The sequence below is a fragment of the Lepidochelys kempii genome, chromosome 1, assembly GCF_965140265.1.
Source record: "Lepidochelys kempii isolate rLepKem1 chromosome 1, rLepKem1.hap2, whole genome shotgun sequence".
Taxonomy (NCBI): Eukaryota; Metazoa; Chordata; order Testudines; family Cheloniidae; genus Lepidochelys; species Lepidochelys kempii.
The window spans coordinates 81,057,378-81,129,466 of NC_133256.1; the positions used below are offsets into that span (position 1 = coordinate 81,057,378).

General features: G+C 42.1%; 2 protein-coding genes across 3 annotated transcripts; both read right to left on the minus strand.

Moving 5' to 3' along the window:
* Positions 1 to 3,872: 3,872 nt before the first annotated feature.
* POU4F1 (POU class 4 homeobox 1) lies at positions 3,873 to 5,843 on the minus strand. 2 transcript variants are annotated; one of them, XM_073326726.1, is made up of 3 exons: positions 5,721 to 5,843; positions 4,628 to 4,895; positions 3,873 to 4,558 (listed from the first exon to the last, which is right to left on the minus strand). In XM_073326726.1, the coding sequence occupies exons 1-3, from the start codon at positions 5,841 to 5,843 to the stop codon at positions 3,873 to 3,875; spliced, it is 1,077 nt and encodes a 358-aa protein (XP_073182827.1). The 2 variants fall into 2 exon arrangements, with proteins under 2 accessions (XP_073182827.1, XP_073182741.1); XM_073326640.1 differs by having other exon boundaries at positions 3,873 to 4,895.
* An 11,025-nt stretch (positions 5,844 to 16,868) lies between these two features.
* Positions 16,869 to 49,494, minus strand: OBI1 (ORC ubiquitin ligase 1). Its single transcript, XM_073326799.1, has 6 exons — positions 49,372 to 49,494; positions 37,214 to 37,349; positions 36,394 to 36,485; positions 33,985 to 34,233; positions 31,423 to 31,511; positions 16,869 to 19,631 (listed from the first exon to the last, which is right to left on the minus strand). Exons 1-6 carry the CDS (start codon positions 49,441 to 49,443, stop codon positions 18,074 to 18,076), a joined length of 2,196 nt encoding a protein of 731 aa, XP_073182900.1. The 5' UTR covers positions 49,444 to 49,494; the 3' UTR covers positions 16,869 to 18,073.
* Between the last annotated feature and the right edge of the window lie 22,595 nt (positions 49,495 to 72,089).

Genomic DNA, 72,089 nt, shown 5'->3' on the forward strand with positions numbered 1-72,089 from the left:
TCCTTCTGGGGAGCCTGTTACTTGTTGAACCAGGACCGAATTAGTCTTAATATCACAGGAGAGTAAAAATCAATACTACCATGGCAGTGGATGTCTATTATTCATTTATGATGGTCTCATCTAAGTTGAAAGCAATTGGAGAACAAGTGTTAAACAGAAATTCCAGAAGTCAGTCTAGGTCTTAAGGAGTTGGCTGGGAAATCAGACCAGGAAATCGACAAGATATAGCAAATGTGAAAAATATGAAAGGAAAGAGACTAAGGTACAAACGTTTCCTCACTCTTCCACGGCAGGGGTCACAGGTTCTGAAATGGATAGAAGTTCCGAAGATATTAGGTTGTATATTCTAGAATAGATCCGCAACATTTTCCAGCATGGAGAATAATTCTAACTTTTTAGCAACCAACTTGAATTCCCTGCTCAGGCGATTACATATTTCTTGACACTAGTTTGGGATGGATTTTCTCCCTTTTCAGCCTTTTTAAGAAGCAAAAGTTTAACCAGTCCTTGTGACTTGTTCTTGCACACTTTCCTCTCACCCCCCCACCCCGAGCTATTTTCAGTGAGTTGGTTAAAAAGGCCTTATTGTTCTTGGGATTCTGTCGTGAAGTTTTCAGATCTATTCAACAGAAAGCAGAGCATTCTGGTTTTGCACAGTTTCCTACCATAAAAAAATAGGAAACTCTGCAAAGCTGTTTTTTTTTTTTCATTATCTGTTTTATTAACATAGTATTTTCTTTGTACTCGATAAGGATTGTACTTAATACAAAAGAAACTTCTTTACTTTTCAATACATACATTGTCATGGTTGTATAATACAAACGTGTTGTCCGCTAACATTTCAGTTTGGGGGAAGATTAAAAAAAAGTTTGTAATTTATTTTATTTGTTCATTCCTGACTCTCCAAAAATGATATCCGGTAATACTTTTCTATAAAATAACATTTTTTACAAATGCATTTATTAAAAATTCTGATGACATTTCAAGTTCATAACAACAGAAACAAGTCAATTTCCGGTGGACGAGCTCTATTTTTTTAAAAAATACCTTTAGTGCTTTTGTTTTTAACATCAACAGTTGCTTAAAATCACAGCTTTTTGAACGTTTTATTCTTTTCTGAACATCACGTTAAGTGTCTTGATTCACAGATTTACCGGCAAAATTAAAAAGATTTGGCTAAAATAAATCTACAGAAGAAATAATCCCAGCTATTAAGTAACTTTTTACATTTGGCATCTGATCTAGTCACATAGGTCATCAGAAAAGAAAGAGGTTCTTTGATCACTTGAAGCAGTAGGTGGCATCCTATACGTTCCTAATGAACAATTGCATTTACAACGTCAGGAGAGATCAGTTTATGATTTTCATATTTATTAACACAAAATAAAAATAAAATATTTTGTTACATAATTAAGTGCAATTAGGCCAGTCAGAACAACATATAAACCTGAAAGCACCAAGCTTTTTTTTTCTTTACACATATTTTGTAGGTGCATAATCCTTTCCAGCAAACTGAAAAGAAATACTTCAGAAGTCCTTTTTAATTTTACTTTGATTTATATTTTCTGCAGTTATAGAATAAACTTCAAGAAACACACGCAGCTAATATATAGTTAATTTTATTCAGAGCACCGATTTTCACATAAGAGCTATCTCAAAGTAATGATTTCTGAATTTAGCAGAAAAATACATCTCTCACTATTTTTATTTTTTGGTAGAATTAGTATGTGTCTAACGGCTATCCCTTGAATTTATCAGCCGTGACTCAGAAATAAACATAAAAAGATGCACCGAATAATAAACTTTTCTGTTTTCATGTTTGTTTTATTTGTAAGTGTGCTGGGACTTATCTCCCTGTTGTATTTTGTGTTACAGAAATATTTCTGAAAGAAATAAAAGTAATATAGTAAAGACACAACCAAGGAGAAAGCTCAGCAAACATACATGGACAGGTAGATAATTCAGTGAGACATTTCAGGATCCACACGTGGTTGCAGTTTGTAACCATTTTTTGTGTATGTGTGTGTTGCATTAACGAAAATATTTACAATCTTCTTCCTTTTAAAAAAAATCTAAATACAAGAACGGTGACAAGAATGTTTGTGTTTTCGGTGAAAACAGGCAGTAAACTGTGAAATTACACCATCCACAAAAGGTTCTACCAGAAGCTACTCTATTTTTAGTGCTCAGTTTCAAAATGCATAGAATGTTTGCGCTGCAAACAATGATACACAAAATAATTAAATAATCAAATAAATAAATAAATAAATAAATAAATAAATAATAGCGAGACCTTATCAGGGATCTTTCTGTGCCTTTTTTAGGTCATGCATGGTTTCAGTCTTTGTTTGTTTGTTTTAAACAGCAGGGTGTTTTCTTTTCAGAAATGCCTTGTTTTTAAAGCCTTTCCAATAACACCAGACCCAGTGAATGTCTTTTGCACACAGCTGGTATTTTATCCAACGAGCTCTGGCCATCTCTCTTTCCCCCCTCGCCCCCCAATCTCCGAGATATAATGCACCTTTATCTTTAATAATACGGAATAATTGTTTTGCTTTCCAATTTGGGAGACCGTGAATAGTGCAAATGTAACCATACAAAACAATTCCTCTACCTAACGTTTATTATTTACAATAAACGATTTTTAAACCCAAACGTTTTCCCCCTCAACATGCAGACCCCGCAGAAATAAATGTCGTTTCATATCCTGCCTCTTTATAATGGTGATTTCGCTTGCCTACTTAGTAAAATAAACCCTGTTACTAACAGGAAACCTTCTACCACCGCAATCCGCTAAACCTCTCCAACAGATTTGGAAGAGATGCCAGAGGGGAAGGACACATTTAACCCCGAGACTTAATGACTCAGCGCATGTTTTCTTCTAACGTTAACAGGGCAGCCAGTGCAGTATAACAGCTAACGTCTGCATTGTATCTCTAGCTAGATGTATCTCTATAGAGATATGGATCTCTCTCTAGACATAAACACAAAGCACATACAGGGAGGAAAAGGAACAAAGGAGCAAGTAACTTTTTATATAGCTCGTTATAAAAATGGTTGGCTTCCCTAGCAGAGGGAGGGCAGAAGAAGGGGGAAATTTCCCGGAGTATAAAGCCAGTGATTGAGCATTCACTCTTAGCTAGCTAATGTTTGTGAAACAAGGGCCAGAATCTCTTTCTCTTTCCCCCTACCACATCCCCCCAGGCACCGAACCGACTTGGGAACTGCAAAAACACCCCTCTCCAAACCCGCAGTCACACAGAGAAGAACCATCACGAAGCCTCATAAAAAACATAGTTAAAAACAAAAGAACAAAAAGAGACCCAAACAAAAACAACGAGCATCATCACCAATAGTTTCACCTTCTGGGTTGTGGTTTGGTTTTTTTCCTTTTAAAATTGGTGACTTAGGGTTTGTTTGTTTTTTTTAAATCTATTTATTTGTAAGTTTTGTGTGTGTCTCTGTGTGTTTACGCTTGGGTTGTTCTCGCGCTCTCTTCCTGTAAAGGGGGCGATCAGCCTGCAGAAGTGCCCCCCATGGATTTCTAGAGCATTTACTTTTGCTCTTCTTCTTGTTGTTCTCGTTTCTTTTCCTTTAGAAGTTTGTTGTTTTTGTTGTTGTTGTTTTCTCTCCCCAACATTGTTCCTTGGTCCCCAGGAGATTTTGAGAGTGTCTCTGGTCAAACAAGAAGTCCACTGGTTCCTCCAGCCCGCTCGTCCTTTCCACAATCTCCCCTCCCACTCGCACCCCCCCCCCCGCCCCGCAATCTCCCTCCCTTCACTCCCAGCCCCCCAACAGTCCCCCCCTCGGTCCCCTCCCTTGGCCCACACTCCAGGGGATGGAAACTTGGCGCGTTGGTTTTGTTGGTTTGCTTAGTAGGTGGCGGAAAATTTCATCCTTTTTTGCTTCTGTCTCTGGTTGCAAAACCAAACCCGCACCACGTTCTTTTTCAGGTCCAATTTCTCGGCGATGGCGGCGATCTTCTCGGAGGAGGGCCGGGGCTGCACGGCGAAGTACGCCTCCAGGGAGCGCTTCTCCGGGGCGGCGATGGAAGTCCGCTTGCGCTTCTTCTCGCCCCCGTTGAAGAGCTCGGGCTTGTTCATTTTCTCGCGCTGGGCGCCCTCGGCCTCCTCCAGCCAGGCCTGCAGGATGGGCTTGAGCGCGATCATGTTGTTGTGGGACAGGGTGAGCGACTCGAAGCGGCAGATGGTGCTCTGGCTCAGCGAGCCCACGCCGGGGATCTTCAGGTTGGCCAGGGCCGAGCCCACGTCGGCCTGGGTCACGCCCAGCTTGATCCGCCGCTGCTTGAAGCGCTCGGCGAAGGCCTCCAGCTCGCGGGGGTCCGTGTCCGAGTCGCAGATGGAGGCCAGGCCGGCCGCCCCCACCACCGCCGAGGCCACCTGCCCCGCCGCGCCGTGGTGAGCGGCCACCAGCCCCGGGTGGGGCAGGCCCGAGGGCATGTTCATGGCGGCCGGGTGCGACAGGTGGCCCAGGCCGTGCATGTGCGAGTGGGGGTGGGCCGAGGTGGAGATCAACCCCCCCCCGCCGCCGCCGCCGCCTCCCCCTCCACCTCCGCCGCCGCCGCCACCGCCTCCGCCCCCGCCGGCCCCTTCGTGCCCCCCGCCGCCGGCCATGAGCGCCAGCGACGGGGAGGTGATGTGGTCCAGCAGGTCCCCGGGCTCCAGCGCCTGGTGGTGGTGGTGGTGGTGGTGGTGGTGGTGCGCCAGCGGCACGGTGGAGGTGGAAGTGCACGGCACGCTGTTCATGGTGTGGTAGGTGGCGTCCGGCTTGAAGGGGTGGCTCTTGCCCTGGGACACGGCGATGTCGACGGCCGCCAGAGCCTCGGCCCGGGCCAGCAGGGTCTCATCCAGGCTGGCGAAGATATTGCTCTGCAACTGCAATCGACAGAAAAGGGGGGGCATAGGGGGGCAGAAAGGGGGGCAGAGAGGAGGGGAGTGGGGTGGGAGAGAGACGCGGGAGGGGGTAAACGCCGAGGAGAGAGGGGAGGCGAAGTGGGGCAGAGAGAAGAGAGGAAAGTGGAGGGTGGGGAAAGCAGGGGCAGATGGGGGGATATAGTGGGGGAAGACCGGGCAGGAGGGAACGGAAAGGGGGGAGCAAGCCAGGGAGGGAGGGAGAAGAGAGGGGAGCCCACAGGGGAGCCCAAGGAGAGGGGGAGTGAGGAAATGGGGGAGCCGAGAGAGGGGCGAATAAAAGGGAGCAGACCCGGGAGTGGGAGTAGAAGAGAAAATAAAGAGAGGAGGAAGGTGGGAAAAAAGAGAGGAGGAAGCCGGGCAAGGAGTGGAGGAGAGCAGCAAAGAAGGGAGCAGAGAGAGGAGGGAACCAGAAAGCGGGGGGAGGGGGCAAAGAAAAAGAAAAGAAGGGAGAAGAAGAAATGGATATGTAACTCTCAGCTGGGGAATTGTGTCAAACACCAGCGCGCATACAGAACATTCCTTTCAGAGGCCGAGTCATAAAAATTAATACCGAAAGTGGAGGAAGTCGGAGACTCGTGTGAACACCGCTTTCAAAAAAGATCACAGGCGCTCAGATGATTGCAGAGGAGGACATGAAAAAAACATTAAGCGCCGCTTGTCAAAATGTGCCTCGCAGCGGTTTTTTTATTAGTGCACATACATGCAGTGTACAGGGGGAGAGAGAGAGAGAGAGAGAGAAAGAGACAGAGAGAGAGAGAGAGAGAGATGCAGCGGCTTGCCCCTTACCGGCGGAGTTGGTAGACAGGCTCTTCTTATTGCTTCCGAGCTGGAGTGCAGCGAGGGGTACTTGTGTTCGGGGAGGGTGGGATGCATGGCAAAATGCGGCTGTTTGCTGTTCATGGACATCATCTTGAAGGCTTGGCATGTAAATCCACAAACACTCCTGAAGTAAGGGGAAAAGTGCTCTCCGGGCGCTCTCCTCCTGCGGGGGATGAGGGTGCAGCGGCAGCTCCCACTGCTGGTACCGCTGTTTCTTGGAGCTCCCTAGGACCGCGCAGTGAGACTCCCTCCAGCCCTCTCGGTCTCACTTATCTGTCTGCTCTATCCTAGCGCTGGGCTGAGATGCGCTCCGCTTACACCTGAGCCCCACATCTCGTGGCTACGGACCCTCTCGCGAGAGCTGGGCGCTCCGGCTTTGAGAGACATCAGCTGTCTCCCCCTGCCTCCTCCTCCTCCCCCCCCCCTCCTCCCGCCCTCCCGCTCTCTCCCTCCCTGCGCCTTGTTGCATCTCCTTGCGCGCCTGCACGGCGAGGCGGTGCCGGAGTTTGAGAGCTGCTCTTATAATGACCACCAGGATGGAAGGGCAGTGCAGGTGCTACACCTGTAGCTGCAACACACGCGCATTGCTCGCCTTTCTAATCGGACACAGGGCCACCAACGCGCGCATCTGCGTACTCTGGGCCTGCACGTGCACCTGCGTCTAATGCACGTACATGTATACACGCCCAGATCTCACACGCAGTACAATGCAGTGTGCATGGCTATACAGCTCTCTCTGGGTTTGTGCATGCTTAGGTGCTGGTACTTGTAATGCCCATATCTGATTTCCTACTTGGCTTATACATGGTGTCTAGTTACATATAGTTATCATTATTTAAAATAATAACTGGATTGTAGCGAAAGAGGTGTTAATTCCCTGTGCTCCTGTGTAGTCCTTCAGAGAGACGTGTGTGTCCCTGTGCTGAGGATTCTCAACACAGAAAGGGACAGTTTTCCAGCCTAAGCCTGTTACTTTTAAGAATTCTAAATAGGCTCCTTGAGAATAATCATTGTGACAGACATTGGTTTGAAGCAGTCAGGGTCTATTGATTTCCATATAATTTCATTCCCCCCTCCCCATCTAGTTTTGTTGCAAATATTATTGTGTCAGGCACCGCTAGTGACAGCCACTTAGCCCACAAGGAGCAGGTGCTTTCTACATGGGAAACACTGTTGAAATGAAATTGTGCGTTTCCTTTTTTGCAGCCTGTAAAATCTCTCTTCTTAGTCGTGTGAAAACCCACGTCTCACTCCGGCATGACTTGAAGCATCAAATAATCACAAAGCCTTTTTATTTTTAAAACTACGGGTAGTTTGGTTTCTTTTATGAAGAGAGAACACAGGGAAGCTAGTCTGAATCGCCTTTATAGACATTACTGCAGAAAGGAAAAGGAGGAAGAGGCTGGAAAATAACATTGTTGCAATTATTTTTGTCTGTGTTTCTTCCCAGTTTTAGTGTTGCATTTAGATGAAACGGTTAGGAAGAAAGAATAGAGTAAAGATTCACAAATATATTGATGACTAATATTTTGGGTTATGGCCCGATCTTTTTTAGAGTGGAATTCTCAAATTAACTGCATGTAGTTAAAACCGGTGGCAGCCAAACCCCTTAATTAATCAACCTGTAAATGTGTCTCTCACGTTTATGATCAACAACTGGGATTAATTTGAATCCGAAGGGAACAACACAGGTGAAGCCAGTCCACTGGGGCACTCTAATGATAACCCTGGGTGATAGCCCAGATGTTATCACGTCTGCTCCAGGAGTGCTAAAGACAGGCACCAGGAAAAAGCAGCCGGGTGTTTGTTTGAGGCAGTGATCTGATAACCGATCTGCCATGTGCCACCCTTAAAGAGTGTCGGAATAGCTGTATCTCTCATTCATTGAGATTCGTCTATGTACATATATACATATTCATATACTATGCATATATACATATACCCCCCTCAAACACACACATATACAAAGTACTTATTAAAATCCCAAGTAAAGTCCACATTTGTCATCATATGGCTTTCTCCAGTTTCTCATCCAGCCAGGAAGGAAGGAAGGAAGGAAGGAAGGAAGGAAGAAAGAAAGAAAGAAAGAAAGAAAGAAAGAAAGAAAGAAAGAAAGAAAGAAAGAAAGAAAGAAAGAAAGAAAGAAAGAAAGAAAGAAAGAAAGAAAAGGATGCGAGAGGGAGCCGGTCTCCATCCATTATTGTCTCCCCAGGGATTGCTGAATGCAACTTTATCTAGGAGGGGGATGAACTAGAAACTGACACATTCTGGTTTTAAGGGGGGAAACCTGTATCGAAATCATTGTTTAAGAGGAACAAAATGATAACTAACATGCTTTTATTAACGATTCATGAATTACCGTAGCTTTTTGAGCTGCTATGTTTTATAAATTGAGGATCAGCACCCGGGGAAATGGTGCATTTGATACATTGTTTTGAGGTGAAAATGCGTGCTGGAGCCTGATGCAAAACAACCCACATTCCTTTGCCAATAGAATAGATATAACGGTAAACCAATCAGCCATACAAAGACAATGGGCTTCTGACCTGACGCTGAAGATGGAGACACTCAGAGCTGGACAAATGTATCTGGTTAGCCAGAACGCTGGCCAAGTAAACTCACCAGTGTACATTGGTAGATGGAAGGCTCAGTGTTAATGAAGATTGTTAAAGTGATGATAAAAGAAGGAGAAAATGGCATGTTTTGTCTATGGATTATTCCATGGGCTTACTTTTTCCCCTTCTCGCAAGCCAAGATATCATGTAGTATGTTCTCCAGATCCGACCGCATACACAAATGGATATAGTGACAAACAGGTAGATATGCTTGGCCCACACGTGTTTAGTGGTTCTATTTCTTATACTCATCAGTTACAGTGGCTTTTTTTAAGGGCGTGCAGGAGAAAGGAGAGAACCTGTGCCTAGAGGAAGGTGGTGGTGGCGGTTAGGAATTGGCACACTAGGCGAGAGTCCACTAGAAATGATGAAATCTGTACATGAGCCAGAGCCACGGACTCTCCTCTCTCCGGCTACAAATTCTGAGGCTGCTCATCACACCGCGGATTCCGGGCTCCTCTTTGTAAACCCTTAACTTCTTACCTCTACAGCAGCCTTCCGTGAGCTTTCGACCTTTAGTCAGAAGGCCCGTAGTGTCAATAATATCACCCTTCGGTTTTAGCTGGTTGGGAAAGACTGACACGTGGTAGCGATTGCACCACTTCTAGATGGCGCCTGCATTGTAGCAGGCCAACTTGGGTTGCCACAAACCAATACGTTTATTCACAGTTATAAGTAGAGAATGTAGCCTTGGGTATATCTGCCCTGGGTGAAAAAGTATATAGAAGACGTTGATTTAGGGCAGCCTTTGCTTTAAAGTTTACCAGGTAGACCAGCAATTCAAGTTCCTTTTGGTTCATTTATTTCCCTTTACTTCGGAAAGCTCAGCCTTGACTTTGTATTCCTGCAACTTCATCATCTCACTCTTTTTAGCCCCAGAGGAATATTATTAAGGGTTTTAATGTTAGGATTGGTTTTCATAGACTCATAGAATATCAGTGTTGGAAGGGACCTCAGGAGGTCATCTAGTCCTATACCCTGCTCAAACCAGGGCCAATCCCCAATTTTTGCCCCAGATCCCTAAATGGCCCCCTCAAGGATTGAACTCACAACCCTGGGTTTAGCAGGCCAATGCTCAAACCACTGAGCTATTCCTCCGCCACCGCTGCCATCGCCACCTGTAACATCTGTTGGAAGCCAATGGTTTGTGTTCTCCCTGTAACAGGTCTTCCTGGAGCGGTAACAACCTAGCGCAGGAGCAGGGGAAATGGACAGTATGTCTGGGCAGTATGTCAGTATAACGCCTGTTGGTTTACTCAGATTGGCAAACACCAATGGAAGTACAACTTCTACCTGGCTGTAGATGTATCCACATGCATTGCAGGCTAGTTATAGTGCACTCTTTTGTTACAAATAGTCTTGGGCATATTTATTGTGCAAAAATCCCATGCAGTAGGTGGGGAGTGTGTTAAGAGCAAATATCTCGCAGGTACTCGACATCATGTTTTTCAGGAGCTTTTTTGTGCTGGACAGTTCCCCATTGATACGGGGCCCCATGCTGCCTCATGCCCCATTCACTCAAGTTTGTCGGTTCCCGAATCTGTAAAAGACCATTGAATTTAGGACTGATACCCCGGCCCTGCCTGCTAATGTACATTCGGTAACTCGGGTTTGGATAATGTTCTGTGGCCAGTTTTTTGTCCTGCCCTTCTTTTTATTCTGTTGGAGTCTTCAGGCATTGAACATAGTTTCAAAGTTTAAGACTCAATCAACTCTTTCTTCTCTGATCTTTCTCTAACAGAGGCCAAGAACGGGAGTGGAAGGTAGAGAGAGGCGAGGACTTTCACACTTGTTTTAGTCTCAGCAATTATTTGAGTCTCCGGGGCTCCTCGGGTATAATCAAAAAACAAATGGCTGACTCAAAAGATAAACCAAACCTCGTTCGCAGTACTTTGGACACGTTTGTGAAGAGCGGGGCGGGGGGTGGAGGGCGGGGAGGAAGAGAAAACGTTTCAAAGGGATGGTTTTAAAGCACAATCCTCTTTCGGTCCTTCAGATACTTTTTAAAAGAGAAAGCCTGTAATGAGCCCGATCCTGCTTCCACTGAGATAAATGGCAAAAACTACCATTTTTTTCAGTGGGCGCAGGATCCAGCCGACTGTGGTGTTTTGCACTTCAGATTTCACTCCTCTCTCTGCTGGCTTTGTGAGCAAATACGTCTAGGCTGAGTTGTTGTTCAGTCCTCAGTGCACCTCTTTCTCTTCTTCGTTTTCCAGTTTCTCTGACAGTCACCAATACAGCCCCAGGCTACACCTGCAAATACACATACCTAACCACACACAAAGTCAGTCAGTCAGTCAGTCTCTCTCGGGTCGCAGAGGTATGGACATCTCAGGGGCCTGGCAATATATTTTATTTTATTGTAATATTCGCTGTTATTCCTATTCCTAGTGGGTACTTCCAGTCTCATGAATACTGATGGTAATAAACTTGCAAGCTCCGAGCATGAGTTCACTGGCGATATGACCATGTTGTAGCTCCACTTTTATGGACAAACATACTCGCTAAAGGGACGCACATATATCTATCTATAGCTATAGAATGCATTGACTTGTCTCCGGTAGTTTTCTCCTGTTTCAAAAGTAAGAAATAGGCAGATTTCATTAATTGACTCCACTGCCTATCCCGAGAGCTAATAAAGTAAACCCCTTATTCCCACAGTAAAACGATTGATAAATTAATTACTGTAACCCATTGTGTTTGATTTCCCTTTTTAGGATTCCCAAAAGATGAATATACTAAAGCTTGGGATATTAAACTGTAACGTCGCATCATACTTTGCTGTATATTCTGACTTTTTAAAAAAGTCATTTAGGGGTTTATAGAGCAGCCTGTATTAATCTCTGGTGTAGTTTTACTTCAAGAATTAGACTGACTTTTTATTTGGTCCCCCCTAAAATTTCCCTGCGTGTTGGTGGTAGCACTAAAAGAAAGCCCAGGGCACCTGTTTTTTGGTAAAGTTTACTGAAAGTCAATATCCCATTTAGTAGAAAAGCTATTCTCCCTTTAGACGATTAAACTAACCTACCTTTCTTTTAAAAAAAGCCCTATGGGTGGATGCACAAAAAGTATTTCCATGTCCTAATGAGGATTTTTCTTACATCAGCAAAGACCTGCTAATTACTGATGTACAAGCTGCCGTAATTGCTTTTGCAGCCAAAGTGTAGAATGTTGTCATATTAAAAATGGAAACTCTTGATTATGAGTTAGGTCCCGAGGTAATTCAGAACGTCCCCTTTCGGGAGAACAACGGGGCTGGAGCAGCTAGCTCGGGGTCCAGTAGCAAATACTGCCGTTCTAGCTGACTCTGGCAAAGTTTCTGGTTCCTATTCTTAAGTGATATACGCTAATTCAAAAGCACACCGGGAAGGGCCTGCAGCAGAAGTCTCCAGATCACATTACACTTCAGCATCATTTAAGCACCGTCGGTAAATGTATTGCTAATTTTTTAATATATATATTACATACACATATATAATACATACAGACAATGGAACACTGTCTGCTCCATCTCCCTTTGATTGCGCTCCCTGACAGCATACCTACTGTGTCTGTCCCTAGCTACCCTTACATAAGAAACGACCCAGAGAGGGGCTTGTAGCGGAGGAGAAGGTCGATCGGAAGTTAAATCTAAAGGCGCTCTGAGATCTGTTCAATTGCCAAAATACAGAGCGATGCGCTCGCCTCCCAGTCTCTGCACAAATCAAAGCACGTTCCGAAGGGCTGGGAAATAGTTGCCTTGTCATGTAACACATTGCCCTGATTTATTATAAAATTTTAACGAAATCATGCATATTTTAACAGCCTTTAATCACTGCATGAAAATTTAATTCATGAACTGGAGCGCGTTTAAATAAATGAAGTGTTAATTCATTAGGATTAATTAATTTGTTAAAGGTTTGTGTGCAAGGTTAAGGTGGAAGAAAAACTCTTTGTTAGTTTCGTGTCTTAATCACCAGGTTTTGTTAGCAGTTAAAAAAAAAAACGGTTTCTGTGCTGCTCATGAGGCTGGGGAGGGATGGGGACCAGAGGCGAAAGAACCGAGGTCTCATTGAGTCAGTGAAAGCATCCTACAGAGGGAAGTTTACTGCAAATACAAGGGGTGAAGAGTGTAACTTTCAGCCCAAACCTAGACATGGCGGGACTATAAGGTGTAGACAGCTGGGCTGGCTTTAGTGACATTATTGGTTTGGGGATGGGGACGGAGAATAAAGGAACTCCTTCCTATTTGCCTGAGTGCTGATGAAAGAATCTACTCCAGACTAGTCCAAGGCTACAGCTAGACCAGCTTTGATGTCCTGTTTTGAAGGGAGAAACTAAATACCAGGAACAGTACTCAAGGAAAGGGGAAATTATATTTAAAAGACAGAGAGCTATGGCCCTACCGGCATTCATCCTTGATCCCTGTTAGTTCTTTCAAAAGAAACACCCCTGTAATTTTAGGGGGCACATTTAAAAGGGCTTATTTAAAATTGTGTTTTTACACAATTTAAGCTCATTGGAAAATATTACCAAAGCTTTTGGCTTTGCAGTTCTAAGGGAATTAAAATACCCCAACAAATTTCTTGAGGGGCTGTAACCCAGATTAAGGCACTAAAATGTGTGTAAAAATAAAACTGACTAGAAATAAAAGTGAACCCTACTCCTCTCTCTTCATTCTAGCCCAGGTGTTAAACAAACAAACAAACAAACAAACAAAAAAGGGGAAACACTGCCCTCAGTTTAAGCTAATAGGAAGTTATTACAATTGACATTTGATTGTCCTATAATTTGCTGCTCTCCTTAAGCATTCTGGTATTTGCTAGGCAGCAGGCACACAGCCACCTGAAAGCAACCTGCTAAAGTAGGAGGTACCAGAATCCTGAAAATAATTCTAATAAACTTCATTTGCTTCTCTGGGGTTGCTCTCTCCCAGCACCTCTCTCCCCACCCCACTCCCTTTTCCACCATACCCAACCCTATCTCACACACAGGTCTTGCCCAGCTATCTTTCTCCCCTCCCTTCCATCACTAAAACTCTTTATCTGAAGAGCCGTCTGTAAAAATGTATTCAAGTGAAGGGCTTGATACAACCACCCCAACAGTGGAGGGAAATCTATAATTTATTAAACTGTTTGAATTACATCACTTGTACTGTATATTAGTGTACTCACTCTTTTGCGCAGGCCTATAACAGTATGTAGGCCAAGAGAACAATTGGGACCTTGCCCGTGAAGTTCTTTGGTTTTGGTTTTTTTTTACACTGAAGTTACAGCCCTACACGAGGAGTTTAGGTCACCAAGTTTCTAACACACCCTGCCCTTCACCAAGACTATCTGTGCAGGTGTTCTAAAGTGCTTCTGGGCATATAGCAGATATTTGAAGGCTGCACTTTTGACCCTAATGTTAAGAAGCCAGTTGGGCAACTCTCATCCCCAGCCAACACCATCTTTTAATCTACTACTCTGACTGGTACAAATTATTTTAAAGAATCTTATTTTATAAGCGAAACACTTGCAAAATTAAACAAAACAAAAATTTTTTTAAAAAAACCTTGGAGAGCGCTTCCCCCAGTAGCAGGACATAGTGTAAGCAGTTGACTACAGGAGTCAATGTGCAGCTTTGATTTAGTGATAAGTAGCAGTAAAAGCAGGTTCCCTTAGGTACAGGGGACATTCACTTTTGAAAAGAAGAGGGAGGAAATAGGTTTCTTCTTATATTGACTAGGGAAAGGATTGGTGCTAATGATGCTCTCTGGCCTTCTCTTCTCTGAAGACCATATTGCCATGTATGGTCTATACACCAGAAGAGGAAAAGGGAACAGGGATATCTCCATCACTGCCATTGAAAATTTGAAAGTTACATGTCTTGTGCAATAAGCCAAACCACATAGTAAATTTACTTGTAACTGCCTATTTACTGACTGCTATTATACACAGTAGAATTAAAGATTTTAATGGAGCTTGTTTCAGCAGGACCTAGCCTGACTTTGGAAAAAACTTTGTAGAACTTGAGAAAGACAATATTTTCCTAGTAAGCTTCAGGCTGCCTATTTTCTTGTTATTAGATCAAAGCCTGCAACAGTTTAATTTGTATTATATTTTGTGAAAGAGATAGAGCCTACAAGTTCTACATAACTATATGTAAGAACAGTTTAACAAAGATTAACTTGTATTTAAATACATTTATTTGTGAAACATTAAATACAGCCAAAGATTAGAAGAGAGCACCAATAAAAAGCCTGAAGAATACAAAACCTATAAACACATTTTATGGGGTTTTTTACTATTGGAAAAGTTGATTCACTGTATAGGCTGTACATTTCACCAATCCTTTCTGTAAACTTTAAATCAAAAGGAGTGGCTTACATATTACTCAAAAAGAACAGGAGTACTTGTGGCACCTTAGAGACTAACAAATTTATTGGAGCATAAGCTTTCGTGGGCTACAGCTCACTTCATGGGATGCATAGAATGGAACATATAGTAAGAGGATTATAATATATATATATATATATATATATATACACATACATACACACACACACAGAGAGATAAATTGGAAGTTACCATACAAACCATGAGCGGCTAATTAGTTAAGATGAGCTATTAACAGCAGGAGAAAAAAAAACTTTTGTAGTGATAATCAAGATGGCCCGTTTAGACAGTTGACAAGAAGGTGTGAGGATACTTAAGGAAATAGATTCAGTATATGTAATGACCCAGCCACTCCCAGTCTCTATTCAAACCCAAGTTAATGGAATCTAGTTTGCATATTAATTCAAACTCAGCAGTTTCTCCTTGGAGTCTGTTTTTGAAACTTTTCTGTTGCAAAATTGCCATCCTTAAATGTTTTACTGAGTGGCCAACAGGTTGAAGTGTTCTCCTACCAGTTGTTGAACATTATGATTCCTGATGTCCGATTTGTGTCCATTTATTCTTTTGTGTAGAGACTGTCCGGTTTGGACAATGTACATGGCAGAGGGGCATTGCTGACACATGATGGCATATATCACATTGGTAGATATGCAGGTGAACGAGCCCCTGATGGCGTGGCTAATGTGATTAGGTCCTGTGGTGATGTCACTTGAATAAATATGTGGACAGAGCTGGCATCGGGCTTTGTTGCAAAGGTAGGTTCCTGGGTTAGTGTTTTTGTTGTGTGGTTGCTGGAGCATCCGATGAAGTGGGCTGTAGTCTCTAAATGTGTTAGTCTCTAAGGTGCCACAAGTACTCCTGTTCGTTTTGTGGATACAGACTAACACTGCTACTACTCTGAAACCTTACACATTACTATTTATTGATATAGTACCCTTTAGTGTGTTAGGTGTTTTACAGAGACAAGGTGGGTGAAGTAATATCTTTTGTTGGACCAAACTCTGTTGGTGAGAGAGACAAGCTGAGTCCAGGCTCCAGCCTGAGCCCAAATGTCTACACCACAGTTAAACAGGGGCCAGCAGCAGGAGTTTAATTGCAGTGCAGACATACCCTATGACTACTAAGTGCATAAAAGTTAAGCAGGTACTTCAGTTTGCAGAGTATAAGGGGCTGAGGTGGATGAGACAGACAGGGATACAAGTTTAAACCTTTGCCCGTTTACCACTTCTTTTTAGTTCTTAATGTTTTTTCCATTTGCATGACTAAAATTAAACAATGTCTATCAAAAATGCTGCTTAAAGATAAAATCACCAGGATTACCTACACAATATATATTTTCATATATTCCGACTTGATTTAGATAAGACACCAGCAACAATTCGTGGTGTTACTTAACCCTCTCAACGAAAGTTAAAATGACATGGTGTAAAATAAACTGAATGATTATGAAGTATAAAATATGCACAATTTACATTTCAAAGGCCCAAGAGCTTGGCCACACAACTACAAAGAATCAAAATAAAAATTAACTCCAGCATTTGGCAATTGCATGTGTGCTTGCACGATTTACTATCAGTGCAATGGTATTTTAAACAGAAGGTAAATATGGTCTCTGAAAAAGTGCTAACACAAAGTAATCCTCTGATTTACATAATTAACTAGGGACACTCAGAATTAGTGTCCAGAACAGGATGGCCCCTTAATTTTTGAACAGTATAAATTAAAATTGTACATTGACAAACATACCTGTTCTTGGGGGATTGACCCAGCATCAGCTACAGTAAGAGGTGCTACGGAATAGGTTGGTGTCTAGTACTGGGGCTTGTAGCTGTGGCTGGGATACTGTGTTTGTGGCATTGGTGAACATTTTGGAACAGATATTTGTACAAAAGTAAAGCCACACTTGTTGCTGAACATGTACACAGAAAATGCAAAATATATTCTAGGTCCAACTGTTGACAGAACCACAATCTTTTTATTAAAGTGTTAGTCCAAAGAGTTTCCAGCTGCATATCCCTCTAATCAGGTGGGCTAAAGACAGTTTATGGATTTCTTGTCCTTGATCCATCGATAGACATGATCTGCCCATTTGTAAGAAATGCCATCATGGGGTCCGTTTAGAATGACAATTCCACGTCTAAGATAAAAAGCATATTTAATTTTAAACACAATAAAGTACATTGTAATGCACAGAGACCAATCTTGCTTTGCTGCTTAATTGGGTCTCCTGTCTGTAACAGATCATCAGATTATGTTGACCTATTCAGTACTTAGTGGAAAAGTCACCTCCAGAAAGGCTGAAACCCATTTCCATCAACTGCATTGACTCTGACACCAGAATGGCAATGCATCCAACAGGGAGGGGGAAGATAATGTGAATTTATTCAAAAATTGTAACTTAAGTCTTATAAAAGTTTTACACAGTTTTCAAAATTACAAAAAAAAAAAAGGAAAAAAAACTTTCCCAATTCTTCCTGTGCTAGTCCAATATCTGAGGCAACATCAAAGATTATGGTGCTTATGACATCTTTTATTCAATTCACATAGAAAAGCATGCAGTATTAATGTAAAACAGTACAGTATTAATGTAAAATGTTCAGTGCACATTAGGTAAACAAGTCATTAGCATACAAACCCATTTTTATGGTCTACACAGGCGTACTGAACATGTTCTGAATAACAATGCTTTGTGGAAACTAAATTAAAAATTGTGCTTAACGTCAAAAAAAAAAGCGCCTTGTTTTCAGTCTTAAGGAAGAGAGGTTTTCTAACTGAAATGCTGAAACACTGAAATGAGAGAGGCTGCTGCGTTATATACACACTTTAATTACAGTTTCAGTATAGAACAGTGCCATGCAAATAGGTCTAAGCAGCAGTAGCAGTTTCCTCTGGAAGCAAAGTTTTACAACAAGATTTTACAGTGTTTTATGGCAAGTGAACAATTAATACCAGTAGCAGCATTACAAGAATTACCATTACCATGTAGCATAGGAAATTAAACTTTTAAAAGCAAGTTCTTTCCCACATAAAGGATTGGTTTAAACAAGAACATTTAAAATTGGTCATATTCAAGGAGGACATAACTGCTGCTCAAAGAGAACTTCACATAACCTGACCATTAAAAAAAAAAAATAAGGATTTACAAAACAAAATCTTCTATCAAAGAAGAAAGCTCTGAATGGTTCTTTAAGTGAAACAATTTGGGGTGCTGACAGAACATTCAGCTTTCACTTGGTCAAAAGGGACTGAATCAGGTCACATGGAACTCACCAGAAATCAAGTTCATTTGGGCATTTTTAAATGTTCTTATGTTGGCACTAAGACTACTAACTTCAATTTAACAAGAGAGTTAGTTTTTAGTAGTTTTTGAGGGACTGGCACTAGAAAGGCTGCTCTGAATTTTTCTTTTGGTTGACTGATTGACACTCTTAGGTTTCTTTTCAGGAATAAAGGAAGAAGCCCAAGGAGACTGAAGTTGGTTGTGAAGATTATGAATCTCAGATGACATCTTAAAAATAGAGGAACCAAACTTTTGTTCTTCAAATAGCCTTTGCGAGTTACTGAAAAGAAAACTTTGGGAAAACTCTCTTTGAAATAAACAGTTCTGAGATTTGTTTTCCCTAGTTTCCGAATTTCGGCCTGAAAACAATGGGAAGTGTTCACTCATATCTAGTCCAGCTGGAGAGAGGATTGAAAATGTAGCAGGTTTCCAATCTACCAATTGGTCACTTGACTCAGGGCATTTTACACTGTTTTGTTTGTTCCTTTCTTCCAGCTTCTTATCTGATTCACTCAGGAGTTCAGAACACTGTGTTGACTTTGAAGGATTCTCAAGCTCAGAGGACTTAAAGTTGTAGTAGGGACTCTTACTATTGTCAGATTCGGACATCATGGAGTCCAGCTCAGAAATTTTATCAAGGTAAGCAGCATCCATGGATGCTTCACTGGATGTTCTCGTGCGGTTCATTTCTGAAGAGCGGATAGTATGTAATCTTTTAGATAAAAGAAGTTCATGCCTATCGCTGGACTTTGCTGATGGGTCTCCCGAATGACTAGTGATTGCGTTTTGCTCTGAACCTTCAAAATCTAAGTTCTCAGCATAGTTTGTTGAGCAGCTATTCCAAAACACTGGCTTTGCTGAAGTAAAACAAGAAGTCACCTTCTTCTGGCTGTTGCAGGGGCTTGCACTATATTCTGGAGAACCTTTGTTGCAATCATCTGAAGTGTCACAAAAACCATCAAACTCCAGTTTCCTTAGGAAGGCAGATGGCTTCCCTGTACTCTCTTGTTTAACTACAGGACTCTCTTTGATATCAGGGGTGTTCAACTGGAGACAACTGAGAGACAAAGAAGGTGTACATGGTGCTGGAAGCTCATAAAGTTCTTCATCTTTATATGGTGCACAATCCTCACCTTTATCCCACTGTCGTTCTAAGCAGGCATCCATATTTGTAGCAGCTATATCCAGGAGAACTTCCTGACACCCTGAAAATAGTTCTTTGTTTGTTGGACGACTGTGTGTGTCTGGCCCATTTGAACTGTCTTGACTAGCAGAGTTTGAGCAAGTGCCATCGCTATCCAAGAGTCCATTACCTGTCAATTGCTCAAGATGGTCAGGACTTTGGCTGGTAGTTAAAGTCTTTCTCTCTAGTCTTTCTACTTGGCTTTTCAATGATGCAATGTCTTCTTCACTGCTTTCATTTCCTTTATTATCTGTGAAAAGTGCTCTCTCACTAACAGTACTCACATTTTGGGTTTCTCCACTTGATCCTTTCAGCTGTGTAAGCTGACCCTCCAGTTCTTCTATGTACTTGTCACTTCTTTCCAGTGCTTTTTTCAGACGGTTCGTTTCACGTTCACACTGCTCTACTTTGGACTGCAGCGCAGCTGCCGTAAACCTACCAAACCTGCAAGAAATGTGGAGAGAGAAAATATTATGTTGAAAGAATTGGATGTGCTATGTTTTTTCAAATCTTGACAAATAAATTTCCTAATCTAGTTTCAAGAAGACACAGTACTGTCAACACACACCATGTTAATTTGAAAGTAAAAATATAGTCCCATTCAGGATTGTAGTTACTGGCTAGTAATGAAAAAAAATCATATTGTATAGGTGGAGGTGAATACATGAAACACATCTACCACTCAAAGTTATAGTGAAGCAATAACAAGCAGAAGATTACCCTTCCAGGGGCTGGATCTATCAATTCAACTCAAATATGCATGAAGAATTATCCCCTAAAACAATGGCAAAGATTTATGGGAACATTGAACAGTGGTCCACATCTTGAAATATTTACATTCAATCATTTTCCTACAGTATAGCAGAGTTTTACAATACATTTCTTACACAATGTCACCTTGTCAAATATAAAATGCCCATATGAAATTCAGAAATTGCAACAATCCTTAGAGGTGGTTTTAAATACTTATTTGGACCATTTCAATTACATTCATCTTAGCCTCTCCTTGGGCTTCACATGTACTTTAACTTAGTTCAGTGCTACCTGGTTTTATAGGCTTTACTATTGTAATGTCAACCTAATTACACTTCCTGGATTCCAATATATAAAATTGGCATTTGTGATTGCAAGAGTTGCATATAATGTGTTCACACAATTTCTAGCTAGAGCATATTTTCATTTGCAAAGTTACAGAAGAAAGTGTAGATACCCACCTTCCCACCCACCCACCCACACTTGAAAGCTTCACCTGCCCTCTGGGAAAGGTCATCTATATACCCTACCCAATTCTAACCTACTTCTGACAGGTAGGCATGAGGGAATCTCCTGCTCCATCTCAGACTTTCAATTTACAGAAAGAAAACAAATTAAGTTCGGATATTATGAGGAGGGAAAAACCTGCAGCCACTTTAAAACCACATCTATTTATACTGGGATACTTACCTTCCCCCTATGCACAAGCACTGATTTACATTCACTCTTACAGCAGACTATTACCAGGCACAGAGACTGTGCCTATAAGGCCTCTTTGGCACCACAAGAAACCTCTTTCCCATCCCCGAACTTTTGTTTCCTAACCCTACATATCACAACCCTCAGGCCATTGAATGCATGGTCCCCAGCCTGCGAATATCATCTCTGAAACAGCAAGAGGCATTGCTACAGAGCAATATGTGTGTTGCCAACAAAGGACGGAGTCAGATTTTGATTCTTGAATTCTGATCCCTGAACACCAGCTGACTGTTTTTCCAGAGGTGGCGTATGCTAACAATTACCACCAAAGCCTATGGAAGCCTGAGGTGCTCAGAACCCCTGAAGAAGTTGGATATAGCAACTACCATATTGGTGCTACGAGAGGGAGGAAACAGTGGTTTACACCCACCTACGGAATTGGCTACAAATCTCATTTTCAGGTCAAAGTGGCAAACCAGTACAAGACAAGCTTTCCATATTTAGCCATGCATTGCTTTGTAAATAAGGAATAACTTTACTATTACATGTGTTTAAAGGGAGACAGTCAACCTAGAATAACACTATCTGAATTTTGTTTACTTTGTGTATAGTCAGTTTTACCATTTTCCCGGTATAGTTAATCAGTTTCTCCCCATGGTGTGGGTCTTTCATATGTAGTAGCATGGGAGGGAAAAATGTTTTAAAAAAAGAAATATTAACACAGATTGTAAATCCACATATATTGGCAGGTGACGCAGATACGTAGAATACCCAATGCCACTTTTCACTCATTGTTTTTTAAACAGACTAGATTTAAAGTTCACTATGTTCCATTAAATACAATATGTCAACATATCTTGGCTTGTTTTATCCCTTAATTTCAAAACTCAAATAGAGATAATCAGATATGCCATAGTGAGTTATCGGAGCACTGCAAGGATCATGAAAGATTTTTCCCTGCTTCCCAGGTCAGGGGGCCTGTGCTGTATTTATTTTTACTTCCTCTGAAGACTTTGGTAGAGGCCACTGTATAAGGTAGCACAGTAGATGCAGTGTCTCATCTGATATGGCAACACACACACACTCACTCTAAAGTGTAATCACCAGAGAGAAATAAAAATTGCTTATGCAGAGTGAGCAAAATTTTCCAGAGATTGTTGCAACAGACACTTTAACATAGAAATTAAACATGTTTTACATTTATATGCATACCTGGCAATTTTTTTAAATGGAAGAACGGTGTAATATGTTTATTTAATGCAAATGGCATTAGCGACAACTTCAGATTTGCTTACCAAGAGAAAGCACTGTATTCTCAAGTGCAAGTTTTAAAACACGTGTCCTCAGGAAAAAATGAAGTTTGTCATTCAAAAGCAAGCAGCATTGCTAATATGTTAATTGTTGTAGGGAGATGTGACTGGGAATTTTTTTTTCTTTTTTAGAAAAAGGAGCATCATACAGACCACCTACAAATAGTGACATCCGCAATGAAACATCAAAGTAATAGAGCAACTTTCCATCTCTACTTTGAGACTGGTGTGCATTTAAAATCCAAATTTTCGAGGCTTCCATACTATTTTTTCCTCCCCCAGCCAGCCATATTAGTTCAAATATTTAAGTAAATTACTCCATGGCCAGGAAAAGTTCTACATGGTTCTAGTGACTGTCCACACAATAAATAAAATAAAACTTTTCTTAATAAAAAAGTTGTGATCTGAAGATTAAAAAAAAAAAAAAAACAAGTCTGACATCCGAGCTGTAAGGCAGTGTGCCAAGTATATAGATAGGTTTGAACGCTTTCAGGAGAATCACTTTCCAGCTTGTGGATATCATGAGAAACTCATCAACAGAACTGCAGATATGCAATGTGAATGTTTTGGGGGCAAGTACTTGATAATGCTTGTTGAGAGACTCTGTCTCCAATATTTTCAATGTTAAAAAAACCAACAGTAATAACATAAAGGAATCCTGTATCTACACTATTCCTATGTCTCAAATTCATCCTTTGACCCCCCGCAGACGTAGAAGGCTGACAGCCTAACGAGGTCCATGCACATGGTCCCACACAACAGAAATATAGAAAGTCACTGCCTCTCTCAAGTTCTCTCTTCAGTCAAGTTTTATCCCCCCAAAATATTTCAAGTCAAAGTTGGCAATGAGAAGTTAAACAGCCAGTTCCTCACCTACCTCTGCAAAAAGCTACCAGCTGTAAGTATTTCTGTTGAGTAACAAGAACTGACATTCCTTTGCAGATATTACTGCAACTTATACTTCAGTAGTCCTGTCATATTTAAATCAAAGTGAGATTCAAACATGTGTTCTCACTCCGAAAAGTGACAATTAAAAGTAAAGGCAATTCGGACTCACGTTTACTGTCTATCACTAACTCCAGATCAAGTCTGTTTTGTTTCAAGTCAATAAAATTTATTCTTTTCTAACTACCAGTCCAGCAAACTCATCTTAAATTCTTTCCTTCCCAAATCACCTCAGTAATAATTGTTCTGCAAACCAAATTATGCCCTTAGCTCTGTACGTGCATAGTTTAAACTTGTACAGAGTAAGTATAATAAACTACTAAAGTAAACAAGCCATTTGTATTTTAACCATATACAAAGCACTAAAATAACATGGAGTACTTGTGGCACCTTAGAGACTAACCAATTTATTTGAGCATAAGCTTTCGTGAGCTACAGCTCACTTCATCGGATGCATCCGATGAAGTGAGCTGTAGCTCACGAAAGCTTATGCTCAAATAAATTGGTTAGTCTCTAAGGTGCCACAAAGTACTCCTTTTCTTTTTGTGAATACAGACTAACACCGCTGCTACTCTGAAACCTAAAATAACATGGAGGTTTTGATTTCAAGGCGACAAGCCAGGAATACAAGATCAAAATAGCAACTAGTCCCACAGCCCTCTAGTATATACACCCATGAAACACAGGGATCTCTCACAGGGTGTGGAGTGAGGGAGGGGATGTGGTGCATATGCTACAAAAGCCCGCAGAGCCCATGACAATAGACTTAAACCACACTGGAATTATTAATATCATAGCAGCTGTTCAGGGGCTAGCTATCAGGGCCTCTGAAGCATGTGGGCTCCTAGATTTTGAGGGGGTCCATGAACTGATTCATGGGGGGGATGAGAGGAGAAGAGGCTTAATTGGGCTGCTGTGAACTCTCTGAAGGCAGGTGAGGCAGCTCCTCTGCTCAAACTGTCCTCTAGTCACAGAGGGTGAGGGGCAGGAGAGAGGAGAAGAGCTGCTCTGTGGCAGAAAGCAGCCATGGGTGGGGGGGGGGGGAGCAGAGCACAAAGAGATGTAACACTATCCCCCTCATCTCAGCAGCAGCACCTCCTCCCCGAAGACAGAAGGCTACATTGCCACAGCTCTAGACAGCAGCAGCTCCTCTTCTGTCCCTGGCAGAGAGGAAGAGAAGGAAACGGAGAGGGAAGTAAGCAGGGAGACACTGGAATGCAGGGAGAAAAAAATAGAATATGGGTGACAGAAGGGGCTAAACAACACAAGACCAACAGAAGACAGGGTGTAACCAGAAGTGAGCGAGTGGGGCAGGCAATGGAAAGTGGGATGAACATGAAAGATACAGAATAAGAGGAAAGGGGATGCTACGTTTGAAAGAATAAGACTCCTTAGAGCATCACAGGACCAAGTGGCATGGAGGCTAGTGAAAGCAAGGTTAGTGCTCTGCACTGACCAGTCCTTAATAGCTGGGTATTGACATTTTAACACATAAATGTGAAAAATGGGCCAAATGTTCTTCTTCAAAGGTAAATTGGTCTAATTACTAACTCCTGAAACCACTCTTGATCGTTACAGGGCGAGTCTCATCCTTATATGATTAAGCTACACCAGCTCTGGCTGAATGCTTTTGGGCACTGGAACGCTTTACTATAAGAGGACTGGGGAATGGGAACAGAGGAATTTCCCTTTCCCAGAGGAGGGTCCAAGGTTTGAAGCTGAACAAGAATGTTCACTTTTTAGGGAGGATCTTCAGTGTAGGGGTTGAGCATATTAGAAGTGTATTAGCAAAATGAGAGTTGGCAGATAGGAAAGGGAGTAGTCTCATTTTCATGCACTGATATTCCATCACTGTGGATGACTACTGGGAATCTGCAAGCAAGAAGGAGAAAAAATTAGAACTTGGGAAAGATAAGATAATAAGCAACCGCAGTGTATCGGTCCCAGTGACCAAAAGCAGCAATCCATCCACACTGTGAATGGCTGAAGCAAGGACCATACTTGGGAGTAATCTCTCTGCCCACTGTGTTGATATAGATATTATAAAGCGATCCCTATGATGTCCAGGAGAAATTTATTACAACTTCTGAGATTGCCATTCTGACCCTGTATGTAGGTACGAATGTTCCAGCAGGTATCATGTTGTACGTAGCAACACAACACCAGCTGTAAGAGAAATACTAAAGGACTCATGTTAAAACATGCAGAAAACAGGATTATCTTTGAATTTTTTTTTTTTTTTGGTCTGGGGAAAAAACCCATGCACCTCGAACAAAGATATTCAGTGGACAGGAGGCACCTGGAAAGCAATGACACCAAACAACACTTGCACTGGCTTTTTAATAATAGTGCACAGTAAATAAGAAATGCATGCAGTGCAATAAGGAAACAAAAACAAAAAAAAGCCAGTGCATCCATTGGTAGGCTGGGCTGCATACACGTGTAGGCCACATCGTTAGGGAGTTAACGGTCTCTATAGGACATAGATACAACTGTTTTTGGAACACAGTAAGATGTTGAGAAATTGGAGGGAGCTCTGGTAAGAGCTATAACAAAATACTGGAGGCCAGAGGAACTGATTTACAAGGAAAGGTTTTAAAAGTGACATATGTAGCTTGGGTATGAATGACTAACTGATGAGAAGGAATATATACTTTTGCTACCCTCATCACAGGGGGTTCCGAAAAGGAATTTCACCATCTAGGCCAGGGGTCGGCAACCTTTCAGACGTGGTGTGCCGAGTCTTCATTTATTCACTTTAATTTAAGGTTTCGCATGCCAGTTATACATTTTAACGTTTTTTAGAAGGTCTCTCTCTCTAAGTCTACATATTATATAACTATTGTCGTATGTAAAGTAAACTAAGGTTTTCAAAATGTTTAGGAAGCTTCATTTAAAATTAAATTAAAATGCTGATCTTATGCCGCCGGCCCGCTCAGCCCGCTGACGGCCTGGGGTTCCGTTCACCTTCACCTAGGCCGGCAGCGGGCTGAGCGGGGCCTGCGGCCGGGACCCTGGTTGGCAAGGGGCAGGCAGCCAGAACCCCAGACCGGCAGTGGGCTGAGCGGGGCCGATGGCCGGGACCCCAGACTGGCAGTGGGCTGAGCGGCTCAGCCCGCTGCTGCTCAGCCCACTGTCGGTCTGAGATTCTGTCCACCAGCTCCTGCCAGCCAGGGTTCTGGCTGCTGGCCCTGCTCAGCCTGCTGCTGGTCTGGGATCCCAGCCCTGCCCACACAGAGTGGGTACCTACCCTCTCCCTGGTTCTAGCCCATTCTCTTTCTCTCTCTCTGCACTAAGCTGAGGGTGGGAGTGCACTGAGCATAGGGCTGGGGGGTGAAGGAGCAGGCTTGGGGTTGGGGTGTAGGGTCTGGCCAGGAGCTAGAATGAGGGAGGGGACTCAGGGTTGGGGCAGGAGGTTTGGGTGTGAAGTGCTTACAAGGGCAGCTCTCATTTGGTGCTCAGGGTGGGGGTGGGAATGTGGGGGGGGTGCAGGAGCTCCCATTTGGTGCTCAGGGTGGGGGTGGGAATGTGGGGGGTGCAAGGGTCAGGGCAGGAGGCTGGGGTGTGTGTGTAGGGAGGTGCAAGGGTCAGGGAAGAGGGCTGGGAGTGTGGGCTAGGGTCCTGGGGGTGCTCCTAGCCCCCTGCCCAGAGTGGCTCACAGCCCTGATTCCACCCCCCTTCCCCAAGATCCCATCCCCACCTCTTCTCCGCCTCCTCCCCGGAGCGTGCTGCGGCTCTGCTTCTCCCCCTCCCTTGCAAGGGCCATCAGCTGATCTGCAGCAGGGAGGGAGAGGAGGCGGCGGGGCAGGAACCCAGCGCCCTGGGGGAAAGAGGTGGGGGAGGGGGGAGCTTGCCTGCCCTGCAGCAGCAGCTGGCAGGACCAAGCTTCTTCATCCTGCCCCCACGGGGGGCAGAGAAGAGTGGGCCGGGGCAGGCAGGATTTTTAATGGCACGCTGCTGCCTGCCGGGATCCCGGCCTGGGTTCGGCAACAGGCTGAGCAGGGCCGGTGGCTGGGACCTGGCAGGCAGCAGCATGCCAAAAAAAAAAAAAAATCGGCTCGCGTGCCGTCTTTGGCACACGTGCCATAGGTTGCCGACCCCTGATCTAGGAGATTATATTTCCAACAGCCACCACAACAAGGAATGGATGAAGCTGCCAGAAGAGCAGGTGAGCAGGTACCTGGACTCTTCTTAATGGTTCTCAAACATGGAGGAGCAGTTCTCCAGAGGACTGGAGTTTAGGTAAACCCAATAACTGTGCCTGAATAATCTGAAGAATTGAGAGATGAAAACTGTTGGTCTGGAGATTAAACAGGGGAAATTAAACACGGTACCTCTCCTCCAGTATGTCTAGGCTGGTGGATTAGGAAAACAGCTCTGAAGTGAGGCAAATATAGTGTGCGAACCAGTGAAATTTTGTCCAGCTTCAACAAGCAACTGTGATGCTGAAACATCAGCAACATCCTGCAAGTTTCCCCAGACAGTCTCCTGGAAGGACAGAGCCCTGATGAGATCATGCAGGAAGTGATTCCCAAGTGGATCCCCTCCTCCTATGGGTTGCTCAGCCTGGAGAAGACCACTAGGATCAAGGACAGGCCAAGAAACAATAGCCCTCAAGCATGTGGCTTTATGAAATCTGAAGCAAGAGTAGTTGCACAGATGTTGAAACCTTGCCCCAGTGAGGAACATTTGGGGTAGAGCCTATCATTCATTGCTTTCCATTAACAGACACTGACGGTTCACAGCAGAAAGTCTGGAAGAGCAGTGTTCAACCTCTAGTCCATCTAACCTAGAAGAGAAATACATGCTTATAGATTTTACACAGTGAACTTGTGCAAAAATCAATATATTGCCATAATATTGGAAAGTAGCCCCTTTCATCTACTGCAGTCAACCACATAACATACACACGCCTCTTCCCCACATGATCAAGAGGAGTGTCGGTCTTCCTTAGGCCACGAAGGATGGCTGAGCCTTATTTGTTGCACGAAGTGGAGTTGTTTTTCTCTGAGCTATAGAAGTAGGATTTAAACAGAATCCAGAGAGAAGCAAAAAAGGCTGCTAGCTGGATTCCAAGAACCACCTGGACGTCATCTGACAAGAACCCTCCTTTTCGGCCTAAGAGGGTTGGAGAGGCCAAAACAACTGTGTGTGCAAAGCCTCTCCAAAAAATTAAGTGACAAAGTCAGTTTGCATCCAAGGATGGAGAGTATCACAAGGCAAGAAGAATGAGGTCTTCTGAGGCATCCCATAAAACTGACCATAAGGTTTGCAAGTCCTGACTCAGCTGCTGGAGATTAAAACCTTTGCACCTAGAGCACTGACATTTTCCTCAGAACTTTGTCCCACCACACAGAAGCTCAGGAGATAATTATACTGGAGACCTCTGGTCTCAGGGCTGTTGAAGAAGGGTGTCTTTCCTGGAAGCAGACAGCAGTTGGTCTCGGAGTACTCTTCCAAGAACACTCTTGCTGTAAAAGTCTGAGAGATGGGAGTCCAGTTTTGAAACTATAGAAAGGACATGTATTCTCCACTGTATACTGTGCATAATGCAACCTGTCATACTTCCTTTTACTAGGAGTCTTCCATTCATTCACAAGGCCACTTGGTTCTCCAGCAACTGAACTAGGAAAACAATATTTCCTTTTCCAACTTCTTTGGGGGCAGGGAGGGGGAAGAGGATGCTGCAGAGGTAGAGAATCTATAGGAATAAGGAACAATCTTGCCGTATTTGAAGACAAATTCCTACCAATTTTGGAAAAAAAAAAAGTCCACTGCTGACATGAGTTTCTATCTTTAATCAAGTTAGCCAAAGCAAAGAACATTTTGAAGTTCTCAGTGAAATTTGTTTAGAGAAGTTGGAATGCTACTTCAAACAACAATGAACAATTTTGATTTTTCTACAGGACATATCAAGACTCTTCCTGACACATTACAGATGTAATTTCATGATTGCTCTGTGGGAAACCAATCCAACTGACCTTAGAAAGACTCAAAGCAGTTTTGGTTTTGTTTATAATAATTAAAATATTTCCAAGTTTTGTTATAGATAGATAGATAGGAAGAAAACAGTGAAAAAAATTGTTTTAGAGTTAAAACAAAATAATATTTTTTACCCAAAGTTCAGAGGTTACAATGTCCAAATTTTAAAAATAAATGGCAAGATTAACCACAAGATAAAAATGGCCGGGGGGGGGGGGGGCGGGAGAAGGGCAGGAAATCAGTGTTAATGCCACTATCTTCTGGATGCTACTGAAAGCTTCTCAGACTGGAATTTTAACTGGCAGGAGAAGGAATTAAATATTCAGTACCTAGGATACCGAATAAGCTGACATAGAGCCGGTCAAAACAAATTTGAATCTAACTAATCATAAAATACAGAATACTCTGGATAGCCAGCTCCATCTCTCGCTTTGGGTAGAAAGTAAATACGGTCAAGATGAATTTCTCCCAAGACTACTTTTAGATCCTTGGAGCTTAGCCAGTGGAGTTTACCAGTTTACTCTTTTTAAGGCCATTAGTAAGATTCCTCAGCAGGACTTGTGAGTTGCAAAAAAGGACGTTAATATCATCACTACAAGAAATGCTTTATATTAACCAATGAAGAGGCAGGTTGTGTTTTCCCATAAAGTTACAGGCACAAAGTAAACATTGCAAATGGATCTTTCCAAAAAAAGATCTCCAATGCAGCTGCCATCAATGGTTCCTTTGCTGAAAACTTAAGCAAGTTGAGATGACTTGGGGTGCAATATTTAGATAAAACACTCACTAGTGAGAGGAAAAGGAATACTTGTGGCACCTTCGAGACCAACAAATTTATTTGAGCATAAGCTTTCATGAGTTACAGCTCACTTCATCGGATATGAAGTGAGCTGTAGCTCACGAAAGCTTATGCTCAAATAAATGTGTTAGTCTCTAAGGTGCCACAAGTACTCCTTTTCTTTTTGCGAATACAGACCAACACGGCTGCTACTCTGAAACCTGTCACTAGTGAGAGTTTCACAAGGTGACCTCTACTTCGGGATAATGCAAATCTTTTTGTGGGCAAATTAACTATAAAAGGTATTAACTGCATAAACTAATCATTTACATTCCATGCTCTGCTTCCGTCAGTGTGATTTAAAAGGAGAAACAACAGTAATACTGCAAGATAAGGAACAGATTCAAGCAGATATTTAGTTAAGATTGGAATGAGACACCATTACAGGCAACAATAGCTGGCTTCCCACATTTCTTACTGTTTTCTGAGGATTCAGCATACAAAAAAAAAAAAAAAAAGAAAAAATCTATGTACACACTGAAAGTAATTGCTCAGATAAATCACTGTACTGGATACAAAAACAAAGAAAAGAACCCCTAAAGTGGCACTGTGGGGTCCAGTGTTTCGAATCTCAATTATTTCTCCAGGATTTGCTCAGAAAACCATATTTTTAGTTGCAGCTGACTACCAGCCCTGAAAACTCATCTTGAGACCTTCGGGGATACGGAGAGGAGCGGCAGAAAGAGGGACCCCCTCCCTAAAAATAAAAACCCATCTCACGAACTGTGTTCTGTGTCCCACACATTATCAGACTTTTGGCCAAAATTCACCTTTGTGCATGCAGAAGTCCATTCTCAGGCTTTAGTGACATATAGGCTTTGTGCAGGCTCTCTACCTAGAGGAGGATTTCATCCTGGTGAATAATTTAGTTGATGTGTGAGCCACAATGGAAACCAGCTCACTCACCTATCCTGTACCACCACAAAGCCAGGAAAGGGGAAGAAAAAACAAACCAAAACACAGTACTGAAAGTGTCTCTGGCCTGAGTCTTAGTTATCCTGAACATGAAATCAGGAATAGCTTCACTGTGGTCAATGGAGTTACACTGGTGTCAAACTTGTCAGAATCGGACTTAAAGAATCAAAGAGATCAGAACCGGAAGAAACGCTTCCTGTAGTGCCTCCGTGATGAGCACGGGATAGACACCTCAGCAGAGAAGCACAGTCTGCCTGACAATCTCTACCTTTTGATGTCATTGTCCTCAACTTTTAATGGTTTAAAATGGTAAATTTACAGTGGAAGTCAGCGACAAGTTGCTACTTAAGAGGCCTAATCCTGCGCAGTTTACTCACATGGAAAACTTTCATTGACTTGCAGAGTTTTGACTGAACAAAAAACTCAGGCACATGCTATAGAAACCAAAAGAAACTACCTGGTGCTGCAGGGCACTTGGTAATAATCCCGCCCCCTCTGCGAAAGAGTCTGATGCCAGCTTGAAAGAGAAGTGAAATTTCTTGAAAAGGAAAGCTGACATTGAGTCCTACAGTACCGCCCAGGTAACACAATGGTGATACTACAGAGATCGTACATTACATGTATTTGCTAAGATTGAAGTGGACACCCAGGTCTGTCGACAGGGAAACTCCAAATTCATATTCAAGCCATATACACAACACTAAATACATTACTTTAATTTTAAGCTAAGGCTGTACAACAGTTAAAGATGGTCTATGAATAAAATATTGTAGCTTTTAAAACGTTTACATACTTTTGAGGTGATCTACTATCAACTTCAGCCTTCAGTCGCAAATTCTCTCTCACAAGGCCACCATTTTCCAGACTCAGTTTCTTATTTGTCTTTAAAAAAAAACAAAAACAAAAAAAAGGTAAAAAATAATTAAGTATAGAGTAAAACAGAACTGGCTTATAATATTTATATGACAAGCTGTTTCTGCTTTTTAAAGAGACAGCATTAGAAAACTGCAGCTAGGAAATAGCCTTCAGACAGGGACACCACTTAAAAATTACCCGGGGAAATGGTTCACAAAACTGAATAGAGAACAGACATTTTTTATTTATATCCCCAAAATACACTGCAAGGCTCCTATCTAGGGAAATAAACAGAGCTATGTTCGTTAGTAGAGAGAGTCATTAAGCGGATGTACTAATGGCAATTCCATGTTTTTTTTTCACATGACTAAATACTTTAAGTACATTAACATTACAATGTGCAGGTATCAGCAAAACTAATGCTGAACAGCTTTTCTCCCCTCCAAACTAGAGTAAGATTGCTCTGATTCTAAAAAAAAAAAAAGCTTAGTTATCCTATGGATGTAAATCCTTTATGACAAACTACTTGCCGTCTTCCTTCTGCATAGCTGCCATGATGTTAAGTTTAAGACTCTTGATTTATTGCCTCGCTCACTCTTTGAATTGAGGTCAATGTCTTCTTCTCAGTTCAGTGGACAGTCTTGTTAACAAGATACTTCATGTCAAGAGAAGTTTTCCTGCTGCAATGTTTTTAGACCAACTACATCCCCCCACAACCCCCAAGTCTCCAAACTAAGGCTAAGGCCTAAAAACATGGAGAAGAAACTCCTTGCACTTTGAAAACTGCTCAATCTTGATAAATTGGAAAGAACGCTGAGAACCCAGCAGACTTATGATTCACAACCTTAAATCAAGGGTTCCCAAAACTTGGTTCACAGCTTCTTCAGGGTAAGCCCCTGGCGGCCCACAAGAAGCTTTGTTTACCTGAGCGTCCGCAGGTACAGCTGCTCACAGCTCCCAGTGGCCGCAGTTCGCAGACCCTGGACACTGGGAGCTGTGAGTGGCCGTACCTGCGGACGCTCAGGTAAACAAAATGTCTCGTGGCCCGCCAGGGCTTACCCTGAACAAGCCGCGAACCAAGTTTGGGAACCTTAAATGGAGGTATTTACACAGTTTAAATAATGCTAAAATCGTGACTGAAATAAATAAAGTTTGTGATCAAAAAGCCCTTCTTCCTCCGTTCCTTGTGTTATGCACCAGACTCTGAACAATCTGCTACTTTTTTGTTTGTTTTCTTTCAATATTAGTACTAAGCATTGATGCCTTCTAAATACTGCAAAGACTCCAAACGCCAAATTCTGCTGTTACACCAGTTTGACTCTAAGGCAGTTCCATTGCCATTAATGGAGTTGTTCTGGATTTGCATCAGCGGAACTGAAAGCAGAATTTGGCTCTGATTAAATATGCTTTCAATTACACTGATGCAAATCCAGAACAACTCCATCAATGGCGATGGAACTGTCCTGGATTTATACTGGTATAACAGCAGAATTTGGCCCTGGGAATCTTTGTAGCATTTAGAAGGTATAAATCTTTCGTAATAATACCATAAAAAATGATAATATGTCCTAAATATGCTAAAGCTTCAATTTCCAGGAGGCAATGCAAGATTAAAAACAGAAGAAATTAAAGGTAGCATCTTTAATAAATGCAAGTTAAGTTTCCTCAATTTGTCCTTCAAGTTAACTTTGAAATTTCATTCTTATTCAAACTGCTTTAGGCAAATTTCCTTGCCCTTGAGAGTGTGTTTTACAAGATTTCAATATTTAAGTTTGTTTTCACCTGATTTTTAGTCTCTCTTCCCCTCCAAATCACAAGTTTTGTTTTACGCTGTAGTCAAGAAACCTAAAAAGCATCAACAAAATAAGTCCCAAATACTGCAGGGAGTGCAGAGTAAGTTTAAAAAAGTTTCCAGTACAGGATCTTTTGGTCCTAAACATGCTAAGGCTGGTCTATTTTAGCTCCAAGGGCCAATGTGGGTGAAGTCATATCTTTTATTGGACCAACTTCTGTCGGTGAATGAGACGAGCATTTGAACTACAGAGAGCTCTTCTTCAGGTCTTTATATCAAAGGGTCAAGTTACTCTGTCTCAGCAAACTGCATCGAAAACATGAGCTAGCAAGGAGGGCAACAGTGCAAAATCGGTTTAAGGCAACTGGGCTGTTTTTGGCAAAATAGATATATTCTATAAATTGTTGCAAGCCGGAAGACTCTGGTCCTCAATACCGAAAACAAGTGCTAGTATAATCCAATTAGTGAGCCATGGGATGACAGACAAGTTGAAAAAGTCACATGTGAGATGGACTACAACAAGCAAAAGCATCAGGCACCTGCTATGCAGAAATACTACGATACGCCAATAGTCACAAGAATTCAACTTTTCTCTCTCTTCCTTTTGGAGCTATGAAGTACTCAAAAGGTTAGACTGCCCCAGGCCCCTATTTGAATAACATGAAACAATTACACGGCTATGTGAGTAGAGAAGCAGACATTTGGTACCTCCTTTAACTTTTCCACATCATCTTTCACTTTCTCATATAGATCATTAGCAGCTTTAAGTTTCTTGGTCCATTCTTCTACAGTTTCTGGGCCAGCGCGGCTCGCCTCATCTGTAGGCTGATGACTTTCTTCATCTGTGTTACACAGAGCCAAGGCCCCAGGATCCAGAACCGTTTTCAGCTGCGCTTCCAAGGCAAGGTTTTTACCTCTTAGTTCTTCCACTTCTTTCTGCAAGGATTCTATTTCATCCTGAAAGTGTTACAAACCCAGGAAGCACAAGAATGCAACAAACCAGAAAAAGATAAAAAATTAACTGCTATTACCTCGGGACTTAATTCTCTAAGTGCTTTATGTATACAGATCCTCTGGGCACCAGCATGGGTGCCCTGCCTGCAAGGAATTCATTACAGAGTTTTTCAAAGTGCACCGATGGATTGACGCCCGGGCAGGTTTTGGAAGGCTGCATTCTGGAGTGTAGCTTTGGATTTCAGCTATGGGCAGAGGAATTCCCTCTGACTATATATAGCAAACGCATAAGACTATATGTGAACTGGACACTTTACATAGCAAAGCGTTCTTATAGTGCACATTTTGGGAGGCCCGGCCTCTACACAGTGCGCTCACATGGACTGTTGCTGCCTCATTTGCTGTTGTTAAAGAATGAGAAATGTGGAAGAGATCTTATGAGAGACCAAGGTATAGAAAAAGGTCTTGAGCTGCATGTTTGGAGACAAGAATGTGTGTGTGTGGGGGAAAAAATCTCAACTTCCATAAGCTGCCAAAAACAAACACTTGGAGGGGTGGGGGAAGGAAGAGGGTTATGGGAAAGCCTGTTTGTGCCTGATCCCTTGGCAATAACTGTTCATGTGCTCTCTATACTGCTGACCACACACATGCTTGCATGGCCTAACTGCTGTAGAAAGTAAGGCTACAGGAGGACACAGACTTATAAAAACCTAGGTCTTACAGGGATTCATAAATGAAAAAAAAAAAATGTAACTTGATCTTCTGCATTGAATCCTCCGTGTTTTAGACAGATAAACTATTCATTGAGTTTTGGAGATTTATTCCCTTCAGTTCTCAAGTGTAATGACATTTGGGGGTGATCCGACAGGCATATTAGGGATCTCCTGGCTAGAGGTCTGCTCGGACCTAACTTTCAGGCTCGATCCAGGCCCAAGCCCACCCGACCCAAGAAGGTTACGTCATCTTCTGACCAAACTTGCCTTCGACCCTTCCCTCCCAAACCTGAGTAACTGCCACTGCTTCCTACCTGGGGTCAGCGCAGGAACAGCTCCATACCCTGCTCCTGCTGGCTGCCAGTCCCTGCTGCACTGCGTGGGCTGCAGAGTGAGAGGCTCCTCAGCATGCAGCAACCCCTGCGCTGACCCCAGGGGCAGGAAAAGGAGAGCTGACCTGACCCAAAAAGGTCCAGTTGATTTCCCACCTGACACGGACCCAACGCTTGTAGTCGAGTGCCAACAAGTTGCAGGGCTCCACTGGGAGCAGGGCTCTTCCAAAGACCTTGGGAGCTGATGAAGCACACCTGTTTCTGCCTCCTCTTATTCCCTCATGAGGACAAAACCACAGGTCTCAGGGAAGAGTTTAGAACTTGGAGCATTTATCTCTGCACCCCTCCTACCAGGTTCACAAAATCTGAAGAGGAGGCAGTAGGCAACCATGTGAACAGAGGCGGGCAGAGAAAGCATAGGCCCAGGCATACCTGGTGTTGCTCTCAGACCTGCCGACTCTCCCCTGTTCACAGGAGGTCTTTCACGCAGCAGGGGAGCAGAGAGATCTGCTGAGTGTTTTGTCATTTTAGAAGAACTCTGTACATTTTTTCAAAAAAATTAGTCCATGTCAAAAATGCAAGTTGACAGTGTTTCTCCAAGAAATGTTTTTCTTTCATAGCCAAGAGGGATTTCTTTAGAAGAAGCCCACTTTCTTGCGCCTCGAGGCACAGACACGCTTGTTTGGGTGCAGCAGCAGGAAGAGACAAGTTAAGAATAATGCATTAAAAATACTATAAGTCACATGAAGGTGCGTGCGTGCGGAGAAGGGACTAAAGTCTATGGGAAGGATTTTTTAAGTGCTTGGCCTAAATCCTGCTCTCACTGAAGTTATTAATAAAACTCCTATTGACTTCAGTGGGAGCAGGGTAAGCCTCAATGCCAAGTTCTTCTGAACTCCCACCTTGAAGTCTAGATTAGGAAATGAATCCACACTGAAATTCAAATTATGTCCTAATCTTAAATCCACACTGATTTCCACACTAAAATCCACACTAAAAAAAAAATATTAAGAGATAAATTCGAGTTTTAGTGTGTATTCAAAATGAAACTTTTCTTAAAAAGTGTAGAAATTAAAGAGAAGAGTTGTACATAACAAGCTGTTCATCTTTGCTGTTACCTCATATTCTTTGTGGAGCAGTTCAAGTCTGGTTTTACGAAGATGTTTTCTGACTGTAGGATTAAATATGGGCTCACTTTCACTTGTTCCTCCTACAGCAATGCAAGATAAACAGCGTTATTAATGGGTTTGTTTTTCAGTCCAAATCCAAAGTCAATAAAATACATCATTTTTCTCCATGTGACTTTAGATTCCTATTTTTGTTTTAAAGAAAACTGTACCACTAGAATCCACTGGGGATGGGGAAATCAAACCTACAATTACCTAGAAAGATTACTTATTTTGAGAGAGGATTAGTAATCAAGCCTACTTTATTTATTAAGTACGCTTGCTAAATATTGAAACATGTAGAGATGAGTCTCAACAAAAAACCCAGATGAGAACGTTAAATTTTGGGAGGTGCAGGTCCCTCATTCAAATTTTGCAACTCAGACTCAACTTCAGGAGAGTTTTCCGGAAAAACAGTGTCTAGTCAGCCTCTGTATGGAACTAGCTGGCATTCCTGCTAGGTGTTCTCTCCTTGGGTTAGGGGGTTGCAATACATGGACAGAACCATTGTACATCCTACCTATTTCCAATAATTACACTCTCTTGCCAAGACTTTCAAAGACAGTTATTGAAGCCCACGGAAGCTCATTGAAAAGTCAGACCACCTGTTTAGTCACTGTGTTTTAAAACGTGTTGCCCCATATCTATAAATAATTATTCCAAACGTGCCTAAGAAATGGTATGGAAAACATTAGGGCATGTTTTCACCAAGGAAGAGTCTCATCTATGAGCAAATATTGGAACATTATTTCAGTGGCTAACAGGCCCTTACCTATAATCTCCTTGCAGGGATTGTCAGGGGTGATAGGGATCCTGCAAGCTGGACACTGACTATTGTTCTTCAGCCACATATCGATACAAATGGAGCAGAATACATGGTTGTTGACACAGATGACCGGATGGCGGACCTTTTTCAAAAAAGAGATTGTAAAATATTTTAAAGCTATTTTAAGTTTATTTGGTTTTAGTCTATTATATGTAACAACCGTCATTCAGGAGATATTTTGGATGGATCCCAAAGAACTTCATAAACTAACAAACAGATAGCCCAGCTGAAATGCGGCCACGTCTAGGTCAAGGATCACCTAGAGACAGGCAATAACTGATTCACACATGGAGGGAATAGGAAAGGGTTTTGGCACAAGTCAAAAACGTGTTCTTGCAAGAACTGCCACTGGAGTATCTAGGGTTAAGGTCTCACCTGCGCTGCCTGGAAATAGACTTTGGAAGGATGGGGAGCTAAATCTACCCAGCTAGGATTTCAACTAGTGAGTCCATGGATCACTAACCCATTTCTCTTTCTAAAGGTGTGATACCGGTGTGCAATATACTGCAAAATAGCACAGGGTGGCGAACTGAAAGCTTATGCAACATTTATGTAAAAACTTTCACTTAAATTCTTGGATCACAAATGCATTGAGTTCAACAAGATGTTTATGTTTTCCCTTCCAAAGCAACAAAGTGCCAGGTTTACAGAAATAAGTGTTTAGAAAAACATTTCACTCTCTCTCTCTGACTAATTTTAAATTCTGTTTGGAAACAAACAGGCATCAGGACTCAAAACCAACTATGCAAGGAAGATTCTGCACTTCACTACGATATTTACCAGTTACAGAAAGTAGGGGTATATTTCAGAAAATTAATTCATGCTCTCAAATCTCTTAAACAGCAGCTCTGATTCCTATGCTTCTAAGAAGACTTTCAACACATGTAACAGTAGAAACGCAACAAAACAAAACCACCCTCCATCTCCATCCAAAATATCTACTTTGGAAACAGACAAATAACACTAGATATAACTTTAGGTACTAAAATGCCTCAGTTAGGAAATAATTAAAACCAAAGTTCAAACAAAACAAGAACTTAAGAAACATGGTACCTTTTTAAATAAAACTGTTCATTTTCAAGATTTTTCCTTTGCTGCATTAAGAAGGAAGTCATAACACAGATGGAAATGGGAGAGAGGGGAGAATGAAAAAGAAAAAAAAAATAAAGAGGATAGCCAGTAATTTATTTGAAAGCCAGAATGGATGTGTTTTGTAGTAATCATACCTATAAACTCAATCCTATACAAATTGAAAACAACGGACACAGATGGAATAGAATCAAGCCCCCACTACTGTCAGTCCATCCACCAATTCACCTCTCATGTCCCTATTGTATTACAGGTTTAATATTGTTTTAAGAATTTCCGAAGTGACACTTCTGAAAACCTAATAACCTATCTATGAACAAAGTGGAATCCAAATAATCAAATTATTTTAATTCACACCTTTAAAATGTAGACACGGATTTCAGATTAAGAGGGTCTTTTGCCATTTAACCTAATTTATTCTCATTATTCAATTAAGTTATTTCAAATTGTATTATTTGATTGAAGTGTCCATACACAAACTTGCACCAAAGAAGTGTTACACTGATTTATTCCATTGTTTGCAGTGTTGTTGGTCCCAGGATATTAGCAAGACAAAAATGGGTGAGGTAGTATTTTTCATTGGACCAATTTGTTAGCCCAGGCCAGAAGAAGAGCTCCGTGTAGCTTGAGAGCCTGCCTGTTTCACCAAAAGAAGTTGGTCCAATAAAATATATTGACTAACCAACCTTGTGTCTTCAAACTAATTTAGTTATTTTGGTTCCAGATTGTATTTAAACCAGCCCTATGACTCCCTGGTTACAACAGAAGTTCTAAAATTATGAATCTTAATCTTAAAGTACTCTGGTTGCTTAGTACATCTCTTTACAAACAGTCTTGCCTTATTTTCCCACACATCAGCCAGAAGAGTAGCTTTTTTTTTTTGCTTTCATAGAACCATAGGACTGGCAAGGACTGCGAGAGGACATCATCTCCAGCGCCCTGCACTGAGGCAGGACCAAAGAAGCCTAGACCAACCCTGACAGGTGTTTGTCCAACCTGTTCTTAAACACCTCCTATAATGGGGATTCCACAACCTGGAAGCCTATTCCAGATCTTAACTACCCTTACAGTTAGAAAGTTTTTCCTAATATCGAACCTAAAATTTTCTTTCCTGCATATTAAGCCCATTTCTTCTTGTCCTATCTCCAGTGGTCAAGGAGAACAATCAATCAGTCTTCTTTATAACAGCTCTTAACATATTTGAAGATTTAAACAGATCCCCCCTCAATCTTCTTTTTTCAAGACTAAATATGCCCAGTTGGTTTTTTTTTTTTTTTTTAAACTTTCCTCAGAGGTCAGATGTTCTAATCTGAACCTCTTTTTGTTGCTCTCCTCTGGACTCTTTCTAATTTATCCACATCTCTCCTAAAGTGTGATGCCCAGAACTGGACACAGTACTCCAGCTGAGGCCTCACCAGTGCCAAGTAGAGTGGGACAATTACCTCCTGTCAGCAGCGTATTATCGCCTAGGCCACCAAGGCCTAGGCTTAGGGTGGCAAATTTGCAGGGGAGGCAAATTTATAATAGCAGCCAGAGGCTGCTTCCCCTGGTGCCGGTTCGAGGCCTCCACTCCCGGCCCCGCCCCTTCCCTGCCCCATTGGTCCCCTTCCCTAAATCCCAGCCCCAGTCCTGCCTCCTCTCCTGAGCGTGCCACGTCCCCCTCCCTCCCTTCCCCCCTCCTTCGTGAAGCTGTGAAGCACTGGCAGGGAGTGGGGAGAAGCAGGACCCGGAGGCGTGCTCAGGGGAGGAGGTGGAGTCGGAGCGGAGGTGAGGTGAGCTTGGCGGGGGGGGGTGGGGGGCGGGGCTGCAATTATTTCTGGGCCTAGGGGCGGCAAAATCATTAATCCACCACAGCCTCCTGTGTCTTAGATACAATACTCCTGTTAATACACCCCTATTCCTGCTCACTCAGAAGCAGCCTTAGAATGGTTGCACAGCTACCAAAGACTGAAAACTAAAAACAACAGAGCACAGTACACACACACACACACACACACACACCCCTCAATGGCAAGATTTATTTCAAGACCTCAAGATACCAAAAACCTGAAGTGGGAGCACACTTATAAAGAGTCAACATTCACATCACAATACCTGGAGCAAAACATCAAATTACATTTTATTACTGTCTAGGGCAGTGTTTCCCAAACTCGAGACACCGCTTGTTCAGGGAAAGCTCCTGGCGGGCCGGGCCGGTTTGTTTACCTGCCGTGTCCGCAGGTTTGGCCGATCGCGGCTCCCACTGGCCGCGGTTCGCCGCTCCAGGCCAATGGGGGCTGCGGGAAGCAGCGCGGGCCGAGGGACGTACCGGCCACCACTTCCTGCAGCCCCCATCGGCCTGGAGCAGCGAATCGCGGCCAGTGGGAGCCGCGATCGGCCGAACCTGCAGACACGGCAGGTAAACAAACCGGCCCGGCCTGCCAGGGGCTTTCCCTGAACAAGCGGAGTCCCAAGTTTGGGAAACACTGATCTAGGGTATCGTGCTCCTGATTAACACTACTTTCATTTCAAGGTTTTTTAAGAAGTACTTTGGTATCTAAACGAAGTGATATGCGCAACAATAAAAGCTCTATTACAATATCAAGATCTGTTATCCAAAAACATTTTTTGTATAACACTATTTGGCATTGTTAAAATGTATAATTCAAATACTACTTGTAGCTTAAACCTCGTTGGGCAGAGGTCCAGTGCCTCAATCTGTTCAATTATTAATATTATTTTTTAATATACCTATCTGGGTTTAAGATAGATAGGTGATCCTACCATTCTTTCATGCAAAATGTCTGTTGATTACCTTGTTAGACAGGCTTTTTGCACAGCTAACTGGAAGGGTCTAATCCTGTGCACATTCAGGTCACTTTGAAACCAGTGTAGCAATGAAGAGCCCGAAGTCTGAGTCACTATTATGAATTTTCCAGGCAACAAGGCTGTTTAGAATAGACAGGACAGAGGAATCAGAGAAAAAGCTCCAGGTCTAACAGGCATGATTTCTTCAGATAGCCTGAGGAAACTTGGAGTTGCTGCAGCTTTTCACAAGAACATACTGGTGAGGCAACTGGGGGGGCGGGGGGAGTTTCACCATCTTTGAATGAACAAAAAATGAATACGAAACATTAAGATATATGATGTTGCCAGATACAGTATTGAAAAACAGGGAACTTGATGGACTCTAATATTCTGATTAAAAGTTATACACATAAAGGGAAGTCGGCTATAAATGATACAGGTTTGGGCAAAATATTGTAAACTTTAATGACAGGGTTTATCTCATGAGCAATCCTATTAGGGAGAAAAAGGGGTTGCAATCATACTGATTCCTAAGCTTAGTGACGAAGTGAACAAGTAGGGTGAATATCTGCACTCAAGCATGCTTAAACTATCAAGTTAGTGAAATATACCTGTCCTGAAAGAGGGAGCAAATAAAAGGAACTGAAACCAAAAATTGTGTTTGTAAGCACACTTGATCACAGAATGGAATAATCAGAAATGTAACTGTTTGGTTAATAATGCATGGCATCAACTCATTCATATAAAAGTGGCCCCATCGCTGTTGTTAAAACAAGAAGAGAAATGGAAAAGTTATACAGCTGTTCTGCCCTGCTGGAAAACAACAGTTCTTGAAGTGATTTTTCCATTACGCAATAGACTGCTAAAACAAATTAAAAGAGCATCAAAGAATATAGAGGCTCTTTGTATAACTATATGAACTTTAAACTGGATATTTTAGCAGCTAGCAGAGCACGGATGTAGAAACTGCAACTTGAGCAAGCATAACTGCAAAGGTGGCCAAAGGATGCACAGCAGGCAGCGGGACCCATGGAAAGCGATTTGAAGAGGTAAGTTGCTGACTGGAGCAATTTAGCTGGTGTTCACAGTATGTCCCAAGATGGTTGTAGCAACAGCTATGGCCTAACTTGTCTTACACAAGCTGGTGTGAGAAGATGTGCTGCACAGAGAGACTGGAAAATTCCAGTCCTAGCTGCAAGAACTCTAAAGGTGATAACTATACAGGGAGAGAGGACACCTCTCATTTTGGTTGCTGAAGATTCAAAATGTCCAGAGGCCTGGATCAACATCTGATTGGTCCACACCAGCATCTCCAAGAAAAGGAACCAAGCTGAAACACCCAGCAGAAATGGGAGAAAATGGCCATCTCCTGCATCACACTGCTTTCCGAAAGCTGAAGACACCTGGAAGGGAGTCAACTGAGATCCTGAGCTGGCCACCTGGGAGTCCTCTGGTGACATCAAGTAACTATGTTGGATCGGTATCTTTAACTGTCTCTTTCTATTTTCCAGAAGTTTGGGTTGCCCGCTACTAGGCGGGGAAAAAACTATAGTTGAGTCTGTCCTTTGCTTCATCTGCATTTGCAGCGTTAACTTCCGCGGCGAACATTACCAATAACTGAGCTGAAAGCTGCTAATGTTGGAGCAAAGATCTGGTGATAAGCAGCCCACAGATTTTTCCCTTGGATTACGACCCAAATCAATATACCCTTTCCTGAAACTGGATAGCTAATTAGTAGGAAGTGTACTTGTATGTTTGCGTATGTACTTTAAAGGTTGTCACAGAGTTACGGTTCATGTCCTTGTTTTGCAAAAGGTTCCAATCAAGATTGTCCACGAGTAGCTTTGAAACCGAACAACTTTTTTAACTGAGATTGCAGAACACTACAGTACAAGTGTCTACCCTAGTTAACAGTTTCATACAGACATGAATACAGATCAAGTGTACAAGCCTTTTGAACTGCACTCAGTCTATACAGTCTGTCATAAATGTAAGAATATGTGCTAGACAGTTAGGAAGATTAGTCAGGTTCTGGGGCTAATATAATTTGTGGGAAAGTAGGTTAGAGCTAGCTATATTTTAAAGAATCTTTATTGAGGTTACAGGGACAAACCATCCTGATGTGTAGAAAGAATAGTAAATATGGCAGGTGACCAGCTTGGCTTAACAGTGAAATCCTTGCTGATCTTGAACACAAAAAAGAAGCTTACAAGAAGAGGAAGATTGGACAAATGACCAGGGAAGAGTATAAAAATATTGCTCAGGCATGCAGGAATGAAATCAGGAAGGCCAAATCACACCTGGAGTTGCAGCTAGCAAGAGATGTTAAGAGTAACAAGAAAGTTTCTTCAGGTATGTTAGCAACAAGAAGAAAGTCAAGGAAAGTGTGGGCCCCTTACTGAATGAGGGAGGCAACCTAGTGACAGAGAATGTGGAAAAAGCTAATGTACTCAATGCTTTTTTTGCCTCTGTCTTCACGAACAAGGTCAGCTCCCAGACTACTGCACTGGGCAGCACAGCCTGGGGAGGAGGTGACCAGCCCTCTGTGGAGAAAGAAGTGTTTCGGGACTATTTAGAAAAGCTGGACAAGCACAAGTCCATGGGGCTGGATGCGCTGCATCCGAGACTGCTAAAGGAGTTGGCGGATGTGATTGCAGAGCCATTGGCCCTTATCTTTGAAAACTCATGGCGATCCAGGGAAGTCCCGGATGACTGGAAAAAGGCTAATGTAGTGCCCATCTTTAAAAAAGGGAAGAAGGAGGATCCTGGGAACTACAGGCCAGTCAGCCTCACTTCAGTCCCTGGAAAAATCATGGAGCAGGTCCTCAAGGAATCAATTCTGAAGCACTTAGAGGAGAAGAAAGTGATCAGGAACAGTCAGCATGGATTCACCAAGGGCAAGTCATGCCTGACTAATCTAATTGCCTTCTATGATGAGATAACTGGCTCTGTGGATGAGGGGAAAGTGGTGGACGTGTTGTTCCTTGACTTTAGCAAAGCTTTTGACACGGTCTCCCACAGTATTCTTGCCAACAAGTTAAAGAAGTATGGGCTGGATGAATGGACTATAAGGTGGATAGAAAGTTGGCTAGATTTGGCTCCATGTCTAGTTGGCAGCTGGTATCAAGTGGAGTGCCCCAAGGGTCAGTCCTCGGGCCGGTTTTGTTCAATATCTTCATAAATGATCTGGAGGATGGTGTGGATTGCACCCTCAGCAAGTTTGCAGATGACACTAAACTGGGAGGGGAGGTGGATATGCTGGAGGTTAGGGATAGGATACAGAGGAACCTAGACAAATTAGAGGATTGGGCCAAAAGAAATCTGATGAGGTTCAACAAGGACAAGTGCAGAGTCCTGCACTTAGGATGGAAGAATCTCATGCACCGCTACAGACTAGGGACCAAATGGCTCGGCAGCAGTTCTGCTGAAAAGGAGCTAGGGGTTACAGTGGACGAGAAGCTGGATATGAGTCAACAGTGTGCCCTTCATTAGCCAAGAAGGCTAATGGCATTTTGGGATGTATACATAGGGGCATTGCCAGCAGATCGAGGGACATGATCATTCCCCTCTATTAGACATTTGTGAGGTCTCATCTGGAGTACTATGTCTAGTTTTGGGCCCCACACTACAAGAAAGATGTGGAAAAATTGGAAAGAGTCCAGCGGAGGGCAACAAAAATGATTAGGGGACTGGAACACATGACTTATGAGGAGAAGCTGAGGAACTGGGATTGTTTAGTCTGCAGAAGAGAAGAATGAGGGGGGATCTGATAGTTGCTTTCAACTACCTGAAAGGGGGTTCCAAAGAGGATGGATCTAGACTGGTCTCTGTGGTAGCTGATGACAGAACAAGAAGTAACGGCCTCAAATTGCAGTGGGGGAGGTTTAGATTGGATATTAGGGAAAACTTTTTCACTAGGAGGGTGGTGAAACACTGGAATACATTACCTAGGGAGGTGGTGGAATCTCCTTCCTTAGATATTTTTAAGGTCAGGCTTGACAAAGCCGTGGCTAGGATGACTTAGTTGGGGATTGGTCCTGCTTTGAGCAGGCGGTCGGACTAGATGACCTCCTTAGGTCCCTTCCAACCCTGATATTCTATGAATGGTTGACCACCATAGATCCATCAGGAAGGAGATCTTGGTGAAATGGCATGAAAGTGATTGACCAAACTGCCTTCTGCTTTAGCTTTGGATTGTCCCTCCAGCATTCCTCTCTTGTGTTAGCCACACCTGAGTTGATAACCAATTGGCACAAGTGAGGCTCCAATCTGAGAAACAATCAAAAATCTAAACAAAGTAATCTTCTCAAGCTTGTGGTTGAGTGCAAGTATTATTTTTTATTGTGAGTTGATCTTGAAAATGTGAATGGTTATATCCACCAATTTTCTAGCTTTTGTTGATTAAGTCACAGCCCAATACAATTTTTTGTTTTCTTATATCCTATACTATTACTTGCTGTTAAGGATATTTAACAAAACTCTACAAAGCTAAATGCAACTCCTGAGTTCTTTTCTTTAATTAAAGAATCAGAATTAAAAAGAACCCTAAGAAACACGTATGGGTAATCAGTTAAGCAGTTGCTTAATTAAGGTTTGTTTAACACTCTGCTTTCTTACAGCAACAATGTGTTTGAACATTTTTTTTAACAAAAAATTAGCTGAGTACCAAATGTACGGAGGCCATTGGTCATATCTTCAGAAGTCTATAGAAAACTTATTATAGACCTCAATGAGTGCAGGATTGAGCAAGCTGTCAACCCTTCAGGTAATAAAAATGGAAACAATGTTCTGGATGCCTTGCCCATAAAACTCAAGTAATGATGCTCAGTATTCTTTAAGAAGGGTGGTCAAGAAAAAGTCTTCAAGAGCTAAAGTCGTGCAGCTGGCAATACATTCAAGAACCATCAATATACAGTATAACTGCTGCACCTCAGAGCCCTAGTCTGAAGACCGCATTGTGCTAGGCACTGTACAAACACAGACCAAAAAGACAGCCCATGACCCACAGAGCTCACAGTTAAAATAAAACAAATATACTAAAACATTCAGGTTAAAACAATATTAAGGTTGCAATGTCAGGTATTCAAAACTTATGAAATTCCAGAATTAAAGTCACCTGCACAATTTTAATTCATTTCCTACCCCACCCCCTGTGCATATATATTATGATTCAATCTTTAATTGCTTGATCACACACTATTTATTCGCCACAGGACTTCTGCCTCACTCAGTGCACAGAACGGATGGCCTTCAGTTAATGAGTAGCTATTCATTCAATATTTCTTTTTACCTTCACCACTGAATGTGTGGCTCCATGTCTTATTTATCACATACCATCCAAACCCTGCAAAATTTTCATGGGACAGCAAAAGGCACCTCTCTGACTCCAGGGTGACTCCCCTGCCAAATTTCAAGCACATGCTTAAAAGCATGCAGACACAAGAACTTTTCAACAAAAAACAGCTGTACTACAAGAATTTGTACTACATTAGCAAGAGAACATATTTCCGCCTTAATCCTGCTTTTGGTTCCGAACTGTTTTTGTTGAAAAGTTTTCCAAAAAATTTCAGCTAAGAGCAAACACTTAGTATGGAAAGTTTCACCGAGAATGGCTAAAGTTTGGTAAAGTTACAAACAACTGAATATCCTCAACCGCAAGAGTTACTACCGGGTCCATTTATAATGTCAACACATTTATCTTGATGTAATATGTACTGAACTTAAAGTATCGTGGAAACCTTCTAAAAGCAGAGGTCCTCAAACTGTGGTCCATGGCCCACCAGTGATCTGCGAGCTCTGTTCAGGTGGTCCACAGATAGTTCCCTCTAAGGTGAGCGCCTGGGTGGCCACAAACAAGAGAATGAAGGGCTCCAATAATTAGATGCCTGGACCCTGGAGAAGACACACATGTGAGGTGGTGGCCCTGGGGGGAATAGAGGGTTGGTGGGCGGGGCCAGTGGGGTGAGAAGATGGTGTGGGGGGCTGAATTTGGAATGTGCAGGGCTGTGGCAGCCAGGGAAAGAGGCGACTTTTCCAGGGCCGCAGCTGCTGGGGAGAGACAGCCCTCCTTCCCATCCCCAGCTTGGGGGCTGCTGTGGAGGGGGAGAGAGGGAAAGACCCCCCTGTCCTTCCCAGCCCCAACTTGGAGGCTGCCACGGCGGGGGAGAGAGGGCACATCCATTGAATTCGAAAGGTAAAACTACGGATATTAAAATCAGAGTTGTGTTCTTTTATTTGTAGAACACATTAATTAAGGGTTTTTTTTAAATATAGCACTTATCCAAAGTGCTTTACAATAGTTAGCTAATGGTACAAACAACATTTGGAAATATCATTAAATGGTCCATCAAGACCCTCAGCAATTTTTAAGAACAAAGCACAGATTTTGAAGAACAGCCATTCTGTACCATGGCCTTCAAAATTGTTGACGGTCTCCTTCAGTTAATTGCAAGCAGGCATCCATAGAATCAGAAGCAAGATCGTAAACCAACAAAACCTTGTTGAGTCTCAGCGGAAAAGCCAAGAAATGAATAGTCAACATGGGCCACATCTATACTATCCGCCGGATTGGCGGGTAGTGATCGATCTATTGGAGATCGATTTATCTTGTCTAGTGTAGATGCGATAAATCAATCCCCGATCGCTCTATCGTCGACCCCACACCGCGAGGACGCGAAGTAAGTGATTCTAAGTTGATCTAAGATACGTCGACGTCAGCTACGCTATTTTCGTAGCTGAAGTTGCGTATCTTAGATCGATCCCCACCCCCAGTGTAGACCAGGCCAGGGACACTGAATGAACTACTCTCTTCTCCCTCCAGATCAGAATTGAGACACTTAACAAGTGTGAGCAGTTGGAGAATGGGCATCCGCTATGCCAGGACTGTCCAAACTTACTGACTCTCCAAGCTGTAGACAATAATTTTCAGACATTCAAGAGCCACAAGACACATACAACCTGCCCCTCGGGGCGGTGCCTGCCAGGGCACCTGCCCCAAGGTGTCCCCCCTCCCCCCCATGGGGCTAAGGCTCTTTAGACTCCCTTCCCTGCAGGACAGAAACACCTAGACCCACCATCTCGTCACAGGGCAGAAGTCCCAAGCTCCCCTCTCTCCCGCCTGCCTGCTCCCCAGTCTGGTAGGCATAGAATGGGGAGGTGTGTGTGGGGATCTCCATGAGCCACACTTTAACTGTAAAAGAGCTGTATGCGGCTCAGGACCACGCCTGCCCTATGCTGTACCTACTTTGTGTGTCAGGCATCTCCCCCTCCTAACACCTTGCAAAAAAAAAAATCATTTTGTCACTTAGCAAAGGGGACCCCCCCCCCCACTAACCAACAAGTCCAGAGCACAAAAACTATTTCCTAGTGGTAGTCTCTCTTCACAAAGTCTTTTATTTATTTTGGGGTGGAGAAGAGGAAATAGAAAAGAAAGTGAATTTGGAAAGCAACCAGTCATGAAAATGAGTTCTTGAAGAACTATACCAACTTTCAGTAGTAGCCCTCCCCAATCTCGAGGGCCAAGGGAAGAGATTCTGGCCCAAGAGAACTTCAATTAGGAAAACAGAACATGTTTCAGCTGCATGGAGTAGAATTTGGTTCCACATTGTTTGATCTACTCTGTTCCACATCCAGCACCTGAAATGTTTCTTCCAGTCATTCTTTAACATGTAGTTCCCTGCTTCAAAGAACACATTACTCACCACTCATCCTAATAGCTCAAAAGACACGAAAAACAAAGCTTTTTTATCCACATTCAGGGGGAGGGATAAACCGCGTCTAGGAGCCACTCAGCCGAAAGGCCATTTCCCCTTTCACTCTCTCTGTTAACGCGCAGCGCTGGAAATTATTTATTTTAACGAGCGCAGCGCATGTTTCCCATAATCCAAAAGGTGGCAATAAAACTTGCTAGCAGTAAAATGCCACCAGTCACGATCCCGGCTCGGCATACACCACCCCGCGTGGGTCCTCCCTCCCCGCCCTGGCACGATCACCCATCCCCAACTTTTTCCCTGGGTCTCTCTCCGGCGCCACTTCAGGAGCTGCAGCCTGTTTAAAGGGACAACGCTAAATCCAGGCAGACGCCCAATCCCTGATCGCGGCTGCACTTGTTGGCAGGCTCCTTAGAGCAGCAGTCCCCCACCCCAGCCTCCGAGCACCTTTGGGGGAGGCGGTGCAAGCCGGCTCCCCCTACCCCCGCTCGCTTTGCCCAGCGGCGGCAGCTCCATTACCTTTCCCAGGCAAATGTGGCAGGTGATGGGCAGCGTCAGCGACAATGTCACATTCTGAACGTTCTGAGCCATTGTGGCGTTTCGAATCCCGCGAGCGCGGTAGTTCCACAGGCGGCGGCGGCGGCAACAGCAGCAAGAGAGGCAGCCCCCCCCCTCGCTAGCTCCGAGTACGGCAAGCCAGCGAGTCCAACCCGCAACGCAACAAAGGAAACCGAAATCGCGCTTTTGAAATGTTCCCCTGGAGGAGAAGGGAGGCGGAACTGGGGGCTTGGGCCTTCTGAGTGCAGCGCGTTCACAGCTGGATGCTGCTGCCGTCCCGAGGGTTAACCTGTCCCCCCCCCCCCACCTTTAAACAAGGGCTGGTTTATTGGGCTAGGAAGCTGCAGGCTGTCCCCTCCTGTTAATGTACCAGCATTCACTGAGCAGTGGCCTCTTCTCCCTGTCTCCTAGGGAGGATTCATTTCTCCTCCCTCTGTTGTTCCTTGTGGGGTCTCTCAGCATCTTGCCCCGCCCCCCCCCGGCCCAGGCGTATATAGAAAGCCAGAGCATTAGAAAACCTGTTCAGCGAGACAGCAGTCTCTTTCCAATCCCACAGAAGGGCAGCAGTAAGGTGGAGAGGCTTCCACCCTCCCAAGTATAAAGCGCATTCCTGGCCAACTCTCAGGACTCTGCTGTGGTGGTATGGGATTTCTCTCTAAAATGTCTGGTTTTAACCTGCTCTTTGAGGGGAGTTGAAGAAGGAACCTTTGGAAAAAGTTAGTTACCCCACCTTTCCATAACTCTCAGAAGATGGAACAACTAAGATCAAGGAGAATGAAAATCATAGTCAATTAATGGGGTTTAAAATGGTATAGCAATGTAGTGTAGGACCCGTTTCACCCTATAATTATTTAATGAATTATTGTTATTACTATTATTAGTACAGTAGTATTATAAACAACTATTATTATTTTCTTTATTTTATTTTAGTTATTAATATTAGTTGCCCAGAGGGTGCTCAGCTCAAGGTACAGAAGAAGACATGATCCCTGTCCTGAAGGGTTTACAGTCTAAGGATCTGATCTGACAAACATCACCAAGAATAATCAGTGGGATAATTTAGGGCTTGTGTACATACAAAAGTTTAGTTTAGTTAAAGCAGTACAGTTCCTCTTCCCCCACACCCGTAATGCATACACAGTTATGTTAGTATACAGGTGCTTTACAGCGGTATAGCTAGTAAAGTGAAGGTGCTTTATACTGGTATAGCTGTTCCCATATGGGAAAGGGGAATACGTTTTACTGGTATAGGGCACCTTTATAATTTCATCCACACTATAATTTGTACTCATATAGCTATTTTGAAAAAAAAAAGATCACCCCTGACCCCTAATTCAAATAGTTATACTGATACAAAAACTGCATGTAGAGCAGGCTTTAGAATAATAAACAGTTATGCCTAATAGTAAGTGTCTGTAGGATTAGACCTAAGAGAAGTGAACAGGGCCAGATCCTTAACCACTCCCACTTGTGGTTGATTTGCAATGCTCGGTGTAAATCTCCTAGAAACCTTTTTTAACTGGGAATTTTCCTGGCCAAAGGGAATCCCCAGGTGTCACAAAGTCAACACAGGTGGTTCTAAACTATCTGTTTGTGGTCCCCTCTCTAATATAAGAGGGGTGCATTAAGGAGAGGCTGGCAATCTGGCTAGAGCTGCTTGTGCTCTGGTGCTCCACGGCATCTGAAAGTATGTATGGGACTGTTAATGCCAGCATACTTCAGGGTGCTCTAAATTAAGATGAGATAATCCCCCAGCCAGCCTCTGGATCAGGGGAGGAGAAGGGTGGTTTAGAGCCACGTTCCTCCCCCACCAGTTTCTACTCCAAGTGCAGCACAGCTGGACTCAAGGATGTGGGCCACAATCTCCAAAATACAGATTCCCTACCAGAAAAAACTGTAGGAGCAACTCTGCAAAAGAGAGAGAAAACAGCCTACATCACAACACTCAGATCAAAATCTCAACTTTCCCCAGAAGTAGGATTGGTTGGATTTGGGTTCTGGTTTGTGCCCATTACTAGAGGGATAGGCCCACGCCATAAAATCAAGATCTAGATGTAAACTTTCCCCAGATTTTGGGAAGTGTGATTTTTCTAGATTAGGTCTGCCTCTAATTAAAACTAATAGAGGTGGATTGCCATCTTCTAGGAGAATACACTGCTGCTACCCCTGACCTGTATACCTAAGACCTGGAAGAAAATAGGAAAAGACTCTGATAATCATCACAGCACAGACTATATAAACCTAAAGGTTATTATTACAGTTAAACCAGCTTTAAATATAACAGCCGAAATAAGAGATCTGTTAAATTACTGAATTTACCATGCACCAAACAAAATCACAGACTGGCAGAGAAACCCTTTTATTTATCTTTCTTATTTTTATTATATATTGATTTTTATTGAAACAGCGTTAACAGATGACACAAAGAACAAAAAGGCCAAAACACATGAGAGTGAAATCAAATATAAAGAAATGTGTCTTAGAACTGACATGTGAGACCTTTTTAAACAAATACCTGATAATGCAGTAAATCTTTCAAAGGAATAAAATTCCTCCACTTTCAAGAAGTATATGTAAGAGGAAACTGATCTGTTAAAGGAACACATTAGTCTGAAGATGAATATCGTGTCTTTAAAGCAAAAGTAGCTCCTAAAACAAGCAAGCTATTCTTTCTGAATACCTGCTAAAAGGAATACATTTTCTATGCAGAGGTTAAACTTATTTGGTTAGCAGATTTCTGCTGTAGTTGGAAGCTTAGATAGTGAACAAATACTTCAAAAATTATTTGTGATCTAATAATACCTGAGGTTTAGTTGAAATGTATGGAATGATGTTACCAACTCTTCTGGGGCATGGAAAATATTTAATTCTGTAGTGTGAGAGAGTGAAAAGAAGAAGGAAGTTAGAGGGTTAGCAATCTGCCTGTGCTAAGGGGAGATGAGAAATGTTGCAGGAGGTAACAAGAATTGAAAGGGTCCAGGCCCAGAAAAGTTGGTTCACATGGGTCAATGGGAGTTGGGTCAATGATTTGTCAATGAGCACAGGGTTGGTGGGAAAGAAAAGAAAAGTTCTAGGAATGGTTGGAATGGCTGTTGAACTACTCCAGCATGAGAACTCGAGGTGGTGAACTGTGAAAGTTCATCTGATCTGGAGAGTGGCATTAATATACCCACAGCTAAAAAATGGAGAAAGAGGGGTATCAAAAAAAGCAATGACTGGGGTCTTACTTGTTAACTTTATCACTTAGTTTATAAAATGCAGTTGGAGTCCCTGAAGCCTTTTTGGCACATTACCCCAAAAATATCAAAAGTATTATTTGTGACATGATTCCAAGGTTTTTTTGAAAGCTCTAAGAAAAACCAGCACAAGAAGTGCTGATCAGCCATTCAGGTGGAGACAACTAAATCTTTTCACATTTAGGTAATTGAGAGGGGCAAGGAATATAGACGAGTTCTGTTGGTAGAATTTGTAGCTCTTAAACAGTCACACCTTTCTTCAAGGATTTTTTAAAAATACTTCTTTCTGGACTGCTTCTTGCTGTAGCAGCCAGGCACTTATATTTCAGAAAATTAAAACAGGATCAAAACAGAAGCAATTATTCAAATACTAAGCAAAACAGATGTACCTTGTCTTGTGCCCTAAGAGCTTCTTAGGGTCATGATCTGAGGGACCCCCAAAGGGAGTGAATTCCAAAGATAGGGCTCCTGGAATGAGAAAACCCTGCTTACAGACACAGAGGGCCTGATTATCCGCTACCCACCACCTGTGCAAAGTAGGTGCAAGATGCTGATTTGTTACGGTGCACGGGTAGAAATGACTACATTTGCTTCTTCATATGGCTGATGTAAATATAGAGCAACAACTATAGTTTTACATTCAGATGGTTAAGCCAGTTAATTGCATCTGGAGTAGCAGGGTGTATCACTGTGATGCTTCTTTGTATTTGTGAATCAGGCATTGAGTTGTTATATGTTCCATGATCTGTTCTGGGTGACCACAGTCATACACTGGAGAGTCTTTAATTTTCCATTTGTGCAGTGAGTATCCGCATCTGCCATGGTTTGTACGGATGTGGTTTAGGGTTGCCCAGGAGCTCCGTGGGAGATTGAAGCCAGGGATCTCTGTGTCGGGTCTTTTACGAGATATTTATTTGTAACTTCTTGTAAACTCCATTTGGCTTTCATCAGGGTTGAAGTTGCATTGTTGAAGGTTAAACCTGTGGGTCCAAAAGGGTTTATGCGACTTCAAGCAGTGGTGAGGGACACTGTTAAGGTCCTGGTGGATGGGAAGATGTTCGTTTTCCACAATCCTCTGAAATTCCCAAAGGGTTGCAGCATCACAGCAAATGAATGGGGAAGCGATGTGCAACAGCACCAGAAGCCAAGGTGTTGGGTTGACTTTAGGGTTCCAGTGATGCACCTAATTGCACTGTTCAGTTGGACATCAGCAAGTCACATATGACAACTTCTGGTCCATACCGGTGCACAGTACTCAGCTACGGAGTACATGAGGGCCATCGCTGATGTCCATAACACTGATGCTGATGCTCCCCAGCTTGTGCTTGCCGGTTTCTGGACCAGGTTGATCCTTGTCTTTGTCTTGTCAGCTACCTTCTTCAGATCGTCATAGAAGGCTAGCTTGTGATCCAGCTTCACTCTGAGACTACATTCGCTGCCAGGGAGTGAAGAATCAGGCCCGATGTATTCAGAGATAGAATTGAGTTCTGCAACACTATAGTTAATGCAAGCTTTTCCATTAACATCAATAGGAACAAGATTGGGTCCTAGGCTTCTAACAAGTGCCTCCCAGATAAATTTATATGCCTTGACTGGGTAGAGTGGGGGACCCATCTAAGTGCAGAATACATCAGAGAAAGCAACGGTAGTTTGGGCCAGATCCTGCCTAGCTTGTGTACCTAAACCTCCCACTGAAGTCAATGGGAGTTTTGAGTATGCAAGGTATGTAGGATTGAACCCTTTATGTGAGAATAGAAGGAAAAATATGTTGATACAAAATGACAACAGGAGCTGTACACAACCTCTGTAGCATCATCTGTATTGTTCAACATTGTCAGGGGGCATTCTAAAAATAAGGCAGGATAGAGTCTAAAATGTATAGCTGGTCAAAAGGTGGGAAAGTGATTTCATGAAATGATTTTAAATTTTTGAAGTTGTTTCCATTTCACCAGGTTCAGAATGAACGCATTATCTGTTTGTTTCTTGTGGATTTTTCAAAACACCTTTTATTAAGATTGTTATGGAAATTTTCAACGAAGTTATCAAAATCTCTGTCAAAAGTTTTCATTTACTAAAACCATGTCTTTTAACTGGTTTCAGAGTGGTAGCCGTGTTAGTCTGTATCAGCAAAACACAATGAGGAGTCCTTCTGGCACCTTCAAGACTAACAAATTTATTTGGGCATAAGCTTTCATGGGCTAAAATCCACTTCATCAGATGCATGGAGTGGAAAATCCGCGAAAGCTTATGCCCAAATAAATTTGTTAGTCTCTAAGGTGCCACAAGGACTTCTCAATGTCTTTTAACTGAAAGCCAGGTTTTTGGCAAATGAAATTTTTCAAAATGATTTTGATAATTTTTTTGATAAAACCATCAATTAAAAATGTTGTTGAGCTCTTTGCAAAAACCGAAACATTCCAAAAGTCTGCAATTTTTCACAAAAACTTTAAATGTTGAGAAAAGTCCATTTTTTCCACACCTAGACCCCCAAAAACTTTTCATGCATAAAGTTTCAACCAGCTTGACTAAAAATGTAACCATTGGTCAGTACCTGAATCATTAAATAATTTATCCTCAATACAGCTCTGTAAAGTGGGGAGGGATTATTGACCCCATTTTACGGATGGGAAAATTGAGACACACAGAGGTACTGTGACTTGCTTAAGGCCAGAGCGAGTCACTGATAGGGCAAGGATTAGACCTCAGCAATTTCTGGCTCATATGCTGCTGTGCTTTCCACTAATGCATGCTTCTTCTGAGTAGTAAGTCCCACATTTTTGTTTAAAAGCTTTGCATTACACAAAACTAGATATTTAAGAATTATCAGTGTTCCATTGCACATAGGAAATACCTTTCCAATAAAAATCAACCTTTTAAACAGATAAAAGTGAGTTGATAACATTGTCTCTTCAGGGAAGGATGGCAGGTGTCTCTATTTCAGCTAGCATTTGATTAAATGTTTTTATTTGGTCCTAGTTTGTGTTTTAATTTATTTTTGTTTATTTATTGTAATGAAAGTGCCTGACCCACTGTGGTAGATGCAATAAGAAATTAGTGAAATAATAATGACATGCTTGTATATAACATAAGAATAATTATCATGATAAATATTCATACTACGAGTCATTAATACTAAGTGATAATGCAAACATGCTAATCTTTAGCAGAGATTAGGGTGGTTTGAGATGCAGAAGGAGGAATAGGAACATAGATTTAGGGGAGGGGAGGGAGAACTACAAGGAAACCATAGGGCAAATCATATTCCATTTTTACTCTTCACTAAAACCAAACAAATGTTGCCCTCAGACGGAATTTGACTTGATTAAGTAGGGTCCCATTCTCTTTGTTCTTGTGCAGAGGAGTCACAGGAATTCTTCCATGGGTGGTGGTATTGGGAGGGCCCATGTTCTCCACCCTATCCCCCACAGAAGAAGTAGGAAATTCCAGTTAACCTAAAAATCCCCTGAGATCTCTGCAGATCTCAAGTGGATTCATAAGCGATAAGGGCATACGTTTTTGTGGGTAAAAAACTCACTTCTTCAGATGCTTGGAGTGAAAATTACAGGTACAGACATAAATATATATTGGCACATGAAGAGAAGGGAGTTACCTTACAAGTGGAGAACCAATGCTGAAGGCCAATTCAGTCAGGGTGGATGTGGTCCACTCCCAATAATTGATGAGGAGGTGTCAATACCAAGACAGGGAAAATTGCTTTTGTAGCGAGCCAGCCAGTTCCTATTCAAGCCCAAATTGATGGTGTTAAGTTTGCAAATGAATTCTAGCTCTGCAGCTTCTCTTTGAAGTCTGTTTTTGAAGTTTTTTTGTTGAAGAGTGGCTACTTTTAAATCTGTTCTTGAGAGTCCAGGGAGATTGAAATGTTCTCCTACTGCCTTTTGTATGTTACCACGGCACACCTGGTGGCTGAGCTTTGTGACTTTGTCCTCACCCACAACCATTTCAGATTTGGGGACAACCTTCGAGTCAGTACCACTGCTATGGGTACCCACATGGCCACACAGCATACCAACATTTTTACGGCTGACTTAGAACAACGCTTCCTCAGCTCTCATCCCCTAGCATTCCCCCCCCCCACTTACGCTACACTGATGACACCCACAGGAAGGAGGCCCTTGAAGAATTCCACCTGGATTTCAACAGTTTCCACCCCACCATCAACCTCAGCCTGGACCAGTCCACACAAGAGATCCACTTCCTGGACACTACGGTGCAAATAGGTGATGGTCACATAAACGCCACCCTATACCGGAAACCTACTGACCGCTATACTTACCTACATGCCTCCAGTTTCCATCCAGGACATATCACATAATCCATTGTCTACAGCCAAGCCCTAAGATACAACCGCATTTGCTCCAACCCCTCAGACAGAGACCAACGCCTACAAGATCTCTATCAAGCATTCTTAAAACTACAATACCCACCTGGGAAAGTGAGGAAACAGATTGACAGAGAGAGACGGGTACCCAGAAGTCACCTACTACAGCACAGGCCCAACGAGGAAAATAACAGAACACCACTGGCCATCACGTACAGCCCCTAGCTAAAACCTCTCCAGTGCATCATCAACAATCTACAATCTATCCTGAAAAACGATGCCCCACTCACACAGGCCTTGGGAGGCAGGCCAATCTTTGCTTACAGACAGCCCCACAACCTGAAGCAAATACTCACCAGCAACTATACACCACACCACAGAAACCCTAACCCAAGAACCAATCCCTGGAACAAATCCTGTTGCCTTCTCTGTCCCCATATCTACTCTAGCAACACCATCATAGGACCCAACCACACCATCTGACGCTCATTCACCTGAAAATCTACTAATGTGATATATTCGAGTCAGTACCCACAGTACCAGTGGGTTATTTACCCATGAAAGCTTATGCCCAAATAAATCTGTTAGTCTTTAAGGTGCCTCTGGACTCCTCATTGTTCTTGTGGATACAGACTAACATGGCTACCCCTCTGATAAGAGATAAGGGGCATTTGTGCAATGCTTTTGCCTCTGCTCAGCTGTGTTAGCCTCCTAGCTGCCCATGAATGGGGGATCTGCAGAGCAATGGGGTAGGGTGACCAGGTGTCCCGATTTTCTAGGGACAGCCCCGATATTTGGGGCTTTGTCTTATATAGGTGCCTATTACCCCTCACCCCATCCCAATTTTTCACACTTGGTGTCTGGTCACCCTAGATGGGGGAAGCAGCACAGACGGATAAAGCCTGGGGCTATAGACAGAATTTGCATTGCATTGCAGAAATGCATGTATCCGATTTAGTAATTTGTGATAGTCTCTTTCACAGGTAATTTGTTTGGCAGGGGGAATTGGGAGGAGTCCAGCTGTCTCCCCAGTCCTAATTCCTCCTGTCCCCTCCTTTTCCATGTCTGTGAAGGCAGAACTTCCTCTTCCATGGACACAGGTACACAGGTGAGCAGAAAGCCCAAAGTCAGGACTTCAGAATTTATCTTTGTCTTCATAAACATGTCATCTAGTGTTGCCAACTCTTGTGATTTGGTCATTGGTTTTACACTCTTTGCTGTTTTTCATAGAGGCCTAGCTCCTGTGATCAAATTATTACCTGTGAGTATCAGCTTCCTTTTAAAAACAAAAGTACATTTCTAGCTTTATGGCTATGGAAAAAAGCTTGAAAATATGAACTCTAAATGTTGGATTACCAACAGGCAAATAAAAAGACCCATGAGTGCATTACATTTTAAATCTTATAAATATAGTAGAAAGAGGGCCTGAGACATAAGGCCTTGTATCAAAGGTCTGGTATGAGGCCTGAGGCCTGGACTAAATTAAGGGCCAAAGCTTTGCTGCTATAAAGCAAGTTAAGTTGTGAGCAAGAGGCAGGCCCTGTTCACAGTATCTGGAAAGAACAGGGCTGATATTGCAGAAACACATATTCCTAAATAGTGCGAGGTACAAGAATATATATGCAAACACATTCCAAAAAGGTGGTACCAGAACACCTCGTTACTAGCACATTTCCCCAAAGATATCAGGAACATGCTGACCCATCTTAAAGATAAGGTCACGATGACAGCATGATGGATAGAGATGTTTTGATTAAACCAACAGGCACAAGGCAATGGGTGGCACCTAGATACGTCAGAGGGGCAATATGTTACTTGTTTGTATCAGTATATAAAGAGGTGTGTCTTTGGCCACCTGAGGGGATAGTGGAAAGTCCTGCCACTAACTGAGCTGTGTCCATTGTCACAGGCATACATGCACTGAGTGTACCTGTAGCAAGTATAAGGCACCAATACCATGCTTTGTCGACAATAAACCTGACTAAGGTCTTTTGCTACGAACCGAGTCTGTGGTTATTGGGCATTCGATCGCAGACTACTGTACAAGCTATCTGACCAGAGTCAGTACAGCATGCAGAAAGAACATACGCAGCAAACATCTGACCACAATAAGAACATGTCATGATTTTGAGGGGCCGAACTCATGAGTTTATAATACTTGGGGTTGGCAACACAGTGTAAGTATTGGTGCGTTTCACCCGGTGCTGCAAGAAAAAAAATGTAGGGAAACAAATGCAAATTGGCTTACATTTTATGACCTTCTTTAGATATTTTGATTCTATCCTTGTGATGTATTTTCATTTTTCTTGCTATAAATAAGATTTTAATCTTAAAAGTAATAAAAGGTACAGGATTATGAGTGAAATCAGTGGGACTATGTGTGGGTGTGAGAGTTCAATCTAGCCCTACAAGTGGAGGGGCAAGGAGTTGGTTCCCTTTATTCATATCTGGTTTTGTGCGTGTGTCAAAGCCTGCCCTAGAAGTAGATGTTACATTAAAAGAAGGAGTGGATGTAAGATCCTTATTTATTTGGGGGAAAGGAAATTCCAGAAATAATTACAAGCGATGGGGCAAATTCTGCCATTATTTCACAGACAAATAGTTCCACTGAAGAAAATGGATCTACTCATGGAATAGGGTGACCAGACATTCCGATTTTATCAGGACTGTCCTGATATTAGGGGCTTTGTCTTCTATAGGACTCTTACCCTCCCCTCCCATCCTGATTTTTGACCCTTGCTATTTGGTCACCCTATCCTGGAATAAGGTAATACTCAGTGTGAGTCAGGGTGGCAAAATCTGCCCCTATTTTCTTCTTTTTCAGGTAGAGTACTTATAGGTTTCAGAGTGGTAGCCATGTTAGTCTGTATCAGCAAAAAGACTGAGGAGTCCTTGTGGCACCTTAGAGACTAACAAATTTATTTGGGCATAAGCTTTCGTGGGCTTTCATCAGATGCATGCAGTGGAAAATACAGTAGGAAGATATATATAGATATAGATCTATACAGAGAACATGAATAAATGGACACAAATCAGACGTCAAGAACTATAACATTCAAAAACCTTCGGAGAACACTTCAATCTCTTTGGTCACTTGATTACAGACCTAAAAGTCGCAATTCTTCAAAAAACAAAACAAAACTTCAAAAATAGACTCCAACGAGAAACTGTAGAACTGGAATTAATTTGAAAACTGGACAACATTAAATTAGGCTTGAATAAAGACTGGGAGTGGATGGGTCATTGCACAAACTGAAAACTATTTCCCCATGCTAATTTTTCCCCCTACTGTTACTCACACCTTCTTGTCAGCTGTTTGAAATGGGCCATCCTGATGATCACTACAAATGTTTTTTTTCTCCTGCTGATAATAGTCCACCTTAATTGATTAGTCTCATTAGAGTTGGTATGGCAACACCCATTTTTTCATGTTCTCTCTGTGTGTATATATATCTATATCTATATCTATATCTATATATATATCTATATATCTTCCTACTGTATTTTCCACTGCTTTCATCTGATGAAGTGGGTTTTGGCCCACGAAAGCTTATGCCCAAATAAATTTGTTAGTCTCTAAGGTGCCACAAGTACTCCTCATTCATCTTGCTTATAGTTTTTCTTGGTGTAATAGGCAATACAACACAGAAGAAGGCCAGCTTCTGATACCATTATTCATGCAGAATAATGGTTTAGGCCTTGATCCTACAAAGACTAACTTCACTTCAGTAAACTACTCGCATGCTTATGTATTGTAGGTTTGGGGCCTTACTCTGCAAGTAATGCCATTATTGGACTATTGGTGGAGTAAGGTGCTGTTCACTGTATGAGCATCAGAATCCAGCCCAAAGAATGTAGGGTTATCATGAAATAATCATGCTCTTGGTGTAAAGTGTCAGAGCTCCACGGAAGTCAATAAAGCTTTGACAATTTTCAGCAGCTGAAGGTCTGCCCCTTGGGATTTACTGAGCACCATACAAAGCACCATGACACTCAAAAAAACTTCTGCAAAAGTTAGTAAGAACATGTGCATTTTTCTGAGCTACAGAAAGATGAAGTTAGCAGCACAGAATCTTAACGAGACAGTTGCACCGCGTTGTGTGGTTCACCTCACTTATTCGGCAGGTCTCAAATGTCTATCAGCCAATCAGAATGCTCCATCTAACCAAACCGATTTATAATAAAAAGCCAACCCTAATTGAATTTCTTCATTAAGGACACCATCAAACAGATACAGAACACCTTCTACCACCTTGTTTAAATTAGATTCATTTTTTGGATTAATTATTAAAAGAAAATTTTAAAAAAATCATAAAATCTTAAGTGCTATTAAAAATTGATTAGGAATGCACTTTTTCATTGACCCAGTTTGTATTTTTTCTATTTTTTTTTTCATCAAAGCTAATACATTTGAGTAGATGTCTCAGACAGAGGTTTGTAATCATTTGGTCATCAGTCAGTTAATCACAGCTTCATAAATATTGATCTCAGATTACATTTATTTTTCATTCCTGAAAGAGAGTTTTCTATCAGTTTACACTCACTCACATACATTGTGGTTTATGGGGAAATTATTTTTAAAAGTTCTATTAAAATTAATTTGAGTAGCTAGCCAGGGATGCAGACACACTGCCCTGTGCCACCTTTTGGCAGATTTATTGCCCAATCCTGAGAGGTGCTTGCCCACCACTCCGATTGATCAGGTTCAGAAATCGAAGCCTATAACCTGGCTGATCCTGTTTCATGGGAAATGCAGGCTGCTCTCATCACAATTCTCAGGTGAAAGAAGTTATCAGAGAACACCTTTCGAGTCCGAGCCTGCCACCCTGAGTCATGTGAATAATCCCACCGCTTGAATATGCAATATTTGCATGTGTAAGGAATACTCACGTAAGTAAAGAGTCAGGCCCTAAATTCACAGCTGGTAGTTGAGCTATTTTGTTATTTCATCCATTGATTATACTTCAATAAGGAGAAGAGATATTTTAGCATAAAGTGTGAAACAGCCAGCTGATAGCACATCCTGCTGGTTCTTAGTGATAGTGCAACACAAGCAATTGTATTTAAATCAGCTCACACATTGTTGATTAACCCTTTCTCCTCTTTTTTGGTTTTCATTTAATTTAATCAACCTTAAAAGAGATTGGACAGAAACCAGCTGAAGGACATAGCACGGAACTGATTGGAGGTTTACACTCATCAGCCTGGACTCTTATCTGTCCCTTCTGTTGCAGAGCACATGTTTTGTTTCAGGCTGGTGAGGATACAGCTACTGTTCCAGCCCCAAACCTATGGGGGGGAGGATGTGAGATCCCTTATTCAGCTTGTTTGGCTCCTCTCTCCTCCTCTCTAGTTGGATGTCTTTCTAAAAGACCTGCGTTAGGAATTTAGGGAAGTTCTATGGCCTGTGTTATACAGAAGGTCAGACTAGACCATCACAGTGCTCCCTTCTGGCCTTCATTCCTATTAATCTATATGAATCTAAAAGCATGTGATACTGCCAAATCATGATTCTATGAAATCTGACTTGAACAGTCAATTCACACTTGGGCGTGCAGTGACTATATCTTCTGCATCTCTGAAAAATACCTAGGCTTACCTACATTACCTGAAATAAAGATTAGTTACCCCCTGTTTACATTAAGACATATTTATTCTGACACAAACCTCTGTCCAGAAAAACTAAGATACAGTTTCAAATTGTCTGCAACCATATGTCCTTGAGCCCCTCACACCTTTAATGTAAAGTTGAGTCATATAGACCCACAACAGCATTTCATACTTTCACTGGGACTGGTGGGTGTAATACAGAGAATGAATCATTTTCTGATTAATATTTGTGTTTCTAAGATTTAAAGATACTGTTCCAGGTCCTTGGATCCAAATTAATTTTCAGAGTCTTAATCCCCAAACCATATAACCGATTCACATACCGTGCATTTTACCCAAATGTCTCTAGGGAACTTCCTCATCTCAGCATAACTGCAATCCTGATATTTTAAAACAGAGAGTGGAAGAGCACTGCTACAGCAGAGCTCAGACTTGTTTTTTTCCTAAACACCCACCGTGAGTACGGCTTAATCTCAAACGGTGCTAGTCCCTCAGTGCTGTCTCAAGAAAGGAGTCCTGTAATGGTTAGGTCTGATGTATTAGAGACAGTATGTGCAAGGGGTATCACTGTGTGTGAGAGAGAGTGTGTGAAGCATCAGAGACCGTATACTCAGAGAGTATCAGTATTGCCTATATGGGAGTGTGTGTGGGTGGGAGGCGGGGGTGGCGAAGCATCAGAGATCAACTGAAAGCATCCCTCCTCCTACCAGGCAGACTTAGAATTGGATTCTGTGCCTTGGTTCCATCTAATCTGAGGGTGAGAAAAATCCCCTCCAACTAAGAAGAATACTAAGGACATCTGGTATGTTTATTGAGTTCATTGCGCCTGACTGAGAAAAGTGAACCAGCTGTCTGTCCATCCTGGGTTTCGATTGGCGTTAATTAAAAAAAAAAAAGCAGAGGTATATTCACTTTTGCTCTAAAATGAGTAGCCTTGCCTGTGTACATGTATTTTCTGGCAGACAAAAGACTAAGCAGACAAGCTGTGCAGCAATGGAGAGACTTATTCAAACGATGCCTCCAGTTCTCCTGGGCTTTCTGTTACAGGCACCTGCAAAACAGCCCAGCTGGAGTTTTCACACTGAAGTATTGTGTCGATAACTCAGCCATTTGTGGAAGCTGACCGATGACCTTCTGCAGCTCTGAGACTTCAACCTTTAGTTGAATATTAAACTGTTAGTTTAGGTTATATGACGACACATTAAACATTTGAAGGGTTACACTTATTTTAATTCACTGTCCTTTATATACGATATTATAAACTTTACTGCAGTAACCTTTAACTACATAGAATGTATTCATTTTCTACTTTTGTAATTCATGAAGCAAATGTGTCCATGCCTGCGCATGGATTGTATTGGCCTGATTTAATATCAATTTCTGCAGCTTTCTGAAGGGTTTTACAGTTGATTTCATAATAAAAATGTAAAAGGGTTTTGTCCGAATACATCCTCACCCTCAGCTCAGAGTCAGAAACCTCTGGTAAGCAGTGACCATTGGGGTTGCAGAACCAAGCCTTCGGCCTGAAGATATATAAGGAGCTAGGGACCCAAATTAATTCCAGTTCCCATCTGCCTGTTGCGACCCTGAGCTCTGCTGCTTCAGACTCTCCTCACCCTCCTGTGTGGTACTGTTTAGCACAGGATTTTGTACTGAAGTCATGTTTCTTCTTAATTGCTATGGTCAATATACTGGATTAAACAGACACAACCTTCCCTCATTCCTATAAGGAGTTTAATAGTTAATATGGAATGTTAGACTCAATGCTTATTGTGCATTAGTACTAGCTAGTTCTCTCATTTCTCCAGTTCCAGTTAGCTGTGTATCCTGTGTCATGGTGATGACAGATTTGAAGAAGGTGGGCTTTAAGAGGTGTGCTACATTTGAAATGAAAACATCCATTACAGACTATTTTTTAAATCATGTTTCCTATGGTAGCACCGAAGGGCTAATCATTATAAGGACCCCATTGTGTTAGGTGCTTTGCAAATATAGAATAAGAGACAATCCCTGTCCCCAAAAGCTTATGATCTGAACAGACAAGACATAAGAAACATACAGAGCAGTGGCTTGCAAACATCATGTTAGTTCCATGTTTTTGTTGTTGTTGTTTACATCTTTCTAGTGGGGTTATACTGAAAGGGGACTAGCTTGATGGAAAAACAAAGGACAAGAGGCTGGCAAAAACAGCCAATCAGCAGAGGGGAGAGACTGTCCAGCATGAAAACTGTAGAAGATACTATGAGTTGGTCTATGCTATAAAGTTAGGTTGACATAAGTAACCTTGTGCATGTGTATACACAAAAATTTGTCTCCAGCCAACATAAGTGCCCCATTATGGTTACACAGTAAAACCACATCCCTAAATTGCGTTAAGCCATGATTGACCTATGGAGGTTAACCCAGTGCGAGTGTAGATGCTGTGTGACCTATGTTGACCCTACCAGTCCTCCAGCGGTTGTCCCTCAATGCCCCATTCCCTGCAACAGTGACTGTTCTGGTCATGGTTGTAAACTCCACTGCCCAGGGCTCATGGAGACTGGAAGCCAAAGCCTACTTAAAACACCCTGCGTGTTTTTGAAATGCCTCTTCCTGATTGCTCACCTTGGTGATCACACCTAGCGGCTCTCCCTTGCTGTGTGCTACTCCCCAACCAGCCATGCCAGCTCCACTAGAGGGGTGCCTGCCAGGAATAGACTGGAGGTGATGGAACTCCTGGGCCTGCGGGGAGAACAACACAGAGAATGCAGAGCGCAGGCACAGCTACCAGACCAGCTGTAGAAATGTGAACATCTCTGAAAACATTGCACGGGGGATGCAGGCAAAGGGGAACAAAGGGATCAGCAACAGTACTGCATGAAAGTGAAGGAACTGCATCAGGCATACCATAAGGCCAACAATCAAACGAGTTCTGAACGACAGACCTGTCACTTTTACAATGAGTTGCTTGCCATGCTCGGCGGAAACCCCACCAGCACGTTGCAGACCACCATGGTACCTTGGAGGAGCCCAAGACAGAGATTTCTGCCATGGACAGTGAGGAGGAGGAGGAGAAAGAAGGCAGAGATGTGTGCGAGGGTCAAGCTATTCCATGAGCCAGGACCTTTTCACGACTCCACTGCAGTCTAGCCAGTCCTGTCAGCTGAGCACAGACAAGCATGATGAAAGGGAAGGAACCTCAGGTGTGTGTATGCATTTTCCCTTACAATGGTTAAATGTAGAGAGATCTTTCCCATCCCTAAGTTAACAAGACACAGGTTGTTGTGACGCTGGCAGACCAGGTTGTGCCAGAGTGTATTCAGACCAATTCGTTTGTGTATTAGTATAAATCAAAGTGACTGTTGAAGGTAAAAGAGTGTATTGGTGTTTAGACTTCATAATGGGACATTACTTGCATTGTTTTCTCTTATCTATATCCTGTTATGATGCAGCAGCAAACATTTACATTGTGTATACCCCTGCAACTAACCCACCAAAGAAGCCTTGTGGAATGCTAATGGAGGACTTGATCAGAAAAAGTGCTAATTTCAAAGCAAATGGCCTTTGTGTGTGATGACCGGAGGTCAGAGACTCAAAGTGCATTACTCACTCATGTTCATCAAAGAAAAAGCCTACATGGGTAGAGACGCTGTCCACTTGCTTTCTGTCTGAAATTGTTTTCAGTGGGAGCTGCTGGATGCTGAGCACTTTTGTAAGCCTGGCTAGCTCATTGTAAATCCGGATGAACGTAGCTATAAGGTATGTGCAGGACTTGTATCACTGTATATACTAAATCTCTGGCCTGCAAAGACAACTATGGGTGAATTTAGGGCTCCATATAGACACAGGGTCTGCTTCTGTCTCTTTATCTAAGTACTTATATGGTCCTTGATCCTGTAATATCTGAGTGCCTCACACACTTTAATGGATTTTATTCTTACAACTCCCCCTTGATATATGGAAGAATTAGCCTCACTTTACAGGTGAAAAGTAGGTGAATTAAATGACTTGCCTAATATTGTATAAAGTGTGTGGCTGACCCTGGAATCGGACTCTGGTCTTTTTAGTCCAAGTCTAGTGTCCTGTCCACTAGACCTCCTTCCTCCCTTGCCTAGTTCATTTTGCAGGATTGGAACCTAAAACTGCACCAGACCAAGTGATTGTGATGATATACATAGCATTTGATTTAAAGCCCATTGTAGTCAATGGGAGTCTTTCCATGGACTTCAATGGGCTTCGGATGAGGCCATTTATCAGTTGGGAAGAGAAGGACAGAGATGTGTATGTTACAACCCTTTCTAAAAGTGGCCAGGCGCATGCTTATTTATAATTCTGCAGAGATTGAAATCCAGAAATGAGGCCCACTGCAAAAGATGCTCTGCTACCCCACCCGTTAGCATCACCTAGTACATAGCATTTTTTTAAAAGAAACACACATCAGATGGTAAAACAGCTTTTTGGAGTTTTTCCTCTATGTAAAGGCACTAAATGTTTTCCAAAGGCCATATTTTTAAAAATTCAGATGTGTTGTGGTTTGTATTCCATTATTCCTCCCCTTTTTTTTCTCATGCAACTTTTTGAAAAGAAAAGAGTCTATGGCAGGCAAAGGGAGAATAATAGCAGCTGTTCTGTGTGCATATTGTTATGAGATTGGGTGTCAGGAAGCTGAAATAAGGGAGACTTCTATGCTCAAATGCATGGATGATTCATCTGTATAAATGTGATCAGTTTAGAGATCAGCAAAGAGCGGGGGCTTCTGTCAATTATGTTTGGCTTCTGCGTGCATTAGCTTGTCAAAACCTATCTGTACTCAGCTAACCAAGAGCCTTGATCTTATCAGGTTTCAGAGTAACAGCCGTGTTAGTCTGTATTCGCAGCGCTGTAGCTCACGAAAGTTTATGCTCAAATAAATTGGTTAGTCTCTAAGGTGCCACAAGTACTCCTTTTCTTTTTGATCTTATCAGGTTCTCCTGAGAAGTCCAATAATTCCACTTGGAACTGAGAGTACTCAGCACCTCACAGGAGGTGCAGGTTGCAGAATCAGTCCCCATGGGACTTATTCAGCCCTCCATACTCAAACTTCTGCTGTTTTCAATGAGAATTTTGTCTGAATATGGACAGTTGAATAGGGCAGAGACAAGGTTGCAGATTCAAATAATAATAATTAATAATAACTGAATATGAACATTGTAGTTTTGAATTTGCAGCTTGACCCCTTCATAAAACTGCAGGGGAACCATACCTACATTGAGAACCAAACGGCATGTCCTTTAAAATACTTCAACTCACCTATTGAGACCCACTAGACTGTCTGTTAATTTGACAAAATATCTATGTTCCCTGAACTTAGGGCTATAAAAATTGTTCATCTGTTCAGTCACAGACCATTTAATTTTGGATGCATCATTGCCAGTTGGTTACAGTAATTAGCATTCTCTGTGTTGTGGCAGCTTCCCTGAAGCTATGCTAAGCACGGTTGCACTTTTGCATGGAAACATAAGCAGCGTTTTGCAAATTAGCCTGGCCACCCATCTTACAGACAGAAGCCCTAGCTACAGCTTCTTGGCTCAGGGTGCCTTATATGCCCACCTGCAGGTCTTATTTACTGATTATTAATGACAAAAACTGTAGGCAGCTGTGAAAAACACAGCATGGCAACTTGAAGCCTCGTCTCTAAACTATCCTCCATAGAACTGTAATTTCCTTGAGTGACATCTGACTTCATTTTCCTCTTCTTTTCTCTCTTAATAAAGTTCGCAGTATAGAAATTCACTGTAAGAAGAGTACTGTATTTTGAACATAGACACACAATTTGTTTGTGCAGTTCATCGCCTCTCAACTGATGGAGTTTCATAAAAAAAATGTGATCAATTGACTCTCCCATTATAAAAATAGTTTGCAGTTATTTTGGTGAAAATTTCCTTTTTTGGCTCATTGTCTAAAGTAATATTGAGTTTTCTTTTAATTGAAACACCATCTTTCAACACAGGGATATCTGATGTATTCCTTTATAAATTCAGGAATAAACAGTATAATAGGTCAATCCCTAAATAAGTTAAATATAGATTAAAATTTTGGAAGTTGTTCTGCAGACTATGCACTGATCTATGCTGAACATCTGCAAATCTTTTTTGTTTCCTGGGAAACAAATGAGTGGTTGTGTACAGTGCAAGAAATAAAATGTTTCTTGATATTTAATCCATACTTTATATTTTACTCCTTAGTATACTAGAAGGTAACTAATATTTAACAATGAAATGTATCTGCATATTTCATGATTTAATTAATCGGCGAAACCTTGCTTATAATTAAATATAGATAGGCTATAGCCTTTTCCTTTCATTGACTGATGGTACTGAGAATAAGGGTTAAGAATAATATTATACTATTATTCTGTTTGCTTTTTATTAGGACTCTGTAGTGCTTAGATGAATAAAGTCCAGCATATAAACACACTTTTTGTAAGTGATGCATTCTGCAGTTTATACATTCCATAAAAGTATAGCTATTTTATTTTAGCTACTAATTCTACAAGGATTTATGCACGTGCTTCACTTTAAGCACAGGAGTAATGCCATTAAGGTCAATGGGACTACTCACAAGCTCAGTGTTAAGGAAGTGCGTAAGTAAAGAGCCTTGCAAAATGAGACCATGATTTGTCTGGGTCCTTTAGCCACCACTGTAATATAAAGAAAAAATAATAATTTTGTAAGTTTAATCACAGGCCTCTTTTGACTGTTACTTAAAGAAAGGATCTATACCATCATGTTGCAATTTGTGTTTATTTGTCTGAGTTTTGGCACAGACTTAAATAGATATATGATTAAAAAGAGGGGAACTGTCGTTCGTAGAGTATGCAGATACTGTGCCTATATAGGCAAGTTAATAAAGTAAGGTAATGATGTACACACAAGTGGATTTAAATAGGGAAATGGGGATTTCCTGCTTTTTGACTTCGTATAAATTGTTGAATATATTTATTTAATGATTTAATGATATATATGGAGTCTCCAGCAATAGCAACTAGGTACTGTTTACAAAAATTAATACAGAAATTACAAAGACAAAGGGTTGCATTAAATGACCACTACTGCTGCCAAGGATACCATATGTTAACAGGTAGGTTGTGAGACCACATCTATCTTTATAAGTATAGATAAGGATACTGTATTTTGCTAACATGCCAACATATAGAAAAGGAGTACTTGTGGCACCTTAGAGACTAACCAATTAATTTGAGCATAAGCTTTTGTGAGCTGCATCTGATGAAGTGAGCTGTAACTCATGAAAGCTTATGCTCAAATAAATTGGTTAGTCTCTAAGGTGCCACAAGTACTCCTTTTCTTTTTGCGAATACAGACTAACACGACTGTTACTCTGAAACATGCCAACATATGTACAGTACCTACATATTGTAAATGATACAATTCCTCTAGTTTTCTTTTTTTTTTTAAAATAAGTGTGGTTGGTGTGTGTGTAACATCTACTATAGACACACTGACTAATAGTTAGAATTAGTTTGTTTCCAAGGAGTAAAATCTTGACATTTTCATATACTCATTAAGTATGGGCTAGTAAGTACAGAAAAAAATCTCAGATTTGATCATTTGACCTTTCCGTCCGAGGTCACAAAATGTCATAAATTGTTTTACAACCATTCATATATTATTTCAATATATTTCATAGATTTAAAGATGCATATTTGTCTGTTTGTCCAGGTGAATATATGGCCCTCATCACCACAGTAGCAATTTACAAAAATTATACATGTTTTCTTCGTTAGCTGGTTATATTGGGAGATGAAGTGTCCAGTTTGGAGAATGTCCAAGAAACTGTCCAAAAACATGTTTTTAATTAAGTGATTACAAAAAGTACATTAATTTTAGTGTTACACACCGCTGTCGTTGGCCCTAATCCAGCAAAGCAAGTGTTTTCCTGCAATGGGTCCTTGGGAACTAATCCAAAACCCACTGAATTTAATATAAAGATTTCCACTGAGCTTTGAAACTATGGATTTGCCATTGACTTCAATGGGATCTGGATTTCACTCTGATTTCCTGACAGGCAGTTATATGTTGCACTAGAGCAGGGATCGGCAACCTTTGGCACGTGGCCTGTCAGGGAAATCCGCTGGCGGCCCGGGCCGGTTTGTTACCTGCAGTGTCTGCAGGTTTGGCCAATCACAGCTCCCACTGGCCAAGGTTCACCGTTCCAGTCCAATGGGGGCTGCGGGAAGCAGCGTGGGCTGAGGGATGTGCTGGCTGCTGCTTCCCACAGCCCCCATTGGCCTGGAATGGTGAACCACAGCCAGTGAGAGCTGCGATTGGCCGAACCTGTGGATGCTGCAGATAAACAAACTGTCCCGGCCTGCCAGCGGATTTCCCTGATGAGCCGCATGCCAAAGGTTGCCAATCCCTGCACTAGGGTGTGTTTGATAATAGGGAAATGTTAAAGTTAGTTGAAAAGCATCACGAGAAGGAAAGTGAATTCAGTCCACGCAATGTCAGTATAGCTCTTTCACAGCATTTAAACCAGCAGAAACTATACTATGTTCTGGTGATGTTAATGTAACCTGCCTATCAGCTGTACAGTGTTTAAGGTCTGTTGCAATGGCTTCATTGTGGTTTTACCATACATTGAAAAACCATAAGCTGTAATACTAGGAGCCTTAACATTTGCATATTTATGTCTAAGAGATCAACGATTAAGATAAAAGCATCCCTTTGATAACATGGTATTTCTTTGATTAAAATCATGAAACTATATAATGTTACAACATCAAAAAGTCAGACTGCTGATGGTGACGGAACATGCCACAGGTGCTGAGGCTGATAGCTATGTCTGCCCAAACTGCTGACAGCTTGGATGTATACAGAATACGTGATGACGTGGTAAAGAGGTTTGTCAGCATGCATTTAGAGTGGGCACATTACTAATGAGTGATGAGGCCCCAAGCAAGCTATGAAGGTCATCCCAAATAAGTGTTGACAAAACATTTGTACCACACAAGCAATCATGTATTCTGTATGTGCCACAGAGAAACTATTTGAGAAATGTTTTAAGAGTTGTAAACAATATTATTTGCAGTATTTTTAGAATTCCAGCACCTGTAAAGTCACATAAGATTTGTTTTTCTAGGTGTAAAATTTCCTGATATTAAAGTCCGTTGTATCATGCCATTCCTGAGCTTAGAAGCATGAACTGTGCTTCCCATTTGGAAGTTGGGAATCTCTGATAGTATAAAACTTCTGGTTTTAGCTTTACATGTATAAAAGACTTTCAGACTTCAAAATCCTGACATTTTATGCACAGAAAACCGGTCACTGGTACAAGGCAGAATTTTACCCATGCTGTGCCTTAGACAGGTATCATGTGGGGAAAAAAATCCACATTTGGGGGCTAAAGAATAGACCTTTTTCTGGCAAGTTTATTTTAAATAAATAGTAGCTGCTTAAAGCTGCTCAGGAGTTTGGAATGTTTGATTAAATCCTGTGGGAGGTGGATTGGGCATGAGA

Excerpts from the sequence above, each read along its gene's own strand:
- POU4F1 (XM_073326640.1), bottom strand. The coding sequence starts at position 5,843 with ATGATGTCCATGAACAGCAAACAGCCGCATTTTGCCATGCATCCCACC. Across the intron at positions 4,896-5,720 it reads CCTGTCTACCAACTCCGCCG|TTGCAGAGCAATATCTTCGC; the intron begins GTAAGGGGCAAG and ends TGTCGATTGCAG.
- OBI1 (XM_073326799.1), bottom strand. The coding sequence starts at position 49,443 with ATGGCTCAGAACGTTCAGAATGTGACATTGTCGCTGACGCTGCCCATC. Across the intron at positions 31,512-33,984 it reads ATGTGGAAAAGTTAAAGGAG|ACAAATAAGAAACTGAGTCT; the intron begins GTACCAAATGTC and ends TTTTTTTTAAAG. Across the intron at positions 19,632-31,422 it reads GATAGTAGATCACCTCAAAA|GTTTGGTAGGTTTACGGCAG; the intron begins GTATGTAAACGT and ends CATTTCTTGCAG.